Here is a 72089-nt window from a genome sequence, read left to right on the forward strand (position 1 = left end):
TGCCCTATCCCACATGACCACACTCTATTTTGTACACGCGGGCTTTTTTTGCCCTTTATGTAAATGCAATACCTATCATTTTTTGGCTCAATACCTCCCCCAATTGTAATTCCACTTATGTAAATGAAATTATCAATCTTTTTTTGGCTCAATGTATTGTCCAATTGTGATATTTTATTGTAATTAATAATAATTTTATAAAATATCTTAAATAAATGAAAAAATAGATGACCTTTTGGATGGTCCTGCAAAGGACAATCCAAACGGTCATCTGTTTTTTTATAATAAACCTACCCGCGGTAATGCCTGCGATAACATCCACGCGGTAACTGTCGAGGGTATGCTTGCAGTAAACGACGCGGAAATATAGCCGCAGCCATTACCGCGACTGTTACCGCTAGACCATTACCGCAAATGTTGCCGCAGTCTTTTCCGCATATGGGAATTTTCATATTCCAAATTTGTTTGTTTTTTTTGTGGTAATGTGAGCGATAATACCGCGCATATGTTATAGTGTAAATTTGCGAGGCGGTTCAAATTTTCCATCGTCGACTGTTTTCTTTTTAAATTATTATCGCGCCATCATGTACAATCCCAGTCACCATCGTCGGTCTTGGTCCATCTCAGTAGTTCTTGTGCTGAGATGAGATAGCGTTCTCGATTTCTGCATCATTGTGAATTTCTTTTTGATAATACATATAGATATATATTTGCATACCATCCTTCACCTTTGAAGTTATCCCACATGATTCTCCACTCATTCGGTGATTTCTTAAGGTCTCCTAAGATTGTTCCAATTCTGCTAAATTAACCACGTATGGTAAGTTGGTTATATTAATTGTCTTCCAAAGGCCCAAATGACCTATGAGATCAATGTGCTACAATCTTGTTGGATCTCCTACCAAGTCTGGGTACGAAATAAAAGGCAGTAACATAACGGCTACACTAAACATCAGTGTCTTATGCGACTGTCCCGGGATGTATTGCATCGGTCACTGAAGACCATCAACTCCACATTAATATAGTCATATTGGATGTCTCCCATGCCTTGCTAACATAGTCCAGACCCTCTGTTCGAGCCTCCATCACTGATGGGGTGGCCCTCATAGACATAGGCGTCTTATGCTCCCAAGCATAATGACTCTATTGATCAATATACCTCTAGTATAGGGGGATTCTGACCTCTGTTGTACAACTTTCTCCTCTCCATGTCGAGTCTCTTCTTCTATCCTACTGGGATCCACCAACAAGTCACTTCACATTCTTGACTCTCACAAGGCAATATTCACAGTCCACTACTCTCTTTATCTTTTCTCCTTGACAAACACAATTCCTCACTTACTAAGCATGACTAACACCTTAGATATGGCTAGATCAATATTTCACTTGTATGTTTCATTAGTGACATAGAAGTCTTCCGCAAGTCTTCTTGATTACACACTGTTAATGAATATTGAGACTGGCAAATAACTGTGATTGTTTTCAACATGTATATAACGTGTTCTTGAAGAATCTTTTACTTATTTTTGTAAACCTTGTCAAATTGATACTGATCTTCATTACATAAGTTTTGCCTAATTCCTCCACTAGTGATGCTATCAAATATTGTAGGGCCTAACCTTTCTGCATACTACAAAGTTGTTAAATTTCTCTTGTTGACACTTGCAATACCAGTGGTCTGACATTTGTACTTTGCTTTAGTCTATACTTTTTATTAGATAATCCAATTGTCTATCTTCATTAACATTAACCAAATGATTATTTTGCTATTGACTTTCCTTTTTAACTACTTGTTTTGCATTTGACAATTTAACTCCAAGTCCTTTCTTCGAACAACCCCCAGGTACGTAATTTTGCAATGTTTCGCTAAAGCATTTTAATCCTCTTTAATGAGTAAGTTCTTCAATATATCTATTGCTATAATTTTCCTTAACCGGCCTCTCGTCATTATGATTCCTCTCTCTCATGTGATTACATTGTCATACATTGGCTTCACATACTCCTATGATACAACTCACCCTCTCTACTTCCTTCTAAGTTGTTCTTATTTTGTACATTTATTTCATTGCACACAGTTAGTAGTTTGCAACAAGCATAATCCAAATGGATAATTTCAAAGGAACGAGATCTTTTGCTTATTTATCAGAATATGTGAAATTACCCATCCTAACATTGTTGCTTGCTGCTTCCCCTGAATGTAAATTTAAATTGAGCAACTTTATCATCAAGCTGATATACAATTACACACAAGATCTAATATGGATATTGAGAAACAGTTTTGTGCAGCACTATGGGACCGCAACATACTCTGATTTGGCACCACCAGCTAGTAAATGTTTTGTTTCGTTTTTGTTTTCTTTCTTTATGTCTTGTCTCGCCCATTGGTCACGTGCACACAGATTCGCCGATTTAAGTACTGTGTGAATGCTCATCTAGTGCAGATTCGTCGATTTAGACAGCACATCCAACAAACTGTAGATTCACAATTTTTAACAATACTAAATGCAGATTCTCTTATTTAGGCAGCACGACTTCTTGGTGTGGACTCGCCGGTTGAGGCACCACCAATCACAAAATTATGCTGCAGTGGCTGGCCACCACTATAACTGGTATGATTTTGTTACCCGGGTACAATTTGAAATGGATCATTTGATTTGGATTTGGAATGGATATATGTTGCTTTCCTATCGCGATAATATTGAATTTGAGAATGATGAGAATCAAATTATTGAATGATGAGTGTGACAAATGATATCCTGATTCATCAAGGTATGACATAAAATGCTTATTCTATTGGTATGGGACACTAGAATAGGTAGTATGTGGATGACGGAAGGCATAAGCTAATGTTGTTTAGTTTCATAAATTTTTCTTTTATTATGTGATGTTTTTGATACAACATACTAATCACTGTTTTTAACAAGTATTGTTTACAGATTTTTATCTTCACAACTGAGGACAGTTGCTTTCCAACGGAGAGGTATGTAATGGAATTGATATTTCTATTAATTATTGCAGCTTACAAGTGGAAAAGGCTTGAGCGAGCTAGGCCTATGCATACGGAAATATATTTCATGTATTATTCAAGTGCTCTTTATGAGCTTCGGCCATTTATGACTGGCCGGTCAGTTTGTACTCATAATTGACCATTTAAGAAATCTATAAAACAAATACGTGCAAGGGGGAAATGGTCACTTTTGCACGGGGGGAGATTGCACTCAGTGTCTGTGTATTATTCTCTCCTCTCCTCTCTTCTCTCTCGCCGTGCTGACGTAGCACTCCACTCTAAGAGGTGCGTCTGCATGTGCTCTTTTTCTCTTCTCACTCTCAGTCTCTCTCTGTTCGCATACGTCGTGGTTTATGTGCTATGGGAATCGCTAGGTATGCAGATTTGTCAGTTTATGCTAGATATTGTGTTATCTTGGGGTATTTTGTGGGGCAGCCATGTTTCGGTATGTAGCAAATATAATTAGTCTAATTTTGACACAAGAAGCAAAAGTCCCCGGGGATTCACTAGTAGTATTCGTGAGACATCACCTGCATACAACAGAACTACCTTGTTTTACCCACATATCCTTTGTAAAATTTACCTTTTCGGCCCAGTAAAACCCACCCAGACCAGGCAAAGGCCAATATGATTACGTTCATTTTATGAAATTGACGAAGTTATCTATTAATTAGGACACCACATGGAACAAGGAGAAATGTATTATCGAGAAGTAAAATATATACATCAAATAAGTCGTGGAAATGTGCACGGGACCATGACATGTCTTGATCTATGATCTAATTTGGCATCCAAAAGACATTGTCATACTCTATGGAGAGTAGCCAGCAGTAGCTGAGCATTTTTGTAACAATTATCTAAGTAGATAGCTTAGAAGAACCCATTTCTCAGGTAACACGTATAACTTTATTTAATTTAAGTAGCAGGTTTATAATTGTGTGGTGGCGCCATCGACAAGCTCAGAAAATGAGAAACGAGGAGTGCTCCATCCAAGCTTATTGAATCCTGCAGTCGTCGCAAAATTACAGTTAGTGTGTGTGTGTGAGAGAGAGAGAGAGAGAGAGAGAGAGATATTACTGAGAGCAGTCTACGTCGGCTCTAAGGGGGTAGCGTACAGAGACGCCGCATTGAGAGGGTATAGAGGCGATGTAGTCCGTGTTGAGATTGTACTTGGTGGCAAGGTCCTTGAGGCAGTAGCAGATGTCCTGGCGCGCCTGCTGCCCGCTCTCAGCTCGGCTGTTCAACTGCTTTACGCCCTCGCAGCAGGCATCCCCCTCTTGGGGTTTGGAAGTGGAACTGGAACTGCCACTTGCCGCCGCGACGTACGGGGCACAGGACGAGATGTCCTGACTCACCGTGTCGCATGACACTCGCCCCTGCGCCATCGCAGCAGGTGGCAGCTCTATCATCCACACCATCATCACCACCACCACCACCACTACTGGTGCAGAAGCCTCTTTCACCATGCGCATGCTGCATGACCGCGCCATCTCTCTCTCTCTCTCTCTCTCTCTCTCTCTCTCTCTCTCTCTGTGAGACACTACACACACACGAGCACACAGCCAACTTCAGCGCTTGCATGTATATATAGGAGGAGGTAAACGCGCCCTCGAATCACGCGCTTGCATAGTTCAAACCATCCCCGTATGTTTGGTACGAACTATTCTGTGCGATACCCGAATGTTTACTCCGGAGTTTTCCAGGCAGACAAGTTTGCCATGGAATAACATTCGTACTTGCTGTCCCGAAGTTCGAAGAATCTTCAAACTAATGTCCTGTTTCGGTTTTTTGAGCTTAGAAGCAGCATAATCTCCCCCCCCCCCGCGCGGCCCCAATTTCTTAAGTTTTTCTATGCTTGCATGACAATTTTTTTTATTTTCATGCTCTTTTTGACAACAATTGATAGTTCTGTAAAATCATGGGGTTCATGAACTTTAAAAAAAAACTAAAGATTCCTGGCAACTAAATTTTTAAAAAGAAGGGGGGGCTTTGATCATCCTCATGTGCGGGGACAATCATTGGGGGGCTTTGCCTCCCCTTTTATTTTCAAATTTCTTATGTTGTTTGTGCATCCAAGCAACAGACAAATTGATGCTGATCATCTACATAGATGCGAACAATCAAGGGGCTCATGCCCCCCTTTTCTATAAAAAAAACTCTTGTCCATGGAGTCCATGATGTGTGGTTCAGAGCAAGAAAGAATCCAAAGCGCCCTCAAATCATGAACTCCATGAACGCCCTCAAGATCCCTTGATGGCTTCAAAGCACCCTTAAGATCTTGAACTCCATTCTCAAAAACTTTTTAAAATCAAGGCGTGCGGGCGTTTTGGGGGGGGGGGTCAAGCCCCCCGTGCGTCCGTGTGGACACAAATGATCAGAGGGCTCCACCCCCCTTTTTCTCCGAAGCTGTGACAATGAAATTCAAGACCATGAGTGAAATGATGACAATGGCGCTTGGAGCCGGAGAAGGGGAGAGCTATGTGGGAGACAATGGAGCGATGCAATTTAAAGAGGTAGGAGAAGGGAGGCATGGGGAGGAGAAGGGAAGAGAGGGGAGATCATGGAGGAGTTAGGACAAGGGAAGCATAGCAAGAAGAAGAGAGGGAATAAAAAGTTTTTGTTTTGGGTTTAGGGTCTGGTGCACACACCACATAATCGGACACAAAAAAGGGTGGTCATGATTAGTTTTTGAGATAAAGTGTGTCAATTCATTCTTAAACTGGTTTGAATTTCATTTAGTAATTTAGTTTTAGATACTAGAGAATATCTATAGAATAATTAATAATGATACAGAGAGACACACATGCTGACCATAAATTATGGAATTTAGTTTTAATTGGTAGATAATATTTATAGCATAATTAATAGTGATAGAGAGAAACACACATGAATACCATAAATTAAGGAATAACTTTGAGTCAGAGTGAGATATAGAACCTCAAGCTTCCTTGACTGATGAGGAGTTAAGGACATTATCTAACAAAAAAGATACACTTTATTGAAAAAAAACAAAAAATTAAGTCCACTACCACCTATATGCTTCTATGGTCTTCTTAATGTATATGTACCATGTTCGTTTCTCTAGTTGAAAGACGCCATTGCAAATGAGCTCTTCAAGCACTACATTGCTATCTTGGCACATAGGTGATGACACGGTAACACATCATGCCATGGCATAATTAAAATGCAACTTTAAAATGTTCACCTCACTTTTTATGCCTTTTCATAGGTGGAGGGAATGCTACAATGTACATAATGTCATATGTGTGAAAAGAGTTGCCACAGTTGCAATCGCGTACATACCTTACTAGAGAGGTAAGGTTCTAAATGTGGCACTATGGTGTGTTTTCACATAATAAAACATGTTGTATTTGGGTTATATGTGTCCATATGTTAAGTGCATCGAGAGGGCACACTCGTTTTGCCAGTTAGAAAGTTCAATGCGGATGATCTCATTAAAAAATAGTAGGTTTCATGCATAGCCATAAACGATGTATCTAAAGTGCTTGCCAAGTGGAGAGATGAGGAACAACATTCAATTTGATCTCAAGGAAATGTTTCCACAAATTTATGGTCTTTCTCAGCTCGTTTGGACTTTTTACGGGCAAATGCATTTTTGAGTTAAAAATGGCCATAAAATCGTTAACAAAACCCCAAAATTAGCTAAAGATGGGTCACAATGACACATCAACAACTATGGACGTGTTTTCTCAAGCTCGGGGGGGGGGAGAGGGGGGGGGGAGGGATTTGTTGAACCAAAAATCAGCATTTTAAGCGTCCTTGAGAAGGAACACACACGCTTTCTCTATGGTGTAACAGTGTAGTTTCGCACTATTCCGACCTTGTATTCAAGCTTGCAAGGGTTACAATTATGGGTTTCTCTCTTCAAAAGGCTGTGTGGACTTGTCTATGGAAGTACTGAAGCTTCCATTGCATGAGCTTGATGAAGAATTAAAGAAGGAATTCTAAAAGAGTTTTCAATAGGCTAGAAGAAGGGTTCTCTATCACTAAACTATTGAGGGAGTGTGAGCGATGTTATGCTCAATTATCAGGAATAGTGCAAGGTACTTTGGATTGTGAGAACTTTGAATTGTTTCTTCAAGGTTGAGAACGAGACCTGAACTCTAAGAATAGATAGAGCTACTATTAGAAGATAAGAATATAGAATATGGGTTCAAGGTAGAGCGTAAAGAGGTTGATATAGTTTCATTGCATTTGCTAAGAGGCAACAACATTATTAAAAGCCTATTATTCACATGTTTGAATGAATAAAATGACCCCTTATTTAAGGATTATTTGTTGAACAAAATACCAATACTTTAAGCCTCTTGGAGAAGGAATACACATGCTTCTTCTATGGTGTACTAGTATAGTTTTGCACTATTACTACCTTGCATTCAAGCCTCTGAGGGTTAAAATTATGGGTTTCTCTCTTTAAAAGGCTATGTGGGCTTTTCTATGGAGGTACAAAACCTTCCATTGAATGAGCTTGATGAAGAATTGAAGGAGGAGTTCTATAAGGGTTCTCAATAGGACACACACGCACTATATTTGTGCAACTGGGAGCGAGGCTACACCAAATCATCACACACACATAAGAGTTGAGTTGATCTTGTATTGTTTAGAGAGTTAAACATTCATGTACTAGAGGTAGATATGATCAAAATATAAGGGGAATCAAGGAACATCATGGAAGAGAGTATAAATGAGGGACATGATGGAAGAGATTGGGAGTGATTCAAATTTTCCTTAAAGGAAGAATACTTCATAGATGACTCTGAGAGCGTTACAAACCCAACTTTCTTAGAGTGGGTTTTAAAACCAAAAGAGGGGTTCTCTATCACTAAACTATTGAGGGAGTTTGAGCGATGTTATGCTCAACTATCAGGAATAGATCAAGGTACTTTGGATAGTGAAAACTCTGAATTGTTTCTTCAAGCTGCAGAACCTGAACGGGACCCGAACTCTAAGAAAAGATAGAGGTTCATGAAGTTTAAAAAAAAACTTAAGATTCCTGGCAACTAAATTTTTTTAAAAAAGAGGGGGGCTTTGATCATCCTCGTCTGCGGGGACAATCATTGGGGGGCTTTGCCTCCCCTTTTATTTTCAAATTTCTTATGTTGTTTGTGCATCCAAGCAACAGACAAATTGATGCCGATCATCTACATAGATGCGAACAATCAAGGGGCTCATGCCCCCCTTTTCTATAAAAAAAACTCTTGTCCATAGAGTCCATGATGTGTGGTTCAGAGTAAGAAAGAATCCAAAGCGCCCTCAAGTCATGAACTCCATGAACTCCCTCAAGATCCCTTGATGGCTTCAAGGCACCCTTAAGATCTTGAACTCCATTCTCAAAAACTTTTTAAAATCAAGGCGTGTGGGCGTTTTGGGGGGGGGTCAAGCCCCCCGTGCGTCCGTGTGGACACAAATGATCAGAGGGCTCCACCCCCCTTTTTTTCCGAAGCTGTGAGAATGAAATTCAAGACCATGAGTGAAATGATGACAATGGCGCTTGGAGCCGGAGAAGGGGAGAGCGATGTGGGAGACAATGGAGTGATGCAATTGAAAGAGGTAGGAGAAGGGAGGCATGAGGAGGAGAAGGGAAGAGAGGGGAGATCATGGAGGAGATAGGAGGAGTTAGGACCAGGGAAGCATAGCAAGAAGAAGAGAGGGAATAAAAAGTTTTTGTTTTGGGTTTAGGGTCTGGTACCAGCACACACCACATAATCGGACACAAAAAAGGTGGTCATGATTAGTTTTTGAGAAAAAGTGTGTCAATTCATTCTTAAACTGGTTTGAATTTCATTTAGTAATTTAGTTTTAGATACTAGAGAATATCTATAGAATATCTATAGAATAATTAATAATGATACAGAGAGACACACATGCTGACCATAAATTATGGAATTTAGTTTTAATTGGTAGATATTATTTATAGCATAATTAATAGTGATAGAGAGACACACACAAGAATACCATAAATTAAGGAATAACTTTGAGTCAGAGCGAGATATAGAACCTCAAGCTTTCTTGACTGATGAGGAGTTAAGGACATTATCTAACAAAAAAGATACACTTTATTGAAAAAAAAACAAAAAATTAAGTCCACTACCACCTATATGCTTCTATGGTCTTCTTAATGTATATGTACCATGTTCGTTTCTCTAGTTGAAAGACGCCATTGCAAATGAGCTCTTCAAGCACTACATTTCTATCTTGGCACATAGGTGATGACACGGTGACACATCATGCCATGGCATAATTAAAATGCAACTTTAAAATGTTCACCTCACTTTTTATGCCTTTTCATAGGTGGAGGGAATGCTACAATGTACATAATGTCATATGTGTGAAAAGAGTTGCCACAGTTGCAATCGCGTACATACCTTACTCGAGAGGTAAGGTTCTAAATGTGGCACTATGGTGTGTTTTAACATAATAAAACATGATTAATTTGGGTTATATGTGTACATATGTTAAGTGCATCGAGAGGGCACACTCGTTTTGTCAGCTAGAAAGTTCAATGCGGATGATCTCATTAAAAAATAGTAGGTTTTATGCATAGCCATAAACGATGTATCTAAAGTGCTTGCCAAGTGGAGAGATGAGGAACAACAATCAATTTGATCTCAAGGAAATGTTTCCACAAATTTATGGTCTTTCTCAGCTCGTTTGGACTTTTTACGGGCAAATGCATTTTTGAGTTAAAAATGGCCATAAAATCGTAAACAAAATCCCAAAATTAGCTAAAGGTGGGTCACAATGACACATCAACAACTATGGACGTGTTTTCTCAAGCTCAGGGGGGGAGAGGGGGGGGGGGAGGGATTTGTTGAACCAAAAATCAGCATTTTATGCGTCCTTGAGAAGGAATACACACGCTTTCTCTATGGTGTACCAGTGTAGTTTCGCACTATTCCGACCTTGTATTCAAGCTTGTAAGGGTTACAATTATGGGTTTCTCTCTTCAAAAGGCTGTGTGGACTTGTCTATGGAAGTACTGAAGCTTCCATTGCATGAGCTTGATGAAGAATTAAAGAAGGAATTCTAAAAGGGTTTCAATAGGCTAGAAGAAGGGTTCTCTATCACTAAACTATTGAGGGAGTGTGAGCGATGTTATGCTCAATTATCAGGAATAGTGCAAGGTACTTTGGATAGTGAGAACTTTGAATTGTTTCTTCAAGCTGAAGAACCTGAACGAGACCTGAACTCTAAGAAAAGATAGAGCTACTATTAGAAGATAAGAATATAAAATAGGGGTTCAAGGTAGAGTGGAAAGAGGTTGATATAGTTTAATTGCTTGCTAAGAGGCAACAACATTATTAAAAGCCCGTCTTTCATATGTTTGAATCAATAAAATGACCCCTTGTTTTACGATTATTTGTTGAACAAAAAATCAACACTTAAAGCCTCTTGGAGAAGGAATACACACGCCTGTTCTATGGTGTACCAGTGTAGTTTCGCACTATTCCTACCTTGTATTCGAGCTTCTGAGGGTTATAATTACGAGTTTCTCTCTTCAAAAGGCTGTGTGGGCTTGTCTATGGAGGTACTGAAGCTTCCATCGAATGAGCTTGATGAAGAGTTGAAGGAGGAATTTTAAAAGGATTTTCAATAGGACAAACAAGCACTATATTTGTGCAACTGGGAGCGAGGCTACACCAAATTATCACACACATACATAAGAGTTTGGAGTTGATCTTGTATTTTTTAGAGAGTTAAGCTTTCATGGCTGGATTTTTTTCCATTTTAAATGTGTCTTTTGCTTTGATGATTGGTTTGATTTCGCTAGAAAATCTCACAATCGAAGGCCCGATGCTTTCCTAGCCGCATCACAAAGCTTATAAGATATGCAGAAACAAGAGCAATAGGGGATGCATTTTGACCAAGGTATAATGGAAAATTTTCAATAATTTTCTATTTTTATGCAATAGCAACAAGTTGTAGAAAGAAGGAAGATGTCAACAACCAAAGCCTTTGGGTCTATTGTAAATAAAATAGATCAATTTGAAGGGAAAAATGCCACAAACTATATCCATGATTAAGTGAAGGAGATGAATTTACAACATGTACTAGAGGTAGATATGCTCAGAATTTTCAAGTTTGTTGTGTTCCTTGAGACTAGAAAGCATATAAGGGGAATCAAGGAACATCATGGAAGAGATTAGAGAGTATATAAGGGGAATTGGGGGACATCATGGAAGAGATTGGAGGTGATTGAAATTTTCCTTAAAGGAAGAATACTTCATAGATGACTCTGAGAGGGTTACAAACCCAACTTTCTTAGAGTTGGTTTTAAAGCCAAAAGAAGGTTTCTCTATCACTAAAGTCTTGAGGGAGTTTGAGCAATGGCGCTATGCTCAACTATCAGGAATAGAGTAAGGTAATTTGGAAAGTGAAAGCTCTGAATTGTTTCTTCAAGCTGCAGAACCTGAACGAGACCTAAACTCTAAGAAAAGATAGAGCTAGTATTAGAAGATACGAATATAGAATACGGGTTTAAGGTTGATATAGTTTCATTGCTTGCTAAGAGGCAATGACATTATCAAAAGCCCGTTTTTCACATGTTTGAATGAATAAAATGACCCCTTATTTTAGGATTATTTATTGAAAAAAAAATCAACACTTTAAGCAGCTTGGAGAAGAAATACACAAGCTTCTTCTATGGTGTACCTATGTAGTTTCACACTATTCCTACCTTGTATTCAAGCTTGTGACGTGTCTCTCTTCAAAAGGCTGTGTGGGCTTGTCTATGGAGGTACTGAACCTTCCATTGAATGAGCTTGATGAAGTATTGAAGGAGGAATTCTAAAAGGGTTTCCAATACGACAAACAAGCACTATATTTGTGCATTCTGGAGCGAGGCTACACCAAATCATCACACGCACATAAGAGTTTTGAGTTGATCTTGTATCTTTTAGAGAGTTAAACTTTCATGGTTGCATGTTTTTTTTCATTTTAAATATGTCTTTTGCTTTGATGATTGGTTTGATTTCGCTAAAAAATCTCACAATCAAAGGCCCGATGCTTTCCTAGCCGCATCACAAAGCTTTTAAGATATGGAGAAACAAGAGCAAAAGGGGATGTATTCTGGCCAAGGTATAATGGAAACTCTCTTTTCTATAGCAACAAATCATAGAAAGAAGGAAAATGTCAACAACCAAATCCTTTGCGGGAAGAATAATTCAGAAATGACTCTGAGAGGGTTACCAACCCAACTTTCTTAGATTGGGTTTTAAAGCTACAAGACGGGTTCTCTATCAATAAAATATTGAGGGAGTTTGAGCGATGTTATGCTCAACTATCAGGAATAGAGCAAGGTACTTTGGATAGTGAAAACGGTGAATTGTTTCTTCAAGCTGCAGAACCTGAACGAGACCTAAACTCTAAGAAAAGATAGAGCTACTATTAGAAGATAAGAATATAGAATAGGGGTTCAAGGTATAGTGGAAAGAGGTTGATATAGTTTCATTGCTTTTGCTAAGAGGCAACGACATTATTAAAAGCCCGTTTTTCACATGTTTGAATGAATAAAATGACCCCTTATTTTAGGATTATTTGTTGAACAAAAAATCAGTACTTTAAGCCTCTTGGAGAAGGCATACACACGCTTTTTCGATGGTGTACTAGTGTAGTTTTGCACTATTACTACCTTGTATTAGAGCTTCTGAGGGTTACGATTATGGGTTTCTCTCTTTAAAAGGATGTGTGGGCTTGTCTATGGAGGTACAAAACCTTCCATTGAATGATCTTGATGAAGAATTGAAGGAGGAATTCTAAAAGGGTTCTCAATAGGACAAACAAGCACTATATTTGTGCAACTGGGAGCGAGGCTACACCAAATCATATCACACACACATAAGAGTTTTGAGTTGATCTTGTATTGTTTAGAGAGTTAAGCATTCATGGCTGAATTTGTTTTTTCATTTTAAACATGTCTTTTTCTTTGATGATTGGTTTGATTTTTTTAGAAAATCTCACAATCAAAGCTCGATGCTTTCCTAGCCTCATTGCAAAGCTTATAAGAAATGGAGAAACAAGAGCAATAGGGGATGCATTTTGACCACTGCTAAGAGGAAACGAAATTATTAAAAGCCGGTCTTTCATATGTTGGAAGGAATAAAATGACCCCTTATTTTAGGACTATTTGTTGAACACAAAATCATCACTTTAAGCCTCTTGGAGAAGGAATACATACGCTTTTTCTATGGTGTACCACTGTACGTAGTTTCTCACTATTCCTACCTTGTATTCGAGCTTGTGAGGGTTATAATTATGGGTTTCTCTCTTCAATAGGCCGTGTGGGCTTGTCTATGGAGGTATTGAACCTTCCATTGAATGAGCTTGATAAAGAAGTCAAGGAGTTATCCTCAAAGGGTTTTCAATAGGACAAACAAGCACTATATTTGTGAAAGTGGGAGTGAGACTACACCAAATAATCACACACGTAAAACTTTTGAGTCGATCTTGTATTTTTAAGAGCATTAAGATTTCATCGCTGGATTTTTTTTCCATTTTAAATGTGTCTTTTGCTTTGTTGACTAGTTTTATTTTGCTATAAAAGCTCACAATCAAAGGCCCGATGGTTTCCTAGCCCCATCGGAAAGCTTATAAGATATGCAGAAACAAGAGCAATAGGGAATGCATTTTGACTAAGGTATAATGGAAACTTTTCAATACTTTTCTCTTTTTATGCAAAAGCAACAAGTTGTATAAAGAAGGAAGATGTCAACAATCATAGCCTTTGGGTCTATTGTAAATAAAATGGATCAATTTGAAGAGAAAGATGCTAGAAAGTATATCCATGGTTATGTGAAGGAGATGAATTTATAACACGTACTAGAGGTAGATATGATCAAAATTTTCAAATTTGTTGTGGTCCCTGAGGGTAGAGAGCATATAAGGGGAATCAAGGAACATCATGGAAGAGATTAGAGAGCATATAAGGGGAATTGGGGGACATCATGGAAGAGATTAGGAGTGATTCAAATTTTCCTTAAAGGAAGAATACTTCATAGATGACTCTAAGATGGTTACAGACCCAGCTTTCTTAGAGTGGGTTTCAAAGCCAAAAGAAGGGTTCTATATCACTAAATTATTGAGGGACTTTGAGGGATGTTATCCCCAACTATCAGGAATAGATCAAGGTACTTTGGATAGTGAAAACTTTGAATTGTTTCTTCAAGCTGTAGAAGGAGACCTGAACTCTAAGAAAAGATAGAGCTACTATTAGAAGATAAGAATATAGAATAGGGGTTCAAGGTAGAGCAGAAAGGGGTTGATATAGGTTCATTGCTTTTTCTAAGAGGCAACGACATTATTAAAAGCCCGTTTTTCACATAATTGAATGAATAAATGACTCCTTATTTTCGGATTCTTTGTTAAACAAAAAATCAGCACTTAAGGCCTCTTGGAGAAGGAATACACAAGCTTTTTCTATGTTGTACTAGTGTAGTCTTGCACTATTCCTACGTTGTATTCGAGCTTGTGAGGGTTACAATTATGGGTTTCTCTCTTCAAAAGGCTGTGTGGGCTTGTCTATGAAGGTACTAAAGCTTCCATTGAATGAGCTTGATGAAGAAATGAAGGAAGAATTCTAAAAGGGTTTTCAATAGGACAAACAAGCTTTGTATTTGTGCAACTGGGAGCGAGGCTACACCAAATCATCACACACGCATAAGAGTTTTGAGTTGATCTTGTATTTTTTAGAGAGTTAAGCTTTCATGGATGGATTTTTTTCCATTTTAAATGTGTCTTTTGCCTTGATGATTGGTTTGATTTCGCTAGAATATCTCACAATCAAAGGCCCGATGCTTTCCTAGGCGCATCACAAAGCCTATAAGATATGGAGAAACGAGAGCAATAGGGGATGAATTTTAACCAAGGTATAATGGAAAATTTTCAATACTTTTCTATTTTTATTCAATAGAAACAATTTGTACAAAGAATGAAGATGTCAACAACGAAAGCCTTTGGATCTATTGTAATTAAAATGGATCAATTTGAAGGGAAAGATGCCACAAAGTATATCCATGGTTATGTGAAGGAGATGAATTTACAACACGTAGTAGAGGTAGATATGATCAAAATTTTCAAGTTTGTTGTGGTCCCTGAGACTAGAGAGCATATAAGGGGAATCAAGGAACATCATGGAAGAGATTAGAGAGTATATAGGGGGAATTGGGGTACATGATGGAAGAGATTGGGAGTGATTCAATTTTCCTTAAAGGAAGAATACTGACTCTAAGAGCGTTACAAACCCAACTTTCTTAGAGTGGGTTTTAAAACCAAAAGAGGGGTTCTCTATCATTAAACTATTGAGGGAGTTTGAGCGATGTTATGCTCAACTATCAGGAAAAGATCAAGGTACTTTGGATAATGAAAACTCCGAATTGTTTCTTCAAGCCGCAAAACCTGGATGGGACCAGAACTCTAAGAAAATATAGAGCTACTACTAGAAGATAAGAATATAGAATAGGGGTTCAAGGTAGAGTGGAAAGAGGTTGATATAGTTTCATTGCTTACTGGATCAACTATCAGGAATAGATCAAGGTACTTTGGATAGTGAGAACTTTGAATTGTTTCTTCAAGCTGGAGAACGAGACCTGAACTCTAAGAATAGATAGAGCTACTATTAGAAGATAAGAATATAGAATATGGGTTCAAGGTAGAGCGTAAAGAGGTTGATATAGTTTCATTGCATTTGCTAAGAGGCAACAACATTATTAAAAGCCTATTATTCACATGTTTGAATGAATAAAATGACCCCTTATTTAAGGACTATTTGTTGAACAAAATACCAATACTTTAAGCCTCTTGGAGAAGGAATACACACGCTTCTTCTATGGTGTACTAGTGTAGTTTTGCACTATTACTACCTTGCATTCTAGCCTGTGAGGGTTAGAATTATGGGTTTCTCTCTTTAAACGGCTATGTGGGCTTGTCTATGGAGGTACAAAACCTTCCATTGAATGAGCTTGATGAAGAATTGAAGGAGGAGTTCTAAAAGGGTTCTCAATAGGACAAACACGCACTATATATATTTGTGCAACTGGGAGCGAGGCTACACCAAATCATCACACACACATAAGAGTTGAGTTGATCTTGTATTGTTTAGAGAGTTAAGCATTCATGTACTAGAGGTAGATATGATCAAAATATAAGGGGAATCAAGGAACATCATGGAAGAGAGTATAAATGAGGGACATGATGGAAGAGATTGGGAGTGATTCAAATTTTCGTTAAAGGAAGAATACTTCATAGATGACTCTGAGAGCGTTACAAACACAACTTTCTTAGAGTGGGTTTTAAAACCAAAAGAGGGGTTCTCTATCACTAAACTATTGAGGGAGTTTGAGCGATGTTATGCTCAACTATCAGGAATAGATCAAGGTACTTTGGATAGTGAAAAATCTGAATTGTTTCTTCAAGCTGCAGAACTTGAACGGGACTCGAACTCTAAGAAAAGATAGAGGTACTATTAGAAGATAAGAATATAGAATAGGGGTTCAAGGTAGAGTGGAAAGAGGTTGATATAGTTTCATTGAATTTTCTAAGAGGCAACAACATTATTAAGTGTCCGTTTTTCACATGTTTCACTGAATAAAATGACCCCTTATTTTAGGATTGTTTGTTGCACACAAAATGAGTACTTTAAGCCTCTTGGAGAAGGAATACACATGTTTTTTCTATTGTGACTAGTGTAGTTTGGCACTATTACTACCTTGTATTCGAGCTTGTGACGGTTACAATTATGGGTTTCTCTCTTTAAAAGGTTGTGTGGGCTTGTCTATGGAGGTACAGAACCTTCCATTGAATGATCTTGATGAAGAATTGAAGGAGGAATTCTAAAAGGGTTCTCAATAGGACAAACAAGCACTATATTTGTGCAACTGGGAGTGAGGCTACACCAAATCATCACACACACATAAGAGTTTTGAGTTGATCTTGTATTATTTAGAGAGTTAAGCATTCATGACTGAATTTGTTTTTTCATTTTAAATGTGTATTTTTCTTTGATGATTGGTTTGATTTTGCTAGAAAATCTCATAATCAAAGGCTCGATGCTTTCCTAGCCGCATTGCAAAGCTCATAAGATATGGAGAGACAAGAGCAATAGGGGATGCATTTTGACCAATGTATAATGGAATATCTTCAATACTTTTCTATTTTTATGCAATAGAAACAAGTTGTAGAAAGAAGGAAGATGTCAACAAACAAAGCCTTTGGGACTATTGTAAATAAAATAGATCAATTTGAAGGGAAAAATGCCACAAACTATATCCATGATTAAGTGAAGGAGATGAATTTACAACACGTACTAGAGGTAGATATGCTAAAGATTTTCAAGTTCGTTGTGTTCCTCAAGACTAGAAAGCATAGAAGGGGAATCAAGGAACATCGTGGAAGAGATTAGAGAGTATATAAGGGGAATTGGGGGACATCATGGAAGAGATTGGAAGTGATTGAAATTTTCCTTAAAGGAAGAATACTTCATAGATGACTCTGAGAGGGTTACAAACCCAAAGTTCTTAGAGTGGGTTTTAAAGCCAAAAGAAGGGTTATCTATCACTGAACTATTGAGGGAGTTTGAGCAATGTTATGCTCAACTATCAGGAATAGAGCAGGGTACTTTGGATAGTGAAAACTCTGGATTGTGTCTTCAAGCTGCAGAACCGAAACAAGACCTAAACTATAAGAAAAGATAGAGCTACTATTAGAAGATAATAATATAGAATAGGGGTTCAAGGTAAGTGGAAAGAGGTTGATATAGTTTCATTGATTTTGCTAAGAGGCAACGACACTAGTTTGAGCATACCATTGTCCATCTTAGTTGTAGGGAGAGAGAGTGAGCTCTCTATACACCATGACTTGTGGTGTATATGAAAGATTCTTGAGCTAGTTCTAGCATTGTAAATGAGTGAGTGATTCATAACTTTCAATCAAAGGTGTACCTACTCTTGCAGATCAATTGAATCAATAATTTGGGTGCATCCATGGTTCAAAACTCTCTTGAGGCACTCCAATCCATGCTTGGAAACCTCATATCATTTGGTTTAAGGTGACGCGTTTGCATTTTGAGACTATTAAAATTGAAGCCAAATTCATGCACAAAACTCTCTCTCTCTCTTGGTGTTTGGTGTGTATTTGTAACATTGATAATAGTGATAGTATACCCTACCTTATTGCTTGTATTGCTCAGTGATTCTCCTCTTTTACATCCTAGTTCGCTCTATAACTAGGTGGTGCTCCTTCACTTGTTTGGCTGTGGGTTCACAACATCATCAAACCTAATTGTGTCTCTTGACTCTCCTTCAAGTTGTTTATACACCCACGCCAATCATTAAAGTTGAAGCCAAATGCATGCACAAAACTCTCTTTCTCTCTCTCTCTCTCATGGTGTTTGGTGTGTGTATTTGTAGCATTGATAATAGTGATAGTGTACCCTTCCTTCTTGCTTGTATTGCTCAGCGATTGTCCTCTTTTACATCCTAGTTCGCTCTATAACTAGGTGGTGCTCCTTCACTTGTTTGGCTGTGGGTTTGTTGTTGTTGTTTTTTTTTGCTTATGTTTGCCCCATCCCCAATTGAGCATCATGGGATCCTTGAGGGGTGTTTAGAGGTCACCTCTCTTGTTGCCCACCTCGGACCGCCTCACTAGGTTCGTATTTCATTGTGCCAATATAACGTTTACAAAATTTTGCTCCAATATATCTCAGAAGAGAAGATGATCTTATTCTAAGGTGACAATTATATCATGTCAAAAAAGTTTATGGAGCACCTCACGTTTTGTTGGAATTAGGGGTTGCAGACAAACACAGACAGCTTGCAGAAGACAAAGGAAGCTCAAGGGACACAATGGAGAGTGTATTACTCAGTGTGCAATGGAAAGATAGATAGCCCTAGAGTGATGGGCGTATATATAATTCACACACATCACTACTACATGTATATGGTAACAGTTTCTAGTAAGGCATGCAACTTTGATAAATGAAATGGTCTACTTGTGAGCTTTTATTCTTGATGTTTTGGATAGCATCGTCATCTTTGAGAGTCTATGGATGATCACCCAAATGGAAAGTGTACAGGTTTCTACTACTTGACTTTAGATTTGTCCTAGGAACATGCACATGATTCGTTTCCATAAGGTCATCTGTGCTTCCACATCATCTTCTTGGTTATCGAAAAATTAGATGTATATTTCTTATTTGCTTCAAGGTGTTTGGCAATGAACCATTGTCCACTATGCACCTCAAAAATCCACAAGGATCACAAAAGATTTTCATATGGATAAACATTTGAAAATGTTGTTTTAATCTATCTTTTTCCTTAATACTAAGTTGCTAGCCTAACATGACATAAAAGTGTCCTTTCAGGGTTTCAAAAACACTTCCAAAACCATAGTAGATCCACGCATTTTGGAATATCATTCATGAACTTATAGTTCAAGGACTACTACTGCAGATGGAAAAAATGAGAAACTTGTAAAAGTTCTCATCCTTGGTCACAACAAGCCCCCAAAGTTGATGGATCAATCCATTTTGCCCCCAAAGTTGATGGATCAATCCATTTTGCCCAAAAAAACCATTTCTTACAGTTGATTGCATATAAATGAGACTAATGATTTTTGTAGGACATGAGATAAAATTCCTCGTTAACTTCAATGGGTTTGTGATGAAATCGTATGGTAGCTTTTTCCTCACTATTCTTCTTTTTGGCAAAAAAAATGGGTATGAAAAAGTTACATTTTGCCCATTCTGCGGACCTATCATCAAAGATTCTATAGTCACGCTCAATATTGATACTATATACGTGTCGTTTTAGTTCCGTTTAGGCCTTTGGATTCAAAGGAGGGGTTTTGGGTTGTCAAATCCTTTGTTATTTATTGTTGTTGACTATCGCGTCACACCACAAGAAGATTGGATTTAATAAATTTGTCGTCTCTGATTGTTGCTGACCATCATGTCGCATTGCAAGGAGTGGTTTAGGGTTTTTGAATCCATCATTCTTGGTTGATGCTAACCATTGCCTTACACTGCAAGAAGATTGGATTTAGTAGATTCTTCATCTCTGGTTGTTGTTGACCAGTGTATCGCACTGTAGAGAGGGGATAGATAGTTTACATCCTTCGATATCAAGTGCTGCTGACCATCGCGTCGCACTGCAGGTTGATTGGACTTAATAAATATCTCGTGTCTAGTTGTTTTTGACCACCGTGTTGCACTGTAGAGAGGGGCTAGGTATTATTAATTTTTGTCTCTGACAGCTGCTGACTTCCACGTCACACTATGCAGGGAAATTGGTATTATACGTTTTCTTTATCTCTGGGTATTGCTGACCACCACGTCACACTGCCGGGAGGAATTATATATGTTTGGGTCTTTTGTTAGTGGTTGTTATTATTATCCATGAAATGTTTAGGTCTTTCGTTTACTGGTTATTATTATTGTCCATGAAATATTTTTGGTTAGAACTATTTCCAATCATATATGTCTTATGTATATTTGTTCTAGATTTGCCTTACTTATATTTGCTTCATGTATTTTCAGGCTTCAGTCATGATAGAGAAAAAATTAATGCGTCAGCATCAAAAAATCATTTGTGATGCTCTAGTTCTGTCTCTCTATGGAACTTCAAATGATCATTTGCGTCGGGAATTTGATCCAATGCAGGCAAAGTTTGATGATTTTATAATTGAACTTATGGAATAGTGTTGGCTGAAACTCTGTAGTGCATTCCTTTTGTCATTTGACCCAGCTATGTGCACTAATGAAGTAATGTATAACACAGTAAAGAAAATATTAGGCAAGGTTACTAGAAGCTTTGAGAGTATGATTCATGCAGCTTGTGGCACAACTACATTTAGAATTTTAGAGCAAGGATAAGGTAAAAGGCTCTTCAAAACGTCCTAGGTCAGAAGAGGATGTGCCTCCTCCTTCAGGTGTGGAGCCCTTAGATGTACACTTGGATGATACTACATGGCCCTCCTGTCCTACACTTACTTGGGGAAAATTCTATCTTTCACTTGCAAGCACCCCAATTAGGTGAAGGACATTTTGCAAATGTGAAACAAGTTTCAGTGGTCCATCCTCTCTTCATTGATCCTATCTATGCGGAAAAGATCTACAAGGACCAGTAGATAGGAAGCAAGCTGACATTACAATTGTGCTACAGGAAACAATTGCTACTGATGTTCAGCATTGTGCATGATATTGCCACATGCTCTTGATTGATATAGCATTAATTCTATTGTCTTAGTCCAAAACTCAAGGGGAGGATTGTAAGGTGTGAGTTTTGTCCTAGAGTACTAGAGTATGAGTCAAGGAAAGAAGAGAAGGAATTATCCCACATTCAATGGTGCAAGGCTGTAGAGCTACTTAAAAGCCCATTTCATGAATGAACAAACCAATTCTATTTTGCATTCCATCTCTCTTGTTCATTTGGTGATCTTGTGATGTCTTAGCAATACAAGATCGTGTTTATGAGTACATGTATGGAATTTCATGACAGGGAGAGACAACAAAACGAAAAAGTGAAGGAGAAAATTAAAGTCTTGAGGGTAGTGCTTTTGAAAAAAACTTGGTGGAGTGGTGTGATGGATGCATATCATGTAATGATGCTTGTTATGTATTCCATACGCAATCTTGACCATAGGGCACCCAAATTAAAAGTATGGATGCAATGGTGGACCAAAGGAGTTTGGAGTGTCCTAACAAATTAGAGTAGTCGATGGTGGAAAAGAATTGGCGTGTTCCACTCTATTGTCAACAAAGAAATGTCCTCTTGAAGTACTTTCATGATAGATGGATTGGAGCGCATACACCATTACAAAGTGCCGCTTACATGCTAGATCCTGAATACTAGCATATGGACTTGATGTCCATTGTCGAAGTGGTTCATGATTTTTACACAATGGTAAGCACTTTATATGCCAATATTGATGATTATGGAAGATGCATAAAATAAATGTCCTCCTTTCACTTGAAGCAAGGTATACTTTCAAACTCTCTTCTTCAACAAGTGGCAAAAGAGCAGCCTGCATGGAAATGGTGGATGATGAATGGTGGAGAACACTATGCTTTGTTGTGTAACCTTGCGATGAAAGTTTTAAGCAAGTGTTCTTCGAATTCAAGCTCAAAAAGAACTTGGAGCATGTACAAATATATTCACAGTACTACTAGCAATTGACTTCTCGTAGATAATGTAGATAAACTTGTTTATATGTATTGCAATGAAAAAACTATGGAAAAAATGAAAGCAAAGAATATGAAGAAGATATGTCCAGATGGATGTACGATTGCAATGATGTAGAGATAGCAGGAGTAAGTGTGGGACGTGGACGTCAATGCTGATTGCAAGGCCCATTTTAAAGTCACTTTCTTGTTTTTAAGATTCTCTCATCTTTTCCAACACATTGATAACTTGCTCTATCCATCCCCAAACACTTGCAATTTCCATTGCATGCCACTAGTAAGAATGGTTGCCTGCTAATCAAGCCCTTGTCAATGCAAGCAAGGTAATGTGCCAACATTCCCTTCACACTGGTGATTCAAAAGTTTTGTGTTTGCCCCTCACCACAATTCATCCTTTTGTAGACCACAAAAGAAATGGACTTATTTGCACAATGGAAAGGTAGCTCACTCACGGAATCTAAAGGGAAACGCGGCTCATTGTGGCACTACCTCCCAAGCTTCAATGTTAACATGGTTTGGGTCATCCCCAATGACTACTCAAATGATACACACACTGAACTTTCAAGTGCAAGGAACTTAGTGCCATTCTTGCAAAACATCTCATAGCCCAAAATGCACACAGATGTATACTTGTAAATAGGAAAGCCACACTCTTTAGCTTTGGTGACAAGACTATTGGATATTTACTAGGATATTGTGGCCTAACTCTTGGGTAAGGTATCATAGATGCCAAGAGATTGCATCCCACATTGGTAACCAATCATTAAAAAAAAACTAAATATTGAGTCATTCAATGAGCTCATGAAGAGACTACCTTAGCCCTTTCTACAAACTCTTCACAACAAGTAATCACTTATTACGTAATGATGCTTTGTTCAATTGCTTATTGTAAGTTCAATTGCTCTTCACCATTGCTAAATTGTTTTAAGCACGTAATAATTGAGCTACAAGTGTGTACCAATTGAGTTTTTTTTTTGTTAAGTTGCATGGTATATTTGTCTTAAATTAACATCACAAAGTGGTGTGTAAGTATGCACTTTTGCTTGTGTGCTCGGATGGACAAGGGAGTGTAGATGTGCATAGGAGTTCATTGCAAGGTGACATACAAGGATGGGGAAGGGATAAGTTTGTGGCAAATTTAAGTGCGGGCCGGCTGGCGTCACTCACTGCACTGAAACATCGATTGCATCAAGCGGGAGGGCAAGGGACGCATGAATTGACGGGGGGTTGTGATGCCTACCATTGAACTAAACCGGGCCACTAAACGGTGTCCCTAGGGGAAGGTGGAGGCACAAGGGAATCCATTGGGTGATATCGGGGGTGCAAGCCAGCAAGAAGGTCGCTCTGAGGGGCCTCCACGACGGTAGGACTTTTGGTTGTTTGACCCTATAAAACAGCCAAAAGTCACCCCGTGGAGCACAAGCCCCTCAGACTGACCTTCTGGAGGGCCTGCATCCTCGGTATAAGCAGCCCAATTTTGGTTGGTACATATGAAGGCCACCAAAAAGTACCCCTAGGGAATCTTCTAGAACCTTCTTGATGATGGGAATTGGATCGTGCTAGCTAGGGTGGATGAAAGAGAAACACATCGTACACACAAGTGAGTGTGTGTTGGCTAGATTATCACTCAAGAGGATTAAGTGTTCCAAGATCAATTAACTATATTCAATTATTTTAAAAACATACTTTGTGGAAAGTAGTCAAATATATAGACATACTTAATCAATAGTTTTGATGTTCTCTAGAATATCCACAGATGTTAATCTTTGTAGATGTACACATATCAAATTTTATTAAACCTCAAGCATCACACACGATAAATGCAAGTAATCTTTAAACAATATAAATGTGTGTTTTCAAATTAAGATACATGAAATTGATAGCATACATATAATGCACATTGCACACCCAATGAAGGATGTCTTTTGTACCCAATTAAGGATACTTTACACCAATCAAACTAAGGATCTTTGTCTACTCAATACTCTACTATAAGACAATAGACCCATGCTTAATGTGGACATATCAAATATCAAGAACCAATACTAGCCCCTAAGTAGGACTCTTGGCTCCATCAAATCATTTATAAAGCAACATAAGGGAGTAAGCAACATGTAAATTACATGTGTTGCTCAAATATAAACAAGCTTTAGTAGCAAAAGGAGGTTATGAAAGATGATAGATTTCTTAACTAAGTAGAACAAGAGATCTTTTGGAATTTCCGCTATGCACTATTCTGCTCCCACATCTATATGGTTGAGGTAGTAACCTACCAACAAGAGCCTACCTCGCGGGGGTCTTTATAATAAAAAATTATATATTACTTGGGTTCAACACTAGGGATTATTTTAATCTATATTTTTTCACATTGTCACATACAGAAGGGTGTTGAAAAAATTATCTTGAAATTTTTTAATAAATTGAATAGATAAAGGGCCCCTTTTATTGGCAAAAAATTCACAGTTAAGGGGTTTTATAAGAAGTCCGTTAATTACACACATGATATATAGGTTATACACATAGTGAGCCCCTTCCCCCGGAGAAGCCTACACAATAAGGTAGTGACTAAGTATCACTGTATGCATGGTCACTAAGAGACAAGTAGCACATTTTATACCAATAAAGCATAATAATGCTCAACTACTAAAACTTAGCATATAAAGAGGGTGAACCATTCTTTGCTTTCTTGCATCTTCTATCCTAGTAATCAAGGCTATATACATACACACAAAGAAAAAGTAGCATTAGTTGTACCAAACTATTGAAACAAAGTTAACACCAAACTTTAGAAAATAATCCTATGAAGAAAATGAATCATTCTTGTGAATGCTGCAACCTCTGCATGTATGCTCGACATCCTCCTTCTTTGCTCTCCACGTATGGCTTGGTATGATTTCATTTAGTTACATTCCTTATGGATATGAACCTCTTTCATCAATGTTGATGACTTGGAAGAACATGATAATCTTGAGTCTAATGATGAAGATGAAGATCTTGAATATGGTGAAGAAGACAAAACAAAGACAATTTCGGGGAAGAGATAAATTTTTTAATTTGCAAAAGAGAATGAGAAGGAACAAGACTAAGAGGGTCGAAGTCTTTTCTTAAAAGTGAAATTTCAAGAAAAGAATAGGAACAATAGCATCTACCAATGCTAAAGTATCACATGCTTTTGATAATGATAGTTAAAATACCAAATTGAACTGCGAGAGATTCACCTCAATATTTTTTAATCCACAAATTCTTGGAACCTATCTTGTCTGACACAAAGGATGATAGGATGATAAAGTGCTAGTCATCTAGATAAACTACATATTAGGAAACAATGCCAGAGATTCACCCCAATATTTTTTTCATTTTTTCAAAAATGAAAACCAATATTTTTTCTCTATATTCTGTTTTATTGGCAAAACGATGACCTCAAACTTGCCGTAATGTGAGATAATTGTGAAAAACACTAACAATATTATGCTTACTAAATTATAAAAACGTGAGTTTTTAAATCTAATCCTGAACCACAACAATTTTTTTTTAGATTCTATAGATAATTATTTACATAAGCATTCCATCAAAGTTTAAGGACAGGAAACTCTCGTCACTTTGTAGTTGAAATAATCTCTAGTGTCCACAGTAGGGACGTGTTCCTATTTTTGGCAAAATGTACCATATTTCTTTTGAGAGATTCCTGAGGGTGATTAATCTTATTCCAATATTCTAAAGGACACCTTTTGTCGTGTAGAGTTCATTGTAGTGTCTTATTGTAGCTTAGTCACAAATATAATTAGTCTAATTTTGACACAAGAAGCAAAAGTCCCCGGGGATTCACTAGTAGTATTCGTGAGACATCACCTGCATACAACAGAACTACCTTGTTTTACCCACATATCCTTTGTAAAATTTACCTTTTCGGCCCAGTAAAACCCACCCAGACCAGGCAAAGGCCAATATGATTACGTTCATTTTATGAAATTGACGAAGTTATCTATTAATTAGGACACCACATGGAACAAGGAGAAATGTATTATCGAGAAGTAAAATATATACATCAAATAAGTCGTGGAAATGTGCACGGGACCATGACATGTCTTGATCTATGATCTAATTTGGCATCCAAAAGACATTGTCATACTCTATGGAGAGTAGCCAGCAGTAGCTGAGCATTTTTGTAACAATTATCTAAGTAGATAGCTTAGAAGAACCCATTTCTCAGGTAACACGTATAACTTTATTTAATTTAAGTAGCAGGTTTATAATTGTGTGGTGGCGCCATCGACAAGCTCAGAAAATGAGAAACGAGGAGTGCTCCATCCAAGCTTATTGAATCCTGCAGTCGTCGCAAAATTACAGTTAGTGTGTGTGTGTGTGAGAGAGAGAGAGAGAGAGAGAGAGATATTACTGAGAGCAGTCTACGTCGGCTCTAAGGGGGTAGCGTACAGAGACGCCGCATTGAGAGGGTATAGAGGCGATGTAGTCCGTGTTGAGATTGTACTTGGTGGCAAGGTCCTTGAGGCAGTAGCAGATGTCCTGGCGCGCCTGCTGCCCGCTCTCAGCTCGGCTGTTCAACTGCTTTACGCCCTCGCAGCAGGCATCCCCCTCTTGGGGTTTGGAAGTGGAACTGGAACTGCCACTTGCCGCCGCGACGTACGGGGCACAGGACGAGATGTCCTGACTCACCGTGTCGCATGACACTCGCCCCTGCGCCATCGCAGCAGGTGGCAGCTCTATCATCCACACCATCATCACCACCACCACCACCACTACTGGTGCAGAAGCCTCTTTCACCATGCGCATGCTGCATGACCGCGCCATCTCTCTCTCTCTCTCTCTCTCTCTCTCTCTCTCTCTCTGTGAGACACTACACACACACGAGCACACAGCCAACTTCAGCGCTTGCATGTATATATAGGAGGAGGTAAACGCGCCCTCGAATCACGCGCTTGCATAGTTCAAACCATCCCCGTATGTTTGGTACGAACTATTCTGTGCGATACCCGAATGTTTACTCCGGAGTTTTCCAGGCAGACAAGTTTGCCATGGAATAACATTCGTACTTGCTGTCCCGAAGTTCGAAGAATCTTCAAACTAATGTCCTGTTTCGGTTTTTTGAGCTTAGAAGCAGCATAATCTCCCCCCCCCCCCGCGCGGCCCCAATTTCTTAAGTTTTTCTATGCTTGCATGACAATTTTTTTTATTTTCATGCTCTTTTTGACAACAATTGATAGTTCTGTAAAATCATGGGGTTCATGAACTTTAAAAAAAAACTAAAGATTCCTGGCAACTAAATTTTTAAAAAGAAGGGGGGGCTTTGATCATCCTCATGTGCGGGGACAATCATTGGGGGGCTTTGCCTCCCCTTTTATTTTCAAATTTCTTATGTTGTTTGTGCATCCAAGCAACAGACAAATTGATGCTGATCATCTACATAGATGCGAACAATCAAGGGCTCATGCCCCCCTTTTCTATAAAAAAACTCTTGTCCATGGAGTCCATGATGTGTGGTTCAGAGCAAGAAAGAATCCAAAGCGCCCTCAAATCATGAACTCCATGAACGCCCTCAAGATCCCTTGATGGCTTCAAAGCACCCTTAAGATCTTGAACTCCATTCTCAAAAACTTTTTAAAATCAAGGCGTGCGGGCGTTTTGGGGGGGGGGTCAAGCCCCCCGTGCGTCCGTGTGGACACAAATGATCAGAGGGCTCCACCCCCCTTTTTCTCCGAAGCTGTGACAATGAAATTCAAGACCATGAGTGAAATGATGACAATGGCGCTTGGAGCCGGAGAAGGGGAGAGCTATGTGGGAGACAATGGAGCGATGCAATTTAAAGAGGTAGGAGAAGGGAGGCATGGGGAGGAGAAGGGAAGAGAGGGGAGATCATGGAGGAGTTAGGACAAGGGAAGCATAGCAAGAAGAAGAGAGGGAAAAAAAGTTTTTGTTTTGGGTTTAGGGTCTGGTGCACACACCACATAATCGGACACAAAAAAGGGTGGTCATGATTAGTTTTTGAGATAAAGTGTGTCAATTCATTCTTAAACTGGTTTGAATTTCATTTAGTAATTTAGTTTTAGATACTAGAGAATATCTATAGAATAATTAATAATGATACAGAGAGACACACATGCTGACCATAAATTATGGAATTTAGTTTTAATTGGTAGATAATATTTATAGCATAATTAATAGTGATAGAGAGAAACACACATGAATACCATAAATTAAGGAATAACTTTGAGTCAGAGTGAGATATAGAACCTCAAGCTTCCTTGACTGATGAGGAGTTAAGGACATTATCTAACAAAAAAGATACACTTTATTGAAAAAAAACAAAAAATTAAGTACACTACCACCTATATGCTTCTATGGTCTTCTTAATGTATATGTACCATGTTCGTTTCTCTAGTTGAAAGACACCATTGCAAATGAGCTCTTCAAGCACTACATTGCTATCTTGGCACATAGGTGATGACACGGTAACACATCATGCCATGGCATAATTAAAATGCAACTTTAAAATGTTCACCTCACTTTTTATGCCTTTTCATAGGTGGAGGGAATGCTACAATGTACATAATGTCATATGTGTGAAAAGAGTTGCCACAGTTGCAATCGCGTACATACCTTACTCGAGAGGTAAGGTTCTAAATGTGGCACTATGGTGTGTTTTCACATAATAAAACATGCTGTATTTGGGTTATATGTGTACATATGTTAAGTGCATCGAGAGGGCACACTCGTTTTGCCAGTTAAAAAGTTCAATGCGGATGATCTCATTAAAAAATAGTAGGTTTCATGCATAGCCATAAACGATGTATCTAAAGTGCTTGCCAAGTGGAGAGATGAGGAACAACATTCAATTTGATCTCAAGGAAATGTTTCCACAAATTTATGGTCTTTCTCAGCTCGTTTGGACTTTTTACGGGCAAATGCATTTTTGAGTTAAAAATGGCCATAAAATCGTTAACAAAACCCCAAAATTAGCTAAAGATGGGTCACAATGACACATCAACAACTATGGACGTGTTTTCTCAAGCTCGGGGGGGGGGGGGGAGAGAGGGGGGGGCAGGGATTTGTTGAACCAAAAATCAGCATTTTAAGCGTCCTTGAGAAGGAACACACACGCTTTCTCTATGGTGTAACAGTGTAGTTTCGCACTATTCCGACCTTGTATTCAAGCTTGCAAGGGTTACAATTATGGGTTTCTCTCTTCAAAAGGCTGTGTGGACTTGTCTATGGAAGTACTGAAGCTTCCATTGCATGAGCTTGATGAAGAATTCAAGAAGGAATTCTAAAAGAGTTTTCAATAGGCTAGAAGAAGGGTTCTCTATCACTAAACTATTGAGGGAGTGTGAGCGATGTTATGCGCAATTATCAGGAATAGTGCAAGGTACTTTGGATAGTGAGAACTTTGAATTGTTTCTTCAAGCTGGAGAACGAGACCTGAACTCTAAGAATAGATAGAGCTACTATTAGAAGATAAGAATATAGAATATGGGTTCAAGGTAGAGCGTAAAGAGGTTGATATAGTTTCATTGCATTTGCTAAGAGGCAACAACATTATTAAAAGCCTATTATTCACATGTTTGAATGAATAAAATGACCCCTTATTTAAGGATTATTTGTTGAACAAAATACCAATACTTTAAGCCTCTTGGAGAAGGAATACACACGCTTCTTCTATGGTGTACTAGTGTAGTTTTGCACTATTACTATCTTGCATTCAAGCCTCTGAGGGTTAAAATTATGGGTTTCTCTCTTTAAAAGGCTATGTGGGCTTTTCTATGGAGGTACAAAACCTTCCATTGAATGAGCTTGATGAAGAATTGAAGGAGGAGTTCTAAAACGGTTCTCAATAGGACAAACACGCACTATATTTGTGCAACTGGGAGCGAGGCTACACCAAATCATCACACACACATAAGAGTTGAGTTGATCTTGTATTGTTTAGAGAGTTAAGCATTCATGTACTAGAGGTAGATATGATCAAAATATAAGGGGAATCAAGGAGCGTCATGGAAGAGAGTATAAATGAGGGACATGATGGAAGAGATTGGGAGTGATTCAAATTTTCCTTAAAGGAAGAATACTTCATAGATGACTCTGAGAGCGTTACAAACCCAACTTTCTTAGAGTGGGTTTTAAAACCAAAAGAGGGGTTCTCTATCACTAAACTATTGAGGGAGTTTGAGCGATGTTATGCTCAACTATCAGGAATAGATCAAGGTACTTTGGATAGTGAAAACTCTGAATTGTTTCTTCAAGCTGCAGAACCTGAACGGGACCCGAACTCTAAGAAAAGATAGAGGTACTATTAGAAGATAAGAATGTAGAATAGGGGTTCAAGGTAGAGTGGAAAGAGGTTGATATAGTTTCATTGCATTTTCTAAGAGGCAACAACATTATTAAGAGCCCGTTTTTTACATGTTTCACTGAAAAAAATGACCCCTTATTTTAGGATTGTTTGTTGCACACAAAATGAGTACTTTAAGCCTCTTGGAGAAGGAATACACATGCTTTTTCTATTGTGTACTAGTGTAGTTTGGCACTATTACTACCTTGTATTCGAGCTTGTGACGGTTACAATTATGGGTTTCTCTCTTTAAAAGGTTGTGTGGGCTTGTCTATGGAGGTACAAAACCTTCCATTGAATGAGCTTGATGAAGAATTGAAGGAGGAATTCTAAAAGGGTTCTCAATAGGACAAACAAGCACTATATTTGTGCAACTGGGAGCGAGGCTACACCAAATCATCACACACACATAAGAGTTTTGAGTTGATCTTGTATTATTTAGAGAGTTAAGCATTCATGACTGAATTTGTTTTTTCATTTTAAATATGTAATTTTCTTTGATGATTGGTTTGATTTTGCTAGAAAATCTCATAATCAAAGGCTCGATGCTTTCCTAGCCGCATTGCAAAGCTCATAAGATATGGAGAGACAAGAGCAATAGAGGATGCAGTTTGACCAATGTATAATGGAATATCTTCAATACTTTTCTATTTTTATGCAATAGCAACAAGTTGTAGAAAGAAGGAAGATGTCAACAAACAAAGCCTTTGAGTCTATTGTAAATAAAATAGATCAATTTGAATGGAAAAATGCCACAAACTATATCCATGATTAAGTGAAGGAGATGAATTTACAACACGTACTAGAGGTAGATATGCTAAATATTTCAAGTTCGTTGTGTTCCTCAAGACTAGAAAGCATAGAAGGGGAATCAAGGAACATCGTGGAAGAGATTAGAGAGTATATAAGGGGAATTGGGGGACATCATGGAAAAGATTGGAAGTCATTGAAATTTTCCTTAAAGGAAGAATACTTCATAGATGACTCTGAGAGGGTTACAAACCCAAAGTTCTTAGAGTGGGTTTTAAAGCCAAAAGAAGGGTTCTCTATCACTGAACTATTGAGGGAGTTTGAGCAATGTTATGCTCAACTATCAGGAATAGAGCAGGGTACTTTGGATAGTGAAAACTCTGAATTGTGTCTTCAAGCTGCAGAACCGAAACAAGACCTAAACTATAAGAAAAGATAGAGCTACTATTAGAAGATAATAATATAGAATAGGGGTTCAAGGTAGAGTGGAAAGAGGTTGATATAGTTTCATTGCTTTTGCTAAGAGGCAACGACACTAGTTTGAGCATACCATTGTCCATCTTAGTTGTAGGGAGAGAGAGTGAGCTCTCTATACACCATGACTTGTGGTGTATATGAAAGATTCTTGAGCTAGTTCTAGCATTGTAAATGAGTGAGTGATTGATAACTTCCAATCAAAGGTGTACCTACTCTTGCAGATCAATTGAATCAATAATTTGGGTGCAGCCACGGTTCAAAACTCTCTTGAGGCACTCCAATCCATGCTTGGAAACCTCATCTCATTTGGTTTAAGGTGACGCGTTTGCATTTTGAGACTATTAAAATTGAAGCCAAATTCATGCACAAAACTCTCTCTCTCTCTTGGTGTTTGGTGTGTATTTGTAACATTGATAATAGTGATAGTATACCCTACCTTATTGCTTGTATTGCTCAGTGATTCTCCTCTTTTACATCCTAGTTCGCTCTATAACTAGGTGGTGCTCCTTCACTCGTTTGGCTGTGGGTTCACAACATCATCAAACTTAATTGTGTCTCTTGACTCTCCTTCAAGTTGTTTATACACCCACGCCAATCATTAAAGTTGAAGCCAAATGCATGCACAAAACTCTCTTTCTCTCTCTCTCTCTCTCATGGTGTTTGGTGTGTGTATTTGTAGCATTGATAATAGTGATAGTGTACCCTTCCTTCTTGCTTGTATTGCTCAACGATTCTCCTCTTTTACATCCTCGTTCGCTCTATAACTAGGTGGTGCTCCTTCACTTGTTTGGCTGTGGGTTTGTTGTTGTTGTTTTTTTTTGCTTGTGTTTGCCCCAGCCCCAATTGAGCATCACGGGAGCCTTGAGGGGTGTTTGGAGGTCACCTCTCTTGTTGCCCGCCTCGGACCACCTCACTAGGTTCGTATTTCATTGTGCCAATATAACGTTTACAAAATTTTGCTCCAATATATCTTAGAAGAGAAGATGATCTTATTCGAAGGTGACAGTTATATCATGTCAAAAACGTTTATGGAGCACCTCACTTTTTGTTGGAATTAGGGTTGCAGACAAACACACACAGCTTGCATAAGACAAAGGAAGCTCAAGGGACACAATGGAGAGTGTATTACTCAGTGTGCAATGGAAAGATAGATAGCCCTAGAGTGATGGGCGTATATACAATGCACGGGGGAAAAAACCTCCTAAAGAGGGAAAAAATGCCCCGGCAGTCCTAGTGTGTTCACACACATCACTACTACATGTATATGGTAACAGTTTCTAGTAAGGCATGCAACTTTGATAAATGAAATGGTCTACTTGTGAGCTTTTATTCTTGATGTATTGGATAGCATCGTCATCTTTGAGAGTCTATGGATGATCACCCAAATGGAAAGTGTACAGGTTTCTACTACTTGACTTTAGATTTGTCCTAGGAACATGCACATGACTCGTTTCCATAAGGTCATCTGTGCTTCCACATCATCTTCTTGGTTATCAAAAAATTAGATGTATATTTCTTATTTGCTTCAAGGTGTTTGGCAATGAACCATTGTCCACTATGCACCTCAAAAATCCACAAGGATCACAAAAGATTTTCATATGGATAAACATTTGAAAATGTTGTTTTAATCTATCTTTTTCCTTAATACTAAGTTGCTAGCCTAACATGACATAAAAGTGTCCTTTCAGGGTTTCAAAAAAACTTCCAAAACCATAGTAGATCCACGCATTTTGGAATATCATTCATGAACTTATAGTTCAAGGACTACTACTGCAGATGGAAAAAATGAGAAACTTGTAAAAGTTCTCATCCTTGGTCACAACAAGCCCCCAAAGTTGATGGATCAATCCATTTTGCCCAAAAAAACCATTTCTTACAGTTGATTGCATATAAATGAGACTAATGATTTTTGTAGGACATGAGATAAAATTCCTCGTTAACTTCAATGGGTTTGTGATGAAATCGTATGGTTGCTTTTTCCTCACTATTCTTCTTTTTGGCAAAAAAAATGGGTATGAAAAAGTTACATTTTGCCCATTCTGCGGACCTATCATCAAAGCTTCTATAGTCACGCTCAATATTGATACTATATACGTGTCGTTTTAGTTCCGTTTAGGCCTTTGGATTCAAAAGAATCCATGGAGCATGTCAAAACAATAATAGATCTCTTACCACAAGTGGACCCTTGCTGACAATGATGAAGTGCTAAGCTAAGTTGTATTTATACGCCCGTATAACAAAAATTATACGTATCTTTTGATATTATACATTGTATAACCATATTATATGCATTGTCAAGAAGTGTGCAATGCGACTAGGAAAGCGTCGGGCCTCTGACTGTGAGGATTCGTAGCAAATTCAAGGAAGGCGTAGATGATTGGAATCCAAAAACACACTAAAAATGAATGAAACTCCAGCCATGAAAGCTCCACTTTGAAAACGAACCAAGATTAACTTAAAACTCTTGTGTGTGTGAAGGTTAGGTGTAGCCTCCCCAATTGCACAGATGTAGTGCTCATTCGACCTGTTAAAAACCCTAAATTTACGCTTGGATTCTCGGTCGTGACCATTTTATGGAAGCTTCAGTACTTCATTGGAGAAGCCCAAGTAGTTATTTGAGGAGGGGAAACCCTAATTGGAGGCCTCAGAGCCTCAACCATGTAGTGGAAGCAACACGAGACTGCACTAGCACCCTGTAAAGGAATGGTTGTATCTCCTTGCTCGTGTGCCCAAATGAGCTCATTCCTAGCTCTAAAATCTTCCGCACAACTTAGGAAACGATGGGACCATCGTTGACGTGGCATTTTGAGCTATTTGGAGCTTTTTTAGGCTATTTTTTACCTTTTTTACCCAAAAAATGCCCCTTTTTGTCCATAAAAAGTCCAAACGAGTTGGGGGAAATCGCTAGATTTGTGGAAAAATCTCATTGTGCTAAAATTTCATGTTGAACCTCATTTTTCCACTTGATAATCACTTTGGACACATCTTTTATGCCCACACATGAAACTTGCTATTTTTGGTCAAGATTGCCCGCATTGAACTTTCTAGGCAAAATGAGCGTGCCACTTCAATACACTTATAATTTGTACACTCCTAAAGAAAATTAGACATTATTTAAAACTAGGTTGGTAACCTAACAGGACATAAAAGTGTCCTTTCAGGGTTTTGTTAAAAACCTCCAAAACCATAGTAGATCCACTCATTTTGTAAAATCCTTTCATGAGGTTATAGTTCAAGGCCTACTAAACATGGAAAAAATAAGAAACTTGTAAAATTTCTCATCTTTTGGTCACACCAAGCCTCCAAAGTTGATGGACCAGTGAATTTTCCTCAAAACAGTCATTTCTTACGTTTTGTTGCAAAAAAATAAGATTAGGGATTTTTGTAGGACTTGAGATAAATTCCCTAGTTAACTTCAATGGGTTGGTGATTAGAACATATGATTGCTTCTCACTCATTATTTTTTGTTTTGCCAAAATAAATAGGTACAAAAAAGTTGAATTTTTACCATTCTGCAAACCTATCATCAAAGTTTCTATAGCCACGCTCAATACAAATAATATATGCATGTTTTCTTAGTTCCCTATTTTCCTTTATGTTCATAAGGAGCCATGGAGCATGTCAAAAGAATAATACATCTCTTACCAAGGGGAATCTTGGGGACAAAGATGAAGTGTTAAATACAGCCAACATGAAAAAACTGGGTTCAACATTATGAGTTGTAGAATCCCGTAGAAACTATTCAATATCTAGCCAAATTTGATTCTTATGACTAGATATGGTTGCTGCCTACAAAATGCGTGTAGTTGTCACAAGAAACTAACAATATTGAAAAATATATACTTGATATACTAGAATGTTTCATTTTCTTCTGTAATTGAAAAAAACAACCATCGTTGTGTACTATGCAAAATAGGGTATTAGGTTCCCCAAAACTCAAGGAATGTTAGCTTTATGTTACAATATGAGACATAGAAAATCAAAAATGCATTTGGATATCATGAAATCCACCAAAAAAATCATAGAAGAGTTAAAATTGGCTAAAAAACAGGATTTGACAATTTTTGTAATTTGGCCATAACTTATAACTATAATATTTATTTCTCCCTAGAAGCATTAGGACATGTTGAGGACTACTAAAGATAGTTCTCTAGCATTATAGACCTCACAAACATGAATTCTAGAGTGGTATAGTTGCAAAAAGTTGGAAAAAGCCAAAAACAGGACCCGTTTTTTCACACAGTTTAGGTTGTGAAATGTTGTGCAAGGACAATGTTAAAGATGGAATTGATATTCCAAAAAAATGTCGAGTTTTTTTCAGCTCATGAGACAACTTTCTAGATAGATAGCACCTCAAAATCCATTTTGAAACTCTTGACATAATTCAAGGAAAATGGTCACTTAATAGGACATAAAAGTGTCCCATTACCAACCTAGTGTTAATGTGTTAAAACATGAAATAGTGCCACATCCCTAGCCTCGCCTGCCCGGCAAGGTATATACACGCGTGCAACCATGTCATCCGTTTTCGCATATATTACACTATGTACATGATAGCATTTGGTCCCACATAACAAAAGCATTGAGAGTGAGGTAGATATTGTAATTTCACATTATAAACGTGCCACAACATGACAATATATCTTTGAATAAATAATATTTTGATCAAAATATTGTTTGCTTTATTAAAAAGGCACACGAGAGTTCAAACGAACTGTCGTTATAGCAATTTTTTGATAGTGATAGAGAGAGAGAACAGTGAGAGAGAGAGATTCCTTCGATAGCAACAGAGCCCTCGCGGGTCAAGTAATTTCTTTGTATATTTTATTATGTTTTTTTTGTGAAATTTATTTGCTAGCGCTATTGTTGAGGAGCTTTTCTCACACCTCAGTGTTAGTTTGCAGGTTGTTTTTGCTAGCGCTGCTGTTGTGGAGCTTTTCTCACATCTCAGTATTAGTTTGTAGGTTTAGACACCCGTCCGTGGTTGTGGTGATCTTTGTGACACACTGCAAGGGGGGTTAGACTTTAGACACTTTGTCCTTGACTGCTGCTACCTCAGTGTTGCACAGCAGGGAGTAGCTTAGGTTGTACAATTAGATTTTTTATCTCTGGTTTTTGTTGATCACCGAGTTGCACTGCAGGGAGGGATTATCTATCTTACATCTTTTCTTTCTAGTTGTTGACCATTGCTTGACATTACTAGAAGATCAGATTTAATAAAATAGATTCTTTATCTCTGTCTGTTGCTGGCCACCGTGTTGCATCGTAGGGAGGAGTTTAGGATTTTAAAATCCTTCATTTTTTACTACTGTTGACCATCGTGTTGCACCACAAGAAGATTGGTTTTAATAGATTCCTTGTCTCTTTCTAATGTTGACCACCATGTCGCACTTCAAGGAGGGGTTTTGGGTTGTCAAATCCTTTGTTATTTATTGTTGTTGACTATCGCGTCACACCACAAGAAGATTGGATTTAATAAATTTGTCGTCTCTGATTGTTGATGACCATCATGTCGCATTGCAAGGAGTGGTTTAGGGTTTTTGAATCCATCATTCTTGGTTGATGCTAACCATTGCCTTGCACTGCAAGAAGATTGGATTTAGTAGATTCTTCATCTCTGGTTGTTGCTGACCAGCGTATCGCACTATAGAGAGGTGATAGATAGTTTACATCCTTCGATATCAAGTGCTGCTGACCATCGCGTCGCACTACAGGTTGATTGGACCTAATAAATATCTCGTCTCTAGTTATTTTTGACCACCGTGTCGCACTGTAGAGAGGGGCTAGGTATTATTAATTTTTGTCTCTTACAGCTGCTGACTTCCACGTCACACTGTGCAGGGAAATTGGTATTATACGTTTTCTTTATCTCTGGGTGTTGCTGACCACCACGTCACACTGCAGGGAGGAATTATATATGTTTGGGTCTTTTGTTACTGGTTGTTATTATTATCCATGAAATGTTTAGGTCTTTCGTTTACTGGTTATTATTATTGTCCATGAAATATTTTTGGTTAGAACTATTTCCAATCATATATGTCTTATGTATATTTGTTCTAGATTTGCCTTACTTATATTTTCTTCATGTATTTTCAGGCTTCAGTCATGATAGAGACAAAATTAATGCGTCAGCATCACAAAATCATTTGTGATGCTCTAGTTCTGTCTCTCTATGGAACTTCAAATGATCATTTGCGTCGGGAATTTGATCCAATGCAGGCAAAGTTTGATGATTTTATAATTGAACTTATGGAATAGTGTTGGCTGAAACTCTGTAGTGCATTCCTTGTGTCATTTGACCCAGCTATGTGCACTAATGAAGTAATGCATAACACAGTAAAGCAAATATTATGCAAGGTTACTAGAAGCTTTGAGAGTATGATTCATGCAGCTTGTGGCACAACTACATTTAGAATTTTAGAGCAAGGATAAGGCAAAGGCTCTTCAAAACGTCCTAGGTCAGAAGAGGATGTGCCTCCTCCTTCAAGTGTGGAGCCCTTAGATGTACACTTGGATAATACTACATGGCCCTCCTGTCCTACACTTACTTGGGGAAAATTCTATCTTTCACTTGCAAGCACCCCAATTAGGTGAAGGAAATTTTGCAAATGTGAAACAAGTTTCAGTGGTCCATCCTCTCTTCATTGATCCTATCTATGCGGAAAAGATCTACAAGGACCAGTAGATAGGAAGCAAGCTGACATTACAATTGTGTTACAGGAAACAATTGCTACTGATGTTGAGCATTGTGCATGATATTGCCACATGCTCTTGATTGATATAGCATTAATTCTATTGTCTTAGTCCAAAACTCAAGGGGAGGATTGTAAGGTGTGAGTTTTGTCCTAGAGTACTAGAGTATGAGTCAAGGAAAGAAGAGAAGGAATTATCCCACATTCAATGGTGCAATGCTGTAGAGCTACTTAAAAGCCCATTTCATGAATGAACAAATCAATTCTATTTTGCATTACATCTCTCTTGTTCATTTGGTGATCTTGTGATGTCTTAGCAATACAAGATCGTGTTTATGAGTACATGTATGGAATTTCATGATAGGGAGAGCCAACAAAACGAAAAAGTGAAGGAGAAAATTAAAGTCTTGAGGGCAGTGCTTATGAAAAAAACTTGGTGGAGTGGTGTGATGGATGCATATCATGTAATGATGCTTGTTATGTATTCCATACGCAATCTTGACCATGGGGCACCCAAATTAAAAGTATGGATGCAATGGTGGACCAAAGGAGTTTGGAGTGTCCTAACAAATTAGAGTAGTCGATGGTGGAAAAGAATTGGCGTGTTCCATTCTCTTGTCAACAAAGAAATGTCCTCTTGAAGTACTTTCATGATAGATGGATTGGAGCGCATACACCATTACAAAGTGCCGCTTACATGCTAGATCCTGAATACTAGCATATGGACTTGATGTCCATTGTTGAAGTGGTTCATGATTTTTACACAATGGTAAGCACTTTATATGCCAATATTGATGATTATGGAAGATGCATAAAATAAATGTCCTCCTTTCACTTGAAGCAAGGTCTATTTTCAAACTCTCTTCTTCAACAAGTGGCAAAAGAGCAGCCTGCATGGAAATGGTGGATGATGAATGGTGGAGCACACTATGCTTTGTTGTGTAACCTTGCGATGAAAGTTTTAAGCAAGTGTTCTTCGAATTCAAGCTCAAAAAGAACTTGGAGCATGTACAAATATATTCACAGTACTACTAGCAATTGACTTCTCGTAGATAATGTAGATAAACTTGTTTATATGTATTGCAATGAAAAAACTATGGAAAAAATGAAAGCAAAGAATATGAAGAAGATATGTCCAGATGGATGTACAATTGCAATGATGTAGAGATAGCAGGAGTAAGTGTGGGACGTGGACGTCAATGCTGATTGCAAGGCCCATTTTAAAGTCACTTTCTTGTTTTTGAGATTCTCTCATCTTTTCCAACACATTGATAACTTGCTCTATCCATCCCCAAACACTTTCAATTTCCGTTGCACGCCACTAGTAAGAATGGTTGCCTGCTAATCAAGCCCTTGTCAATGCAACCAAGGTAATGTGCCAACATTCCCTTCACATTGGTGATTCAAAAGTTTTGTGTTTGCCCCTCACCACAATTTATCCTTTTGTAGACCACAAAAGAAATGGACTTATTTGCACAACAGAAAGGTAGCTCACTCACGAAATCTAAAGGGAAACGCGGCTCATTGTGGCACTACCTCCCAAGCTTCAATGTTAACATGGTTTGGGTCATCCCCAATGACTACTCAAATGATACACACACTGAAATTTCAAGTGCAAGGAACTTAGTGCCATTCTTGCAAAACATCCCATAGCCCAAAATGCACACAGATGTATACTTGTAAATAGGAAAGCCACACTCTTTAGCTTTGGTGACAAGACTATTGGATATTTACTAGGATATTGTGGCCTAACTCTTGGGCAAGGTATCATAGATGCCAAGAGATTGCATCCCACATTGGTAACCAATCATTAAAAAAAAAACTAAATATTGAGTCATTCAATGAGCTCATGAAGAGACTACCTTAGCCCTTTCTACAAACTCTTCACAACAAGTAATCACTTATTACGTAATGATGCTTTGTTCAATTGCTTGTTGTAAGTTCAATTGCTCTTCACCATTGCTAAATTGTTTTAAGCACGTAATAATTGAGCTACAAGTGTGTACCAATTGAGTTTTTTTTTTGTTAAGTTGCATGGTATATTTGTCTTAAATTAACATCACAAAGTGGTGTGTAAGTATGCACTTTTGCTTGTGTGCTCGGATGGACAAGGGAGTGTAGATGTGCATAGGAGTTCATTGCAAGGTGACATACCAGGATGGGGAAGGAATAAGTTTGTGGCAAATTCAAGTGCGGGCCGGCTAGCGTCACTCACTGCACTGAAACATCGATTGCATCAAGCGGGAGGGCAAGGGACACATGAATTGATGGGGGGTTTTGATGCCTACCATTGAACTAAACCGGGCCACTAAACGGTGTCCCTAGGGGAAGGTGGAGGCACAAGGGAATTCATTGGGTGATATCGGGGGTGCAAGCCAGCAAGAAGTTCGCTCTGAGGGGCCTCCACGATGGCACGACTTTTGGTTGTTTGACCCTATAAAACAGCCAAAACTCACCCCGTGGAGCACAAGCCCCTCAGACCGACCTTCTGGAGGGCCTGCATCCTCGGTATCAGCAGCCCAATTTTGGTTGGTACATATCAAGGCCACCAAAAAGTACCCCTAGGGAATCTTCTAGAACCTTCTTGATGATGGGAATGGGATCGTGCTAGCTAGGGTGGATGAAAGAGAAACACATCGTGCACACAAGTGAGTGTGTGTTGGCTAGATTATCACTCAAGAGAATTAAGTGTTCCAAGATCAATGAACTATATTCAATTATTTTAAAAACATACTTTGTGGAAAGTAGTCAAATATATAGACATACTTAATCAATAGTTTTGATGTTCTCTAGAATATCCACAGATGTTAATCTTTGTAGATGTACACATATCAAATTTTATTAAACCTCAAGCATCACACATGATAAATGCAAGTAATCTTTAAATAATATAAATGTGTGTTTTCAAATTAAGATACATGAAATTGATAGCATACATATAATGCACATTGCACACCCAATGAAGGATGTCTTTTGTACCCAATTAAGGATACTTTACACCAATCAAACTAAGGATCTTTGTCTACTCAATACTCTACTATAAGACAATAGACCCATGCTTAATGTGGACATATCAAATATCAAGAACCAATACTAGCCCCTAAGTAGGACTCTTGGCTCCATCAAATCATTTATAAAGCAACATAAGGGAGCAAGAAACATGTAAATTACATGTGTTGCTCAAATATGAACAAGCTTTAGTAGCAAAAGGAGGTTATGAAAGATGATAGATTTCTTAACTAAGTAGAACAAGAGATCTTTTGGAATTTCCACTATGCACTATTCTGCTCCCACATCTATATGGTTGAGGTAGTAACCTACCAACAAGAGCCTACCTCGCGGGGGTCTTTATAATAAAAAATTGTATATTACTTGGGTTCAACACTAGGGATTATTTTAATCTATATTTTTTCACATTGTCACATACAGAAGGGTGTTGAAAAATTTATCTTGAAATTTTTTTATAAATTGAATAGATAAAGGGCGTTAAGGGGTTTTATAAAAAGTCCGTTAATTACACACATGATATATAGGTTATACACATAGTGAGCCCCTTCCCCCGGAGAAGCCTACACAATAAGGTAGTGACTAAGTATCACTGTATGCATGGTCACTAAGAGACAAGTAGCACATTTTATACCAATAAAGCATAATAATGCTCAACTACTAAAACTTAGCATATAAAGAGGGTGAACCATTCTTCGCTTTCTTGCATCTTCTATCCTAGCAATTAACGCTATATACATACACACAAAGAAAAAGTAGCATTAGTTGTACCAAACTATTGAAACAAAGTTAACACCAAATTTTAGAAAATAATCCTATGAAGAAAATGAATCATTCTTGTGAATGCTGCAACCTCTGCATGTATGCTCGACATCCTCCTTCTTTGCTCTCCATGTATGGCTTGGTATGATTTCATTTAGTTACATTCCTTATGGATATGAACCTCTTTCATCAATGTTGATGACTTGGAAGAACATGAAGATCTTGAATATGGTGAAGAAGACAAAACAAAGACAATTTCGGGGAAGAGATAAATTTTTTAATTTGCAAAAGAGAATGAGAAGGAACAAGACTAAGAGGGTCGAAGTCTTTTCTTAAAAGTGAAATTTCAAGAAAAGAATAGGAACAATAGCATCTACCAATGCTAAAGTATCACATGCTTTTGATAATGATAGTTAAAATACCAAATTGAACTGCGAGAGATTCATCTCAATATTTTTTAATCCACAAATTCTTGGAACCTATCTTGTCTGACACAAAGGATGATAGGATGATAAAGTGCTAGTCATCTAGATAAACTACATATTAGGAAGCAGTGCCAGAGATTCACCCCAATATTTTTTTCATTTTTTCAAAAATGAAAACCAATATTTTTTCTCTATATTCTGTTTTACTGGCAAAACGGTGACCTCAAACTTGCCATAATGTGAGATAATTGTGAAAAACCCTAACAATATTATGCCTACTGAATTATAAAAACGTGAGTTTTTAAATCTAATCCTGAACCACAACAATTTTTTTTAAGATTCTATAGATAATTATTTACATAAGCATTCCATCAAAGTTTAAGGACAAGAAATTCTCGTCACTTTGTAGTTGAAATAATCTCTAGTGTCCACAGTAGGGACGTGTTCCTATTTTTGGCAAAATGTACCATATTTCTTTTGAGAGATTCCTGAGGGTGATTAATCTTATTCCAATATTCTAAAGGACACCTTTTGTCGTGTAGAGTTCATTGTAGTGTCTTATTGTAGCTTAGTCACAAATATAATTAGTCTAATTTGACACAAGAAGCAAAAGTCCCCGGGATTCACTAGTAGTATTCGTGAGACATCACCTGCATACAACAGAACTACCTTGTTTTAACCCACATATCCTTTGTAAAATTTACCTTTTCGGCCCAGTAAAACCCACCCCAGACCAGGCAAAGGCCAATATGATTACGTTCATTTTATGAAATTGACGAAGTTATCTATTAATTAGGACACCACATGGAACAAGGAGAAATGTATTATCGAGAAGTAAAATATATACATCAAATAAGTCGTGGAAATGTGCACGGGACCATGACATGTCTTGATCTATGATCTAATTTGGCATCCAAAAGACATTGTCATACTCTATGGAGAGTAGCCAGCAGTAGCTGAGCATTTTTGTAACAATTATCTAAGTAGATAGCTTAGAAGAACCCATTTCTCAGGTAACACGTATAACTTTATTTAATTTAAGTAGCAGGTTATAATTGTGTGGTGGCGCCATCGACAAGCTCAGAAAATGAGAAACGAGGAGTTGCTCCATCCAAGCTTATTGAATCCTGCAGTCGTCGCAAAATTACAGTTAGTGTGTGTGTGTGTGAGAGAGAGAGAGAGAAGAGAGAGATATTACTGAGAGCAGTCTACGTCGGCTCTAAGGGGGTAGCGTACAGAGACGCCGCATTGAGAGGTATAGAGGCGATGTAGTCCGGTTGAGATTGTACTTGGTGGCAAGGTCCTTGAGGCAGTAGCAGATGTCCTGGCGCGCCTGCTGCCCGCTCTCAGCTCGGCTGTTCAACTGCTTTAAAACGCCCTCGCAGCAGGCATCCCCCTCTGGGGTTTGGAAGTGGAACTGGAACTCCACTTGCCGCCGCGACGTACGGGCACAGGACGAGATGTCCTGACTCACCGTGTGCATGACACTCGCCCCTGCGCCATCGCAGCAGGTGGCAGCTCTATCATCCACACCATCATCACCACCACCACCACCACTACTGGTGCAGAAGCCTCTTTCACCATGCGCATGCTGCATGACCGCGCCATCTCTCTCTCTCTCTCTCTCTCTCTCATCTCCCCTCTCTCTCTCTGTCTGAGACACTACACACACACGAGCACACAGCCAACATCAGCGCTTGCATGTATATATAGGAGGAGGTAAACGCGCCCTCGAATCACGCGCTTGCATAGTTTCAAACCATCCCCGTATGTTTGGTACGAACTATTCGTGCGATAACCGAATGTTATACCTCCGGAGTTTTTCCAGGCAACAAGTTTGCCATGAACCTCTTTCATCAATGTTGATGACTTGGAAGAACATGAAGATCTTGAATATGGTGAAGAAGACAAAACAAAGACAATTTCGGGGAAGAGATAAATTTTTAATTTGCAAAAGAGAATGAGAAGGAACAAGACTAAGAGGGTTCGAAGTCTATTCTTAAAAGTGAAATTTCAAGAAAAGAATAGGAACAATAGCATCTACCAATGCTAAAGTATCACATGCTTTTGATAATGATAGTTAAAATACCAAATTGAACTGCAGAGATTCATCTCAATATTTTTTAATCCACAAATTCATGGAACCTAACTTGTCTGACACAAAGGATGATAATGATAAAGTGCTAGTCATCTAGATAAACTACATATTAGGAAGCAGTGCAAGATTACACACCCAATATTTTTTTCATTTTTTCAAAAAATGAAAACAATATTTTTTCTCTATATTCTTTTACTGGCAAAACGGTGACCTCAAACTTGCCATAAGTGAGATTCTTGTGAAAAAAGACTAACAATATTTATGCTTACTAAATTATAAAAACGTGAGTTTTTAAATCTAATCCTGAACCACAACAATTTTTTTTTAGATTCTATAGATAATTATTTACATAAGCATTCCATCAAAGTTTAAGGACAGGAAACTCTCGTCACTTTGTAGTTGAAATAATCTCTAGTGTCCACAGTAGGGACGTGTTCCTATTTTTGGCAAAATGTACCATATTTCTTTTGAGAGATTCCTGAGGGTGATTAATCTTATTCCAATATTCTAAAGGACACCTTTTGTCGTGTAGAGTTCATTGTAGTGTCTTATTGTAGCTTAGTCACAAATATAATTAGTCTAATTTTGACACAAGAAGCAAAAGTCCCCGGGGATTCACTAGTAGTATTCGTGAGACATCACCTGCATACAACAGAACTACCTTGTTTTACCCACATATCCTTTGTAAAATTTACCTTTTCGGCCCAGTAAAACCCACCCAGACCAGGCAAAGGCCAATATGATTACGTTCATTTTATGAAATTGACGAAGTTATCTATTAATTAGGACACCACATGGAACAAGGAGAAATGTATTATCGAGAAGTAAAATATATACATCAAATAAGTCGTGGAAATGTGCACGGGACCATGACATGTCTTGATCTATGATCTAATTTGGCATCCAAAAGACATTGTCATACTCTATGGAGAGTAGCCAGCAGTAGCTGAGCATTTTTGTAACAATTATCTAAGTAGATAGCTTAGAAGAACCCATTTCTCAGGTAACACGTATAACTTTATTTAATTTAAGTAGCAGGTTTATAATTGTGTGGTGGCGCCATCGACAAGCTCAGAAAATGAGAAACGAGGAGTGCTCCATCCAAGCTTATTGAATCCTGCAGTCGTCGCAAAATTATAGTTAGTGTGTGTGTGTGTGTGTGTGAGAGAGAGAGAGAGAGAGAGAGAGAGAGAGAGAGAGAGAGAGAGATTACTGAGAGCAGTCTATGTCGGCTCTAAGGGGGTAGCGTACAGAGACGCCGCATTGAGAGGGTATAGAGGCGATGTAGTCCGTGTTGAGATTGTACTTGGTGGCAAGGTCCTTGAGGCAGTAGCAGATGTCCTGGCGCGCCTGCTGCCCGCTCTCAGCTCGGCTGTTCAACTGCTTTACGCCCTCGCAGCAGGCATCCCCCTCTTGGGGTTTGGAAGTGGAACTGGAACTGCCACTTGCCGCCGCGACGTACGGGGCACAGGACGTGATGTCCTGACTCACCGTGTCGCATGACACTCGCCCCTGCGCCATCGCAGCAGGTGGCAGCTCTATCATCCACACCATCATCACCACCACCACCACCACTACTGGTGCAGAAGCCTCTTTCACCATGCGCATGCTGCATGACCGCGCCATCTCTCTCTCTCTCTCTCTCTCTCTCTCTCTGTGAGACACTACACACACACGAGCACACAGCCAACTTCAGCGCTTGCATGTATATATAGGAGGAGGTAAACGCGCCCTCGAATCACGCGCTTGCATAGTTCAAACCATCCCCGTATGTTTGGTACGAACTATTCTGTGCGATACCCGAATGTTTACTCCGGAGTTTTCCAGGCAGACAAGTTTGCCATGGAATAACATTCGTACTTGCTGTCCCGAAGTTCGAAGAATCTTCAAACTAATGTCCTGTTTCGGTTTTTTGAGCTTAGAAGCAGCATAATCTCCCCCCCCCCCGCGCGGCCCCAATTTTCTATGCTTGCATTACAATTTTTTTTATTTTCATGCTCTTTTTGACAACAATTGATAGTTCTGTAAAATCATGAGGTTCATGAACTTAAAAAAAAAACTTAAGATTCCTGGCAACTAAATTTTTTTTAAAAAGGGGGGGCTTTGATCATCCTCGTCTGCGGGGACAATCATTGGGGGGCTTTGCCTCCCCTGTTATTTTCAAATTTCTTCTGTTGTTTGTGCATCCAAGCAACAGACAAATTGATGCCGATCATCTAAATAGATGCGAACAATCAAGGGGCTCATGCCCCCCTTTTCTATAAAAAAAACTCTTGTCCATGGAGTCCATGATGTATGGTTCAGAGCAAGAAAGAATCCAAAGCGCCCTCAAATAATGAACTCCATGAACGCCCTCAAGATCCCTTGATGGCTTCAAAGCACCCTTAAGATCTTGAACTCCATTCTCAAAAACTTTTTAAAATCAACGCGTGCGGGCGTTTTTGGGGGGGGTCAAGCACCCCGTGCGTCCGTGTGGACACAAATGATCAGAGGGCTCCACCCCCCTTTTTTTCCGAAGCTGTGAGAATGAAATTCAAGACCATGAGTGAAATGATGACACTGGCGCTTGGAGCCGGAGAAGGGGAGAGCGATGTGGAAGACAATGGAGCGATGCAATTGAAAGAGGTAGGAGAAGGGAGGCATGAGGAGGAGAAGGGAAGAGAGGGGAGATCATGGAGGAGATAGGAGGAGTTAGGACAAGGGAAGCATAGCAAGAAGAAGAGAGGGAATAAAAAGTTTTTGTTTTGGGTTTAGGGTCTGGTGCACACACCACATAATCGGACACAAAAAAGGTGGTCATGATTAGTTTTTGAGAAAAAGCGTGTCAATTCATTCTTAAACTGGTTTGAATTTCATTTAGTAATTTAGTTTTAGATACTAGAGAATATCTATAGAATAATTAATAATGATACAGAGAGACACACATGCTGACCATAACTTATGGAATTTAGTTTTAATTGGTAGATAATATTTATAGCATAATTAATAGTGATAGAGAGAGACACACAAGAATACCATAAATTAAGGAATAACTTTGAGTCAAAGCGAGATATAGAACCTCAAGCTTTCTTGATTGATGAGGAGGTAAGGACATTATCTAACAAAAAAGATACACTTTATTGAAAAAAAACAAAAAATTAAGTCCACTACCACCTATATGCTTCTATGGTCTTCTTAATGTATATGTACCATGTTCGTTTCTCTAGTTGAAAGACGCCATTGCAAATGAGCTCTTCAAGCACTACATTGCTATCTTGGCACATAGGTGATGACACGGTGACACATCATGCCATGGCATAATTAAAATGCAACTTTAAAATGTTCACCTCACTTTTTATGCCTTTTCATAGGTGGAGGGAATGCTACAATGTACATAATGTCATATGTGTGAAAAGAGTTGCCACAGTTGCAATCGCTTTCCTAGCCGCATTGCAAAACTTATAAGATATGGAGAAACAAGAGCAATAGGGGATGTATTCTAACAAAGGTATAATGGAAAATTTTCAATACTTTTCTATTTTATTGCAAAAGCAACAAGTTGTAGAAAGAAGGAAGATGTCAACAACCAAATCCTTTGGGGGAAGAATACTTCATAGATGACTCTGAGAGGGTTACAAACCCAACTTTCTTAGAGCGGGTTTCAAAGACAAAAGAAGGGTTCTCTATCACTAAACTATTGAGGGAGTTTGAGCGATGTTATGCTCAACTATCAGGAATAGAGCAAGGTACTTTGGATAGTGAAAACACTGAATTGTTTCTTCAAGTTGCAAAACTTGAACGAGACGTGAACTCTAAGAAAAGATGGAACTACTATTAGAAGATAAGAACATAGAATAGGGGTTCAAGGTAGAGTGGAAAGAGGCAATGATATTATTAAAAGCCCGTTTTTTACATGTTTGAATGAATAAAATGACCCCTTATTTTAAGATTATTTGTTGAACAAAAAATCAACACTTTAAGCCTCTTGGAGAAGGAATACACACGCTTTTTCTATGGTGTACCAGTGTAGTTTCGAACTATTCCTACCTTGTATTCATGCTTGTAAGGGTTATAATTATGGGTTGCTCTCTTCAAAAGGCTGTATGGGCTTGCCTATGGAGGTATTGAAGCTTCCATTGAATGAGCTTGATAAAGAGTTGAAGGAGGAATTCTAAAAGGGTTTTCAATAGGATAAACAAGCACTATATTTGTGCAACTGGGAGCGAGGCTACACCAAATCATAACCGACACATAAGAGTTTTGAGTTGATCTTGTATAAGAGAGGTAAGCTTTCATTGAAGGCTGAATTTTGTTTTCATTTTAAATGTGTCTTTTACTCTGATGAACGGTTTGATTTCGCTAGAAAATCTCATAATCAAAGGCCCGATGCTTTCCTGGCCGCATCGCAAAGCTTATAAGAAATGGAGAAACAAGAGCAATAGAGGATGGAAAATTTTCAATAATTTTCTATTTTTATGCATTAGGAACAAGTTGTAGAAAGAAGGAAGATGTAAACAACCAAAGCCTTTGGGTCTATTGTAAATAAAATAAATCAATTTGAAGGGAAAGATCCCACAAAGGATATCCATGGTTATGTGAAGGAGATGAATCTATAACACGTACTAGAGGTAGATATGATCAAAATTTTCAAGTTTGTTGTGGTCCCTGATACTAGAGAGCATATAAGGGGAATCAAGGAATCATGGAAGAGATTAGAGAGTATATAAGGGGAATTGGGGGACATCATGGAAGAGATTGGAAGTGATTGAAAGTTTCCTTAAAGGAAGAATACTTCATAGATGACTTTCAGAGGGTTACAACCCCAACTTTCTTAGAGTGGGTTTTAAAGCCAAAAGAAGGGTTCTCTATCACTAAACTATTGAGGGAGTTTGAGCGATGTTATGCTCAACTATCAAAAACGGAGCAAGGTACTTTGGATAGTGAAAACTCTGAATTGTTTCTTCATGCTGCAGAACCTGAATGAGACCTAAACTCTAAGAAAGGATAGAGATACTATTAGAAGATAAGAATATAAAATACGGGTTCAAGGTAGAGTGGAAAGAGGTTGCTATAGTTTCATTGCTTCCTAAGAGGCAACGACATTATTAAAAGCCCGTTTTTCACATGATTGAATGAATAAACTGACCCCTTATTTTAGGATTATTTGTTGAGCAAAAAATCAACACTTTAAGCCTCTTGGAGAAGGAATACACACACTTTTTCTATGGTGTAGCAGTGTAGTTTCGCACTATTCCTACCTTGTATTTGAGCTTGTGAGGGTTACAATTACAGGTTTCTCTCTTCAAAAGGCTGTGTGAGCTTGTATATGGAGGTACTGAAGCTTCCATTGAATGAACTTGATGAAGTATTGAAGCAGGAATTCTAAAAGGGTTTTCAATAGGACAAACAAGCACTATATTTGTGCAACTGGGAGCGAGGCTACACCAAATCATCACACACACATAATAGTTTTGAGTTGATCTTGTATTGTTTAGAGAGTTAAGCTTTCTTGGCTGGAATTTTTTTTGTCCTTTTTACTGCGTCTTTTGCTTTGAGGATTGGTCTGATTTCGCTAAAAAATCGCACAATCAAAGGCATGATGCTTTTCTAGCCACATCGCAAAGCTTATAAGATATGGAGAAACAAGCGCAATAGGGGATGTATTCTGACCAAGGTATAATGGAAAATTTCCGGTACTTTTCTATTTTATGCAATAGCAAGAAGTTGTAGAAAGAAGGAAGATGTCAACAACCAAATCCTTTGGGGGAAGAATACTTCATAGATGACTCTAAGAGGGTTACAAACCCAACTTTCTTAGAGTGGGTTCCAAAGTCAAAAGAAGGGTTCTCTATCACTAAACTAATGAGGGAGTTTGAGCGATGTTATGCTCAACTATCAGGAATAGAGCAATGTACTTTGGATAGTAAAAACACTGAATTGTTTCCTCAAGCTACAGAACCTAAACGAGACTTGAACTCTAAGAAAAGATAGAACTACTACTAGAAGATAAAAATATAGAATAGGAGTTCAAGGTAGAGTGGAAAAAGGTTGATATAGTTTCATTGCTTTTGCTAAGAGGCAGTGACATTATTAAAAACCCGTTTTTTACATGTTTGAATGAATAAAATGACCCCTTATTTTAGGATTATTTGTTGAACCAAAAATTAGTACTTTAAGCCTCTTGGAGAAGGAATACACACGCTTTTTCTATGGTGTACTAGTGTAGTTTTGCACTATTCCTACCTTGTATTCGAGCTTGTGAGGGTTACAATTATGGGTTTCTCTCTTCAAAAGGCTGTGTGGACTTGTCTATGGAAGTACTGAAGCTTCCATTGAATGAGCTTGATGAAGAATTGAAGAAGGATTTCTAAAAGGGTTTTCAATAGGACAGACAAGCACTATATTTGTGCAACTGAGGCTACACCAAATCATCACACACACATAAGAGCTTTGAGTTGATCTTGTATTTTTTAGAGAGTTAAGCTTTTATGGCTGGATTTTTTTTTCATTTTAAATGTGTCTTTTGCTTCGATGATTGGTTTGATTTCGCAAGAAAATCCCACAATCAAAGGCCCGATTCTTTACTAGCCGCATTGCAAAGCTTATAAGATATGGAGAAACAAGAGCAACAGAGGATGTATTCTTACCAAGGTATAATGGAAGATTTTCAATACTTTTCTATTTTTATGCAATAGCAATAATTTGTAGCAAGAAGGAAGATGTCAACAACCAAATCCTTCGGGGGAAGAATACCTTATAGATGACTCTGAGAGGGTTACAAACCCAACTTTCTTAGAGCGGGTTTCAAAGACAAAAGAAGGGTTCTCTATCACTAAACTATTGAGGGAGTTTGAGAGATGTTATGCTCAACTATCAGGAATAGAGCAAGGTACTTTGGATAGTGAAAACAGTGAATTGTTTCTTCAAGTTGCAAAACTTGAACGAGACGTGAACTCTAAGAAAAGATGGAACTACTATTAGAAGATAAGAATATAGAATAGGAGTTCAAGGTAGAGTGGAAAGAGGTTGATATAGTTTCATTGCTTTTGCTAAGAGGCAATGACATTATTAATAGGCCGTTTTTCACATGTGTGAATAAATAAAATGACCCCTTATTTTAGGATTATGTGTTGAACAAAAAATCAGCACTTTAAGCCTCTTGTAGAAGGAATACACACGCTTTTTCTATGGTGTACCAGTGTATTTTGGCACTATTCCTACCTTGTATTCGAGCATGTGAGGGTTACAATTATGGGTTTCTCTCTTCAAAAGGCTGTGTAGGCTTGTCTATGGAGGTACTGAAACTTCCATTGAGTGAGCTTGATGAAGAATTGAAGGAGGAATTCTAAAAGGGTTTTCAAAAGGACAAACAAGCACTATATGTGTGCAACTGGAAGCGAGGCTACACCAAATCATCACACACACGTAAGAGTTTTGAGTTGATCTTGTATTTCTTAGAGAGTTAAGGTTTCATGGCATGATTTTTTTTCATTTTAAATGTGTCTTTTGCTTTGATGATTGGTTTGATTTCGCTAGAATATCTCACAATCAGAGGCCTAATGCTTTCCTTGCCGCATCGCAAAGCTTATAAGATATGGAGAAACAAGAGCAATAGGGGATGTATTCTAACCAAGATATAATGGAAAAAATTTCAATACTTTTCTATTTTTATGCAATAGCAACAAGTTGTAGAAATAAGGAAGATGTCAACAACCAAATCATTTGGGGGAAGAATACTTCATAGATGACTCTGAGAGGGTTACAAACCCATCTTTCTTAGAGTGGGTTTCAAAGCCAGAAGGAGGGTTCTCTATCACTAAACTAATGAGGGAGTTTGAGCGATGTTGTCCTCAACTATTAGCAATAGAGAAAGGTACATTGGATAGTGAAAACGTTGAATTGTTTCTTCAAGCTATAAAACCTGAAGGAGACTCGAACTCTAAGAAAAGATAGAGCTACTATTAGATTATACGAATATAGAATAGGGGTTCAAGGTAGAGTGGAAAGAGGTTGATATAGTTTCATTGCTTTCGCTAAGAGGCAACAACATTATTAAAATCCCGTTTTTCACATGTTTGAATGAATAAAATGACCCCTTATTTTAGGATTATTTGGTGAGAAAAAAAGTACTTTAAGACTCTTGGAGAAGTAATATGTACACAATTTTCCTAGGGTGTACTAGTGTAGTTTCACACAATTCCTACCTTGTATTCGAGCTTGTGAGGGTTACAATTATGGGTTTCTCTCTTTAAAAGGTTGTGTGGGCTTGTCTATGGACGTACTGAACCTTCCATTGAATGAGCTTGATGAAGAATTGAAGGAGGAATTCTAAAAGGGTTTCCAATAGAACAAACAAGCACTATATTTGTGCAACTGGGAGCGAGGCTACACCAAATCATCACACACACATAAGAGTTTTGAGTTGATCTTGTATTGTTTAAGGAGTTAAGCATTCATGGTTGGATTTTTTTAAAAAAATGTGTCTTTTGCTTTGATGATTGGTCTGATTTTGCCCGAAAATGCCACAATCTAAGGCTCGATGCTTTCCTAGCCACATTGAAAAGCTTATAAGTTATGGAGAAACAAGAGCAATAGGGGATGCATTTTGACCAATGTATAATGGAAAATTTTCAATACTTTTCTACTTTTATGCAATAGCAACAAGTTTTAGAAAGAAGGAATATGTGAATAACCAAAGCGTTTGGGTCTATTGTAAATAAATGGATCAATTTGAAGGGAAAGATGCCACAAAGTATATCCATGTTTATGTGAAGGAGATGAATTTACAACACGTAATAGAGGTAGATATGATCATTTCCAAGTTTGTTGTGGTCCTTGAGATTAGAGAGCATATAAGGGGAATCAAGGAACATCATGGAAGAGTATAAAACCTAGGGTAACTGAACCTGGGATCCTCCTCCCTACCACCCCTTATATAGGCTAGCTCCTAGCGCTTGCCCTAAGTGGATCGCCAGTCCACACTGTTCCAACCGGCCCTTGGCCTAGGTCCCTGACCCCCTAGGTTGGGCCTTGCCCCGTAGGACCATTGTTCTGATATTACTTCCCCCTTAAGGAAGAGTTTTTGTCCTCTAAAACACAAGTAATAATATCTTCTTAAGAATACTGATGTTCTCTTTATTGACGTCCCATAAGTGAGCCCGTTGTCTGTATGATCGATAATTGGTGCAGTGAGGAGGTTCAATGAAACCAAGAGCAATATGTTGATTTTCAACATTGTTGTCCGTTTGCAGCCACTTGGGTCTAAATGGTAACTCCATTTATAACTCACTTGAGTGTTGTAAAGGAGAAACCACAACTAAGAGTCACTAATTGGGTTTAAATGCTAACTCCATTTATAACTCACTTGAGTACTGTAAAGGAGTAACCACAACTAAGAGTTGTCCAAAGGCATAACCAGTTTTCAGATCTTCTGAAGGTACTGGAATAATGCAAGAAAACCTTGGCGTAACTTTCCATGCAGTTGTGAGCCAGATTTCCTACTTTCTTGAGTATCTTTAAAAGTCCGTAGATAGGGAATGTCCTCGTGTTAGAATTCTGAATAGTTTGGAACACAAGAACTACATGTTCATCCCTAATGAAGGTTACTTGCCAACATACTTTGTCGCACACCTGGTAAGTCCTTGACATATGAAAGTATTGATACAATCTCCAACCCCACCACAAGAGGTGTTCAAAGTCAAAAATCGTACTTAAGCAAATTCTAGAATAGGGAGAAAATCATATATTCATAAATGCGTTGTGCTAACATATGCTCTTAGCAGATCCTTTTGCACAAGATTACTCTTTGTAATATGACTATCCCCTTGGATAACTGACAGTACTGAGGTGTGTTTTCCTCACGGTTTACAGACAATCGTCCCAGATGAGAATGGTAAACGGGGAATCACAATAGTGTACAACCATCATGGTTAACTTGAGAAAATCTACAAACGCCCAAACCGAGCCATGACCTCTGTTGGTGATTAGTAGACCCAAAAGTTATCTCATAGAGATAGTGCACATAGAGTGCAAACTTGTTGAATAAGCTCTTTGACATTATGTTTATTTCTGAACCATGGTCAATTAAGGCAACAAATGGCTCTTCAAGATCACCCACCTTGATCATTGTCTCTGTCGTAGCTCTTGCCCAATGATTCCTAGAAAAGTGACTTCTTGGAATGGCTTCGTACTCCTCATCTCCATTTGAAAATTGTACTTGCTTTGTTGTTCTAGAAGAATGGTAGCACCCTACGACATCCTCATCATGCTCTCTGTCTTCCACCTGTATTACCTGTGTGTTTAAGCTTTCTCCTTCAGATTGCGGGCGAGTGGTGTCAACAAGAGTTTTCCTCTTTCTCTTGATGATATCAATAATCTCCTCGTGAAACTCGCGCTTGGCTATGCCAAGGACTTCTCCCAAGGTAAACTCTATTTTGCTATTCAAAATTCTTTCTTCTAGAACTTTCTTTAAGTCTATAGCAGCCTCAATATCAGACTATAACTTATAAGTTGGAGTTTTAGGCTTACCTTTTGATGACTCTTGTTTCCTCCCAGTTGTACTTTCTTCCATAGTCACTTCAGGTGGGGGTGCTTCCTGTGTTGTAGGCGCTCGAGGAGGTATTGTATCGCTTCTTCTAGTAATTCTTTTTTATGGTCCTTCGTCTCCACTCTCTCTTCTGCGCTTTTCTTCCACAAAAACTTCATTGTTTTGAGATTTTGCAATATAGGCATGCACTGACAAGGAGTCCACAGGGTCATTCCATCCTGTTTCTAGACGAATACAATCACCTGCTTCATGTAGGACTTCTCTTGTAAGCTTTCCTTTCCTTGCTAGCTCCATAGCACTTGGCCACAGCTTACCATTTTCTTCAAAAGTCCTCAATGGTTCAATATTGACTGTATAAGTAGATGCCTCAGATGCAGATGGCATGGGTAGTGGCCATATCCTCTACCAGACTCTCCATTCCTCCTTTCCCAAAGTTAGTCCTTAAGGGTAAACCTGTCTCCCTTAAGTGAATATTCCCATCCTTGAAGAAGAAAAGATATTTTCTCAAAGCTTCACTAAAGCTATCACATTCTCTCCTAGCATGCTCTGTGTTGTCACACCATATGCATCTATGAACAAAACCTTCTTTAGTTTGTTGTTTTTGCCTTGAGGATGGTGCCAATGGTTGCCCCTTCTCTTCAAGCTTTATGAGTTTTACTTTTAAATCCGTCATACCTTTCATAAGATCATCTATTACAACATCATCAACTTTTGGAAGTATAAAGGAAGAAGGCTTTACCATCTTTTCAGAAGCTGTGGAGGTAGATGGTGCACTACCAACAACCATCTTATCCCGTCTCCTTTGGCGCTTGGCAAGTAATGAAACAACAGCTTCAACTTCATTCCAATCTGTCTTCAGTCCCTGCTCAACATCTTTGTCCTCAAGAAGTAGCTCCAATTGCTCCTGGAGCTCCTTTCCTGTTGCTTGTAAGAAGAGCTCTGTCTTTTCTGAGTCAAGTGTGGCCTTCTCTATCCTTGTGAGTTGGGCATATCGTCGCTCAAACTCCCTGAGTAGCTCTGTTGGAGAGAGCCCCTCCTTTAGCTTGGCTACCCACTCCAGGAAATTTCTCTTTGTTACTCTCTCAGAGTCCTCCATGAAATACTCCTCCTTCATCGCTAGCTTGAACTCCTCCCAATTTCTTCCATGCTCATTCCTGATTCCTCTCACATGCTCTCTAATCTCAGGAGTCACAACAAGATCAAAGCTTTGGAGCATCTCATCTTCTGGCACACGATGCAACTCCATCTCCTTTACATAGCCACGAAGATACTTTTTCACATCTTTCCCATTAAACTGATCCATTTTATGCACCACTGCTTGAATAGCTTTGGTTGCTGACACTTCTCTTCTTTCTGTAGCATGTTGTTGTTGCATAAACAAGGCAAATGCTTGAAACATTTTCATTGTAGCGGGATCAAAAGGCATACCTTTCTGCTGTGGATGATGATCACCCATGGTTGAAGTAGCTTACAGATCCCCACTAACTCACCCTGACAAACTTCACGTCGGGTTCACCAAAAAGTGTGTCAAAGAGTTGGCGGTCTTGCCAGGAAGGCGCCGGGCCTCTAACTGTGACGGTTTGTGGGGAGACTATGAAGCTTTTCACTTAAGCGAGCTTAGTGTATGTAGAAAATACATTGTGTGTAGCCATTAGGATCTTACACGCAGACACACACATACGCACACGTAAAACCCTCAAAACAAGACAAAGATAAAAACATCAAGGCTTTGATCGTATCTAATCAAAGGAAAGATGAAAGGGTTCACTGATGCATTTATAACAGCAAGTCGTTGTGCTCCAAATAGACTGCGAATGGTTCTTTGAAACTATAACTTAGTGCTTACAAAGATGTAGATATTTTGCCTACGATAGGAATGAGCCGTGTATACAAGTCTTCTTGGTTCATAGTAATATTAAGAAAGCAAGACTCAACCCCTAGAGGAGAATAAATATGTGCACATCGAAAGAATTAGAGTAGTCTAGTAGTGGCAAAATAAGAGGACGTGGAGAAAGAAGAATTTCTTGCAGTCTTTCCGGCCCAAAGAGTAACACAATTCTCTCTTGGAAGTGGATTTTAAGGCTAATACAAACGTTAATTCTAATATGTTTCACAAAGTGAAAGGGTTGAAAAGTTACACCATTGGGGTTATTCATCTAAGAAAGCTTAGAAAGAAGTCAAACAATGGAGGAAAGAGATAAGAGAGACAACCAACACACAAAGACCCACACAAGCTCAAGCCAAAGAAGTGAAGCACACCTCAAGACTTTGTGGTATTGTAGCCAACTTGATGAAGTAGATGATGCGTAGTAGTCCCAACACCGTTTGCAAGCCACCAACAATGCGTCTTTATTGATGAAAGAAGGTTACATAGAGTGTATGAGTATTACAAGTGAGGAGATAGAAGGCTTGAGGCATGAAGTAGCAAGCTCAAGATGTGTTGGTCTGAAATTGAGAAAAGTTCTCCTCACGGAGATGGCTAGGAGGTTGGGTAATGGCTTGATAGAGTGGCTTGATTATGGGGATTGCTTGAGCGCTTGATTGCTTGATGGTTTGCTTGATTCCCAAGTGAGGAGCAAGAGGCTCTATTTATAGGTGAGGTTACCTCTTGAGAAGATATTTGCTTAGAAATATCTAAGGGATTTGTGTGACAAGTGTCTCCCTTTTCAAAAATATCTTGAAATTATCTTAAAAGTTTCTAGATCTTTCTCATCAAGAAATATCTAGAGGTTCTTCTAGATCTTTCTCTTCAAGAAATATCTAGAGGTTCTTCTAGATCTTTCTCTTTAAGAATTATCTAGAGGTTCTTCTAGATTTTCTCCAAATATCTTCTCCTTGCCACCATAAGCCTCCAAGAGTAGCTTTATAAAAAATTGAGAGAGAGCTTGGCATACATCATAGATGACATCAAACAAACTCGTAACCACTTTTCTAAGGGATTTTTCTAGGTCCATAATCACTCCAAAGTGCACCTACTATGTGTAGAATGACACCTCATGGGGTATACTATGACTAAGGCCACTTTTGGCCATGCTATACATGTCATATTCCACCTATGATGCCTAGTAGATAGGAGGTAAGTTTTATAGGCTCATTTTATCATGGCTCCAAGAAGACGTTCACAAAGAAGCCCGGGATCGAAGCCCATTCCCAACAAGAGTGACACATTAGACTTCGACTAGCTTTTTGCATGCTAAATATAAAATGCATATACTTATGCATACTTAAGGTATACACATAAAATCCATAATATTGTAGGGCTTAGCTTCTGTTCCCACCATGCACGTTCCACGGCATGACAATGTGCTACCTGTGAGTTAGATCACCTTGGCTCAAGCTGACTCACGAGCAAAACATGTATCAAAAGCTTCTTAGAAGAGTTCCATTTTTTTTCTTAGAGAGAGAGATAGAGAACGAAAAGAAGAGCATGCTGGGATGAGGAAATTTCCTTAGATTTCTAGTGTGTGTGTGCCCAGAATGTGTGCTCTTAGACATCTTCTGCATGACTCGCAGCTTATCCTATATAAGCATGCAACAATCTGTCTGTATAATGTTGCCATCGAGAGAGGAAAGAGAAAAAACAAGCCACAGCTTGCACTTACCATGGGGTCGTGACTTTACAAAAATGACTTAATATGGCACTTTGCCTGTGAAATAAATCGAAGTTCTGTTTAGTGTTGTTGTAAACCATCCCTCTTCTAGCCTGTCCGTGACAGAGTTGCAAGTGTGATAGCGGAAGCGTAATTCACGAGGCAGTAGAATTGAATCCACCTAAGTAGCACGCCTTGCATCCCGTCTGGTAAGCCCTTGCGGAGAGTGATTTCCTCAACCGTGAGAACCAAAACCATAAGTGCCTTGCACAGTTTAGACTGGTAGTGATTCGGTGAGTTGATATGCCCTATTTTGCGAGTTCACCGAATCCTTGGTGCATATAAAATTTCCAAATCACTTTGCTTTGCACAATGACAGTAATTGCCACGTAAAGTGTAAATAGGAAAAAACAAGAAAAACTTAAACTTGGCTAACCTGGTCGTTGTTGCTGCAACCAATTGTCATGAAAGTTGGGAGAAAAACACATTCCAAAATGGCCCATAGCCATATCTGCACAGACGCCCTCGTATGTCTTATACACCCGTCTGGTACATAAGGCCATAACCTACAAACTTGAATCCACCTGCAAACACCTTGCATATTCCTTCCCCATTGTGTATGCTCATAGCATATGCCCAAACGTGACCAGCTTCAATACAAGATGTAGAAATTGAAGCCTTGCTTCGTAGAACTATGTCTGGCCTTATTGCCAACAAATGCTATTGACAACAGATGTCATATCAAAGAGAATCGACTTTGTCAATCATGCACAAAAAATCGAACTTGTCTACTTGTAGATCGATGAAATTGCCGTTGTAAGAATCGAACAAGTTGGCATCAAGGTTCACAACTATTTGATTTCGTGATGCCAAGGGCCTTGTGGAAGCTTGTGATCAACTTCAATGCTCTAGTAGTGTTACACAAACCGTGCCCATGAGCGTCTTTGGATAGAGCCTTGCTCAATTGTCCCAATTATAAACAACGGTGAGAGACGTAGGTAAAATAGTCGTACTATCGTCTGCAAAATAAACTCAAAATCAAGTTAGCGTTAAATAAAACTGTGTACCCGGGACCTTATTGATCAACTAAGGTTGTCCTTTTGTCCTTTGGTAGTCAATGCTTGATTTTTATCGCAATCATTGCATCTTTGCTTTGGCTTTCGGCACCTTGTCGATACTTATGATTGTCTGTCCACACCATGCCTTGCATGCATTACTGTCACCGCTACTATTGTAGTTCTCAGAATCCGACCAAAGGGCCTGCATTACTGTCACCGCTACCATTGTAATTCTTAGTTTTCACGCTGTGCCGGGTCGAATTTGGAACCATGCGGCACTGCCTTGAGATGAAATCATACCGCCTCGCGGAGCCTTGTGATTGTATGGTTCGGAAGCAGGCGGCCTTGCCGCTTGCGGCTTTCAGATCTGTGCTCCCAAATCCCTTGGAGCTCGACTGTGGGCACGAACTCTTAGGGTTAATTGGTTTGTGAAGCCCTAAGGCTTCACCATGTGAAACCAAGCGAAGGCATGGCAGGCTGAGCAGCGTGAGTGCGTCGATGGAACAGAAGGGCATGGCAAGGGCTACGGGCCTTAGCACATGGAGCTGCAGCAACTAAAAACTCTGAGAACTGCCCTACAAAGCCATCAAGCCCACCTCCAGCCAATTATGAGCCGGTCGCCCGCCATCTCCCCTTCGGCCTAAGAGCCGGTACCCGCGGCTCTTCCCCGACAGTTCTGCTCCTCTTTTTCTCCACGGCCTCGATGCCATGCATGCAAAACAAAATCATGCTAAACATAGCTTGTCCACGATCTTCACCAAGCTCTGATAGCAATATAAGATCTAGGGTAACTGAACCTGGGGTCCTCCTCCCTACCGCCCCTTATATAGGCTAGCTCCTAGCACTTTTCCTAAGCGGATCCCCAGTCCGCACTGGTCCAGCCGGCCCTTGGCCTAGGACCGTAATCCCCTAGGTTGGGCCTTGCCCCATAGGACCCTTGTCCTGACAAAGAGATTATCGAGTATAGAAGGGGAATTGGGGGACATCATTGAAGAGATTGTGAGTGATTCAAATTTTCCTTAAAGGAAGAATAACTCATAGATGACTCTGAGAGGGTTACAAACCCAACTTTCTTAGAATGGGTTTCAAATCCAAAAGAAGGGTTCTCTATCACTAAACTATTGAGGGAGTTTGAGCGATGTTATGCTCAACTATCAAGAATAGAACAAGGTACTTTGGATAGTAAAAAGTATGAGATTTTTCTGACCAAGCTACAAAACCTGAACGAGACCTGAACTCTAAGAAAAGATAGACCTATTATCAGAAGATAAGAATATAGATTAGGGATTCAAGGTAGAGTGGAAAGAGGTTGATATAGTTTCATTGCTTGCTAAGAGGAAACGACATTATTAAAAGCCCGTTTTTCACATCTTTGAATGAATAAAATGGCCCCTTATTTTATGATTATTTGTTGAACAAAAAATCATCACTTTAAGCCTCTTGGATAAGGAATACACGTGCTTTCCTTCACGCTTTTTCTATCGTGTACCAGTGTAGTTTCGCGCTATTCCTACCTTGTATTTGAGTTTGTGACGGTTACAATTGAAGATTCCATTGATTGAGCTAGATGAACAATTGAAGGAGGAATTCTAAAAGGGTTTTCAATAGGACAAACATGCACTATATTTGTGCAACTGGGAGAGAGGCTACACCAAATCATCACACACACAAAAGAGTTTTGAGTTGATCTTGTATTTTTTAGAGACTTAAGCTTTTATAGCTGGATTTTCTTTTTCATTTTAAATGTGTCTTTTTCTTTGATGATTGGTTTGATTTCGCTAGAAAATCTCACAATCAAACGCCCGATGCTTTCCTAGCCACATCGCAAAATTTATAAGATATGGAGAAACAAGAGCAATAGGGGATGCATTTTGACCAAGGTGTAATGGAAAATTTTCAACACTTTTCTATTTTTATGCAATAGCAACAAGTTGTAGAAAGAAGGAAGATGTCAGCAACCAAAGCCTTTGGGTCTATTGTAAATAAAATGGATCAATTTGAAGGGAAAGATGCCACAAAGTATATCCATGTTTATGTGAAGGAGATGAATTTACAACACATATTAGAGGTAGGTATGATCAAAATTTTCATGTTTGTTGTGGTCCGTGAGACTAGAGAGCATATAAGGGGAATCGAGGAACATCATGAAAGAGATTAGAGAGTATATAAGGGGAATTGGGGGCCACCATGGAAGATATTCGGAGTGAATCAAATTTTTGTTACAGAAAGAACACTTCACAGATGACTCTGAGAGGGTTACAAACCCAACTCTCTTAGAGTGGGTTTCAAAGCCAAAAGAAGTGTTATCTATTACTAAACTATAGAGGAAGTTTGAGCGATGTTATGCTCAACTATCAGGAATAGAGCAAGGTACTTTGCCTAGTGAAAACTCTGAATTGTTTCTTCAAGCTGCAAAATCTAAACCAGACCTGAATTCTAAGAAAATATAGAGCTACTATTAGAAGATAATAATATAGTATAGGGGTTCAAGGTAGAGTGGAAAGAGGTTGATATAGTTTCATTGCTTCCTAAGAGGCAATGACATTATTAAAAGCCCGTTCTTCATATGTTTGAATGAATAAAATGACCCCATATTTTAGGATTATTTGTTGAACAAAAAATCAGCACTTTAAGCCTCTTTGAGAAGGAATACGCACGCTTTCTATATGGATTACCAGTGTAATTTCTCACTATTCCTACCTTGTATTCGAGCTTGTGAGGGCTACAGTTATGGGTTTCTCTCTTCAAAAGGGTGTGTGGGCTTGTCTATGGAGGTACTAAAGCTTCCATTGAATGAGCTTGATGAAGAGTTGAAGGAGGAAATCTAAAATGGTTTTCAATAGGACAAAGAAGCACTATATTTGTGCAATTATGGGCGAGGCTACACCAAATCATCACACACACATAAGAGTTTTGAGTTGATCTTGTATTTTTAAGAGAGTTAAGCTTTCATGGATGGAATTTTTTTTCATTCTAAATGTGTCTTTTGCTTTGATGATTGGTTTGATTTTGATAGAAAATCCCACAATCAAAGGCCCGATGCTTTCCTAGCTGCATCCCAAATCTTATAAGATAGGGAGAAACAAGAGCAATAGGGGATGCATTTTGACGAAGGTATAATGGAAAATTTTTAATACATTTTTATTTTTATGCATTAGCAACAAGTTGTAGAAAGAAGGAAGATGTAACCAATCAAAGCCTTTGGGTCTATTGTAAATAAAATGGATCAATTTGAACGGAAAGATGCCACAAAGTATATCCATGGTTATGTGAAGGACATGAATTTACAACACATACTAGAGGTAGATATATCAAAATTTTCAAGTTTGTTGTGGTCCCTGAGACTAAAGAGCATATAAGGGGAATCAAGGAACATCATGGAAGAGATTAGAGAGTATATAAGGGGAATTGGGAGACATCATGGAAGAGATTTGGAGTAATTCAAATTTTCCTTAACACTAGGTTGGTAACCTAACAGGACATAAAAGTGTCCTTTCAGGGTTTTGAAAAAAACCTCCAAAACCATAGTAGATCCACTCATTTTGTGAAATCCTTTCATGAGGTTATAGTTCAAGGCCTACTACACATGGAAAAAATAAAAAACTTGTAAAATTTCTCATCTTTTGGTTACACCAAGCCTCCAAAGTTGATGGACCAGTACATTTTCATCAAAACAGTCATTTCTTACGTTTTGTTCCATAAAAATAAGATTAGGGGTTTTTGTAGGACTTGAGATAAATTTCCTAGTTAACTTGAATGGGTTGGTGATCAGAACATATGATTGCTTCTCACTCACTATTTTTTGTTTTTCCAAAATAAATAGGTACAAAAAAGTTGAATTTTTACCATTCTGCAAACCTATCATCAAAGTTTCTATAGCCACGCTCAATACAAATAATATATGCATGTTTCCTTAGTTCCCTATCGTCCTTTAGGTTCATAAGGAGCCATGGAGCATGTCTAAAGAATAATACATCTCTTACCAAGGGGAATCTTGGGGACAAAGATGAAGTGCTAAATACAACAAACATGAAAAAACTGGGCTCAACATTATGAGTTGTAGAATCTCATAGAAACTATTCAATATCTAGCCAAATTTGATCCTTATGACTAGATATGGTTACTACCTACAAAATGCATGTAATTGTCACAAGAAACTAACAATATTCAAAAAGCTATACTTGATATACTAGAATGCTTCGTTTTCTTCTATAATTGAAAAAATCAACATCGTTGTCTACTATGCAAAATAGGGTATTAGGTGCCCCAAAACTCAAGGAATGTTAGCTTTATGTTACAATATACGACATGGAAAATCAAAACTGCATTTGGATATCATGAAAGCCACCAAAAAAATCATAGAAGAGCTAAAATTGGCTAAAAAACAGGATTTGACAATTTTTGTAATTTGGTCATAACTTACAACTTTAACATTTATTTCTCCCTAGAAGCATCAGGACATGTTTAGGGCTACTAAAGATAGTTATCTAGCATTATAGACCTCACAAACATGAATTCTAGAGTGGTATAGTTGCAAAAAGTTGAAAAAAGCCAAAAACAGGACCCGTTTTTTCACACAGTTTAGGTTGTGAAATGTTGTGCAAGGACAAGGTTAAAGATGGAATTGATATTCCAAAAAAATTTCAAGTTTTTTTCAGCTCATGAGACAACTTTCTAAACAGATAGCACCTCAAAATCCATTTTGAAACTCTTGACATAATTCAAGGAAAATGGTCACTTCACAAGACATAAAAGTGTCCCAGGACATAAAAGTGTCCCATTACCAACCTAGTGTTAAAGGAAGAATACTTCATAGATGACTCTGAGAGGGTTACAAACCCAACTTTCTTAATGTATGTTTCAAAGACAAAAGAAGCATTCTCTATCACTAAACTTATGAGGGAGTTTTAGTGATGTTATTCTCAACTATTAGTAATAGAGCAAGGTACTTTGGATAGTGAAAACTTTGAATTGTTTCTTCAAGCTGCAGAACCTGAACGAGACTTGAACTCTAAGAAAAGATAGAGCTATTATTAGAAGATAAGAATATAGAATAGCGGTTCAAGGTAGAGTGGAAAGAGGTTGATGTAGTTTCAATGCTTTTGCTGAGATGCAACGACATTATTAAAAGCCTGTTGTTCACATGTTTGAACGAATAAAATGACCCCTTATTTTATGATTATTTGTTGAACAAAAAATCAACACTTTAAGCCTCTTGGAGAAGGAATACACACGCTTTTTCTATGGTGTACCAGTGTAGTTTTTCACTACTCCTACCTTGTATTCGAGCTTGTGAGGGTTACAATTATGGGTTTCTTTCTTCAAGAGGCTGTGTGGGCTTGTCTATGGAGGTAATGAAGCTTCCATTGAATGAGCCTCATGAAGAGTTGAAGCAGGAAATCTAAAACGGTTTTCAATAGGACAAACAAGCACTATATTTGTGCAATTGAGAGCAAGGCTACACCAAATCATCACACACACATAAGAGTTTTGAGTTTGTCTTGTATTTTGTAGAGAGTCAAGATTTCATGGCTAGATTTTTTTTTCATTTTAAATATGTATTTTGCTTTGATGATTGGTTTGATTTCGCTACAAAATCTCAAAATCAAAGGCCCTATGCTTTCCTAGCCGCATTGCAAAGCTTATAAGATATGGAGAAACAAGAGCAATAGGGGCTGCATTTTGACCAAGGTATAATGGAAAATTTTCTTTTCTATTTTTATTCATTAGCAACAAGCTTAGAAAGAAGGAAGATGTCAACAAACAAAGCCTTTGGGTCTATTGTAAATAAAATGGATCAATTTGAAGGGAAAGATGCCACAAAGTATATCCATGGTTATGTGAAGACGATGAATTTACAGCACGTACTACAGTTATATATGATAAAAAAAATTATGTTTGTTGTGGTCCTTGAGACTAGAGAGCATCTAAGGGGAATCAAGGAACATCATGGAAGAGACTAGAGAATATATAAGGGGAATTGAGGGACATCATGAAAGAGATTGGGCGTGATTCAAATTTTCTTTAAAGGAAGAATAATTCATAGATGACTTTGAGAGGGTTACAAACCCAACTTTCTTATAGTGGGTTTCAAAGCCAAAAGAAGGGTTCTCTATCACTAAACTATTGAGGGAGTGTGAGAGACGCTGTAAGGACATGGGTCCTATGGGCAAGGCTATCGGTACGGCTGAAAAATGTGTATGCTATGGAGAGGCTATAAATTAGCACGATTTGGTGGAGACTAGCACACGCATTACCACCGCCCTTTCACTAGTATCAGATCTATTTTTGGGAAAGGGGAAAGAGGGTTTCATGTGCATGCGACGTGCTGCTTCTCTCCCATGATTTGCAGACAGCGACGACTGTTGTGCAGCAATAGGAAGGCAGACACAGGTTTTTGTGCATAGCGCACAAAGACAGAGAGCTCCACCTACGCCATCCATAGCGGGCAACCAAGGAAAACTCGATTGGAAACTCTACCGCACCGAGGCTACAAAGGCTCCGTTGGTTCCGTTGGCTGAGCAGGCCCTTTTAACCCTTGCATGAAGGAGGGTTGAACCCATCCCATGAGGGTAAGAGGCCAACACTTTACCATCAAGCTATTGAGCCTTGTTGTGTATAATAAGGAAAGATAGCATATCTGTGTTGACAAGAAAGCTAGAAGGAAAGGGAAAGCTTCGAACTTCAAGGAAGTAGTTTCACCCTTCTTTTTCACTTCTTGGAGGAAGGCAAGTTTTCCTTCAAAAATTCTTTTTCCTCAAGGAGGTAGCTTCAAAATGAGCAAAAGCCTTGACAAAAACAACGCATTTTTATGAAGAATCCACAAAGATGTTCTTACAACGAACGACACGTGAAGCACTACAGTTTTTGTAAGGTGAGATTCACATGAGACACAAATCGTCGAGCATAAAAGACACGAAGACTTCAAGCTTTACAAGGTACAAGTTGAAATGTTTTTTCTCTCTTTACATTAGTGTGTGTTTACCATGGCCAGTGAGGATATCCCACTTACGCACACTTTTCATTTTGAGTACATAGATCAAAATCAGGGCACCATGAGTGTTGCCGACACTAATATACATGAGTATGATGATCTAGGAGATCATGGTCTTGTAGATCTGGCTGCTTTCAAGACTTTGGAAAATTGCCAAAGCGTACTTGAACGCAATCTTTCTGCACTCAATGCAAATGTTACAAATCTTACTGAGCTACTTGTGAAATTTATGAATTTAGAGACGGATCAAGGTGCCATAAGTGGGACGATTCAAGGAAACCAAGCTCGCACAACTCAAGGAGTCCAAGAGACAAGTGATTCAGAAGGTGCAGAAGGTAGCAATGCATTGCTTAGGAATATCACCATTCATGAGTTTCACGGGGAAGAGCGTGATTGCAACAATGATGCAATCATTACGTTCTTACACAAATAAAGTGATATTCATAGATTGAGACACACCTCGAATATAAAGACGGCTGTGGAAACAAGTCTATCTCTTAAAGGCAATGGTGGATGGCATTTCCAATAGATGCTCGTCCTCCGTCTTGGGCTGCGTTTCAAGCTTCCTTCTCCAAAGAGTTTTTGGACTCCAATGAAGAAGATAAGAATTGGTTAGCATGGGATGCATGGCGCATGTTTGGCCTCTCTCTCAAATAATACCTTTCGAAGTATCGAGAAATCATATTAAAACTAGAAGCTCTAGATGAATTTCAAAAGATATGGGGTTTTAATAGGGGTCTTGACAAAGACTACATCTAAAAACTTTGGAAGAAGCCATCAGTCATGCCCAAAGATATGATGATGACCAAGAGAGGAAGGGAAATGTTCCCTACTCTAAGAATAATTTTTCTAAGAGCAATGTGGCTAAGAGCCAATGGCGATGTAGATATCCCGCACATTCCAAGAGGAATAAGAGACAATCTACCTCTCCACGCCCACAAGATGTTAAGAAGCCTAAGCAATCACAAAGATACTCCATGTGGGTCTCTCAACACTGCTGATTTTGAGCGTGCAAGGAAACACAATTTGTGTTTCAGATGTCTTTCGGACCAACATAACAAGAAGGATTGTCCTCTTTTGCAAGGCAAAGAAAAGGCCATGCACACAGTGCAACGCCTCACATTATATTCATCTCCTAAATGTTGTGATGTAGAGGTTCTTCATATGGAAGAAAAGCACAAGTGTTGTGTGCATGCTTCTATGTGGCAGCCCACCTTTGGTCCCCATGAGTTGATTTGCATGCATGGCACTATTAACGGACAACATGTTCGTATTTTAGTGGATGATGGTGCAACTCATCAGTTCCTGAACTATAAGCTAGTCAAGAAATTGAAGCTTACACAGACTCCCTGCTCTCACAAGTATGTGGTCGAACAGATGTCTGGCAATGATAAAGAAGTATGGGACATGGTAGAAGATCATACAATGACCCTTGACTTTCAAATTATGAACATGGACTGTGCTGATGCAGTTTTAGGACCGGAGTGGCTACATGGTTTAGGAAACACATTGCACACTAGTTATGAACACAACTTCTTATCCTTTATGGCCAATGGTAAACATGTGCTTTTGCTTAGTGAGAAAGATATACCATCTGCACCTCTTGTATGTAGAACCGAGCTTTCTATTTTGCAAAAATAAAATTGAATAGATGAAGTATTTTTGTGTTACTACTTGTCTCCAAGTCTTGTGAATTCTCAAGAGCAAAGTGGCGTGAATTCTAGTAATGGTATGCAAATTGCAATGAATTCTAATGATAAGCAAAGTATTAACAAATCTAACGAGGAAAGTGCTCTCAATTTTAATTCTATTGAGCAATGTTTTTGTTCCATGGCATGTTCATAATTTGAAATTAAAATATCTACATCACTCTTAATGTATTTGATGTGTGGGACCAAATGCTACAATGTACATAGTGTGATATATGCGAAAATGAATGTCACGGTTGCAGTCGTGTACATACCTTGCCGAGCGGGCGAGGCCCTACACGTGGCGCCATGGAATTTTTTTTCACATAAATACATGCTTAATTTTCTTTAGTAATGTACAAATGTCAAGTGTTTCGAAGTGGCACACTCGTTTTGCCTAGAAAGCTCAATGCGGGCAATCTTGGCCAAAAATAGCAGGTTTCGTGTGCTGGCATAAAAGACGTATTCAAAGTGCTTACCAAGTGGGAAAATGAGGTTCAACATGAAATTTGAGCCCAATGGGATTTTTCCACAATTTTAGGGATTTTTTCCAGCTCGTTCGGGCTTTTTACGGACAAAAAGTGACATTTTTGAGCTAAAAATGGTCAAAAATAGCCTTTAAAAATGCTCAAAATAGCTCAAAATTCCATATCAATGCTGGAATTTCCAAGCTGTGTGGGAAATTGTAGAGCCAAGAATGAGCTCATTTGGGCACATGAGCAAGGAGATACAGCCATTCCTTTATAGGGTGCTCATGAGCAAGGGGATACAGCCATTCCTTTATAGGGTGCTCATGAGCAAGGGGATACAGCCATTCCTTTATAGGGTGCTCATGAGCAAGGGGATACAGCCATTCCTTGCTCATTTGGGCACATGAGCAAGGAGATACAGCCATTCCTTTATAGGGTGCTAGTGTAGTCCCGTGCTGCTTCCACTACATGGTTGAGGCTGTCAGGCCTCCAATTAGGGTTTCCCCTCCTCAAATACCTACTTGGGCTTCTCCAATGAAGTACTGAAGCTTCGATGAAATGGTCACGACGAAGAATTGAAGCGTAAATTTAGGGTTTTCAACAGGTTGAATGAGCACTGCATTTGTGCAATTGGGAGCGAGGCTACACCTAATCTTCACGCACACAAGAGTTTTGAGTTAGTATTGGTTCTTTTTCAAAGTGGAGCTTTCATGGCTGGATTTCTGTTCTTTTTTAGTGTGTTTTTGGCTTCAGATCGTCTACGCCTTGCTTGATTTTGCTACGAATCCTCACAGTCAGAGGCCCGACGCTTTCCTACTCTCATTGCGCACTTCTTGACACATTCTTGGTGAACCCGACGCGAAGTAGGCTAGGGTGAGGGCTCAAAAGCTTCATTGAAGGTCTCAAAAGAAAGGTTTAAAGCTATGGAGCAACAAGAGAAACGGGGGGTTCGGTTTGATCCAGTCACAATGCAAATGTTTCAAGCTTTTGCAGTGTTTATGCAGCAGCAGCAAGCTGCAGAAATGAGGGAGCTCTCCTCAACCAAAGCGCTTCAATCTGTGGTGGAGAAATTGGACCAATTTAAAGGTAAAGATGTAACAAAGTATCTTTGTGGATATGTAAAGGAGATGGAGCTTCATCGAGTGCCCGAAGTAGAGATGGTGCAAAGTTTTGAACTTGTTGTGGTTCCCGAGATCAGAGAGCATGTAAGGGGAATTAGAAATGAGCATGGGGCAACTTGGGAAGCATTCAAATTAGACTTGAAGGAAGAGTATTTCATGGAGGACTCTGAAAGGGTAACAAAGAGGACTTTCTTAGAGTGGGTAGTCCGGAAAAAAGAGGGGCTCTCACCTACCGAACTCCTAAGGGAATTTGAACGCCGTTATAATAAACTATCAAGGACTGAAAAGGCTACGCTAATCTCATAGAAGATAGAGCTCTTTTCGCAGGCAGCAGGTAAAGAGATTCAAGAGAAGTTAGAGCTACTACTTGAGGATAAGGATGTGGAACAAGGCTTAAAGACTAATTGGAATGATGTTGAAGATGCCATTTCACTGCTAACTAAGCGCCAATGGCAAAGAGACAAGATGATAGTTAACCCTACTCTGATGAGTGCGGGTGTGCGTGTACGGAGTGTGTGCAAGAGAGGGGGAAGAAGAGAATGGGGAAGGGGGTGATGTACAGGTAGCCTATGTGGGTTAGTGGAGAAGAAAGAGTAAAGTCAACTCTTCCTCTTTTTCTCCCTATATTGATTAGGGGAAATAAAGTGTACAAGGGTGGTTTCCCACGGCCACTTGGCCTACACCCCAACAACCTCCCACTTGAAGGTCATGGTGGCCAATAGTGGCATTAGTATAGTTAGTCTATACAAAATTGATGAAGCATTTCGGAGGCTTCATCCTACACCCATAAGTTCTATACAATGTGTAAATCGCTCCGAGGCTAGGCTCTTTGTGAGAGCATCTGTGGGGTTGTCATCGGTGTGAACCTTGACAGGCTCATTACGCTTGCCAGCCAATGCATCTCGTATGACATGGTATCTGACCTCTATGTGTTTCGACTTTGAGTGAAACACTGGATTCTTTGCCAAAGCAATGGCACTCTGACTATCACAATGTAGTACTGGAACCTCGTGAATGCCCAATTCTCCCACTAGACGAGCCAACCATATGGCTTCCTTGCTGGCGTCAGATGCAGCAACATATTCTCCCTCAGTAGTAGATGAAGACGTGCAATCTTGGAGACACGATCTCCAAGAGATAGCTGCTCCAGCAAACATGAACACATAGCCAGATGTGGATCTTCTACGATCCACGCAACCCGCATAATCCGCATCCGTGTAACCTACAATAGATGCATCATTGTTTCCGAAGCGTAAACACTTGCTAGCTGTACCTTTCAAGTATCTGAGGATTTTCTTGACTGCTTCCCAATGCTTCTTGCTAGGGTTTTCCATGTACCTACTAACCACTCCCACTGCATGTGCAATGTATGGTCTTGTGGCTACCATAGCGTACATCAAACTTCCAACTGCTGAAGAATATTGTACTTTCACCATTTTCTCTTTCTCAGCCATTGTCTTGGGAGAGTCTTCCTTGCTAAGTTTGGAGTATGCTTGCATTGGGGTACTCAATGACTTCCCCCCCTGCATACTAAAACATTGCAAGACTTTGTGAATGTACTTTTCTTGAGATAATTCAAGAATTCCACGTTGCCTGTCTCTCTTGATGTGCATACCAAGAAAGTGATTGGCATCTCCCAAATCCTTCATGGAAAACTGAGTGCTTAGCATCTTTTTCAACTGATTGATTTCATCAATTGATTTGCCTGCGATATGAATATCATCTACATACAAGATCAAGATGATTAAAGAACCATCGTTCAACCTTTTTGTGTATAAGCAGTGATCCTCTTGACTTCTAATGTAACCCTGAGACTGCATGAATTTGTCGAATTTTTGATACCATTGCCTTGAACCTTGCTTGAGGCCATAGAGTGCCTTTTTCAGTCTA

The 72089-nt window shown here is 38.8% G+C and overlaps 3 protein-coding genes and 1 pseudogene across 3 annotated transcripts; all 4 read right to left on the bottom strand.

The window, feature by feature from the left end:
- Window positions 1-3690: 3690 nt before the first annotated feature.
- LOC147427089 (non-specific lipid-transfer protein 3-like) lies at window positions 3691-4556 on the bottom strand. Its single transcript, XM_086498150.1, has 2 exons — window positions 4085-4556; window positions 3691-4012 (listed from the first exon to the last, which is right to left on the bottom strand). The coding sequence occupies exons 1-2, from the start codon at window positions 4495-4497 to the stop codon at window positions 4003-4005; spliced, it is 423 nt and encodes a 140-aa protein (XP_086354276.1). The 5' UTR covers window positions 4498-4556; the 3' UTR covers window positions 3691-4002.
- A 21645-nt stretch (window positions 4557-26201) lies between these two features.
- On the bottom strand, window positions 26202-27066 carry LOC147427090 (non-specific lipid-transfer protein 3-like). Its single transcript, XM_086498207.1, has 2 exons — window positions 26596-27066; window positions 26202-26523 (listed from the first exon to the last, which is right to left on the bottom strand). Exons 1-2 carry the CDS (start codon window positions 27006-27008, stop codon window positions 26514-26516), a joined length of 423 nt encoding a protein of 140 aa, XP_086354333.1. The 5' UTR covers window positions 27009-27066; the 3' UTR covers window positions 26202-26513.
- A 16783-nt stretch (window positions 27067-43849) lies between these two features.
- LOC147427091 (non-specific lipid-transfer protein 3-like) lies at window positions 43850-44287 on the bottom strand (annotated as a pseudogene).
- Window positions 44288-45548: 1261 nt separating this feature from the next.
- LOC147427092 (non-specific lipid-transfer protein 3-like) lies at window positions 45549-46439 on the bottom strand. The gene is made up of 2 exons (XM_086498305.1): window positions 45967-46439; window positions 45549-45870 (listed from the first exon to the last, which is right to left on the bottom strand). The coding sequence occupies exons 1-2, from the start codon at window positions 46377-46379 to the stop codon at window positions 45861-45863; spliced, it is 423 nt and encodes a 140-aa protein (XP_086354431.1). The 5' UTR covers window positions 46380-46439; the 3' UTR covers window positions 45549-45860.
- Window positions 46440-72089: the final 25650 nt, after the last annotated feature.

This window comes from Adiantum capillus-veneris, chromosome 24, assembly GCF_014529385.1.
Source record: "Adiantum capillus-veneris isolate H3 chromosome 24, ASM1452938v2, whole genome shotgun sequence".
NCBI classification, from domain to species: domain Eukaryota; kingdom Viridiplantae; phylum Streptophyta; class Polypodiopsida; order Polypodiales; family Pteridaceae; genus Adiantum; species Adiantum capillus-veneris.

Excerpts from the sequence above, each read along its gene's own strand:
- LOC147427090 (XM_086498207.1), bottom strand. The coding sequence starts at position 27,008 with ATGGCGCGGTCATGCAGCATGCGCATGGTGAAAGAGGCTTCTGCACCA.
- LOC147427089 (XM_086498150.1), bottom strand. The coding sequence starts at position 4,497 with ATGGCGCGGTCATGCAGCATGCGCATGGTGAAAGAGGCTTCTGCACCA.
- LOC147427092 (XM_086498305.1), bottom strand. The coding sequence starts at position 46,379 with ATGGCGCGGTCATGCAGCATGCGCATGGTGAAAGAGGCTTCTGCACCA.